Here is a 72,089-nt window from a genome sequence, read left to right on the forward strand (position 1 = left end):
GGATCGTGTTTCAAAACCCACCACTCGGCAAGTTTTACGACATCGGTTAGGAATAAGGCGTGAACTTCCAATTAAATGCTCATCCGCGGTGCTATGTGATAAGACCGTAAGGACTTTTTGGGCATCTAAATAAAAAAAAACATCTTCAATGGCATCTTTTAATTAAAAAATCACCTATTTGGAAATATTATGAAATTTGCCGGGAAGACAATAAACTGGCAGTTTGTTTGGTGTGTAAAAGAAAGAACTCACGTTGTGGAGATGGAAGGAAAGCAAGTAAAAATATTACGTATATTATAACTAATTATGTTTCAACAAAACAAATTATTTACTATGGTACTTTTTTTACTCATAGTTTTTTGCTCAGTACTTTAATTAATCTAGGTTTGAGTACTCTTTTTTGTTTCCAGCAACAGCTCCTCTGAAAAACCACTAAAACAACCATTTTCAGCAGTATGCAAAGCTAGATGGAGCTCCCCGGAAAGAAGAAGCAAAAATGAGGGTTCTCTTATTTATACCGTCTCTAAGATACCATCAGTAACATGTATGTTAAAAAATAAATACTTATTTCTTAAAGAGTTAGCTGAAAGGAAATTGTGTTGGGATATTAATGATCTATAAGATATCATTACTTAATTGAAAAAATGGTAAAAACACAAAGAGCAAAACAAAAAATTATTTTAGAAGCTCTGAAAAAAAGTTTTGAATCGTTTAGTAGCACCGATAGTGGTTCATCTCCACTTCGGAAGAAAATAAATGTCAATGAAAATGATAAAACAATTGAGATACACAGCAGTTTTCTGGAAATGTTTTGAGGAAGTCGCTACAGAAAACACGCACTAAGATGAAGATGTCGAACAGAAAAGTTCAATGGCGAATGAAGTTGATTTACTCATGAAAACTGTTCGCCTAATTCGAAAAAGTCGTTGCTGTTGAACTTTTCTGCTCGCTTTTCTTTGGTATTGAACTTTGCTGTTAAACTTTTTTGTTCAACAGCAAAGTTCAACAGCAAAGTTCAATACCAAAGTTCAACAGCAAAGTTCACTTTTTTTGCGAAATTGTTTACTATCAACTAATGCCGAGAAAATTGTTTTTACTTATCATAATTTACCACTGATAGAACTCAAGTATTAAACTTAGTTTGAATAAAAAATTTTGGTGATTAATAAAATCTTACATATATAGTTTATTTATATTTTGATTATTCTGTTTATTGTATTAGTTATAGTAATATATAGTAGTATATTCTATTTCTGATTGGTTTTTGCAATGTTTCAGTATTCGTTATTTCGCCGAATAGTTTGCAATATTCGGCCGAGTACCGAATAGCGTAAAACGTTGCCGAATACACTGAATAGTTACCGAATGTTCGTGGCATCTCTAATAAAAATCGTGAAGAAAAAAAGGAATTTAAAAAGGGTTTTTAATTGCTATAATATTTTTTTAAAATAATTAAAAAACCATGAAAATAGTTGCGATGATCGTGAAGAATTTTTAATAATTTTTAGGGAATAAGACAAAATAATTTTTTAAACCAGCTGTTGTTTGATAAATCGACTGCCTGTCATACCAAAACCCTTAACTGATGTATGAACACTCAAATGCTGCAAACTCTATTTAAGGCGGCTCATATAGAAAAAAAATTCTTTAATAGAAGAAATTGTAATGGTTCATAAATATCTTATTGTATTTTTGATGATATATGAAACTCAAAACTTCATAAAAAAACTGTAAATTGCAAATTTCAACAAAATCAGAGGTAAAAGAGAGAAATTTGAAAAAATTCAAATTACTGTTTCTTGATCAATTTTGGTTGAAAATCAATAATACTTTGTTTAAAGCTTTTACATTATTATCATTCATTTCTACTGAAAGAATGAAAAAAAAAAATCAAAAACACGACACGATACTTAAAAATAAATTTATACATAAAAAACAGGTGTTATGTTATAAAAATCACTATTCAATTTTTAAATCTCGAGATATCATGTTTTGAAGTTGCAGAAAAAGAATAAAGAACAATGAAAAAACAAAAAAAAACAACAAAACAAAAAGAATAAAAGAATAAAACTGACTAAAAAAAGTTTAAGTCAGGTAATATTAGAATTTTATACAAACTGTATATAGTTTCTGAAAGAATAACAAATTTTGTATGGAAGGTATACTAAAAAAAAAAAATTTAAATTAAAAAAAAAAAAATTTAGTGTTTTTTTGTATATGAGCCAACTGAAGTAAGTCTCTTTATGTCCTTATTGTATATATTGTATGTCTCTTTAAATATATTTGAATTACTAAAGTTAATAATATAAAATAACTAGCATGAGTTACCCGGCGTTGCCCGGGCCAATATTTAAACTGGCTTACCTGATATCTGTACACAAAAATGGGCCCAAAAAATGGTCCCCTCTGATCCCGGGGTCAGGGGGGCCCATTTTTAGGCCCCCTTGACCCCGGGGGTTGGGGTACGGGGTCAAAACCCAGCTAAGAACCTTCTCCTCCTCGAGGACTACCCCCATGCCAAATTTCATCGAGATCGGTTGGGCGGTTTGGATTTCTATACAGAACAAACAAACAAACACACACACACACATTGCCCTTTATATATATAGAAGAGAAGACAAACAAACAAACACACACAAACACACATTGCCCTTTATATATATAGCTGGAGTTACCCGGCGTTGCCCGGGCCAATATTTAAACTGGCTTACCTGATATCTGTACACAAAAATGGGCCCAAAAATGGGCCTAAAAAATCGGCCCAAAAAATGGTCCCCCCTGACCCCGGGGTCAGGGGGGACCATTTTGGGGCCCCCTTGACCCCAGGGATCGGGGTACGGGGTCAAAACCCAGCTAAGAACCTTCTCCCCCTCGAGGACTACCCCCATGCCAAATTTCATCGAGATCGGTCCGGCGGTTTGGATTTCTATAGAGAACAAACAAACAAACAAACACACACACACACACATTGCCTTTTATATATATAGAAGATTAATAAAGTATGCGCTTAAAATATTATTAGTTAATTTATATTAATATCCTTGTATTAAGGCAAATGTTTTATTGTTTCAAAATTAATTGATATTTTTTCAATGCTTCGTCAGTTTGAGATTTGTTTTTATTTGTTTCAAAACATTCAACGCTTGTTTGTAGTTCTTTTAATATCCAGATTTTGTAATATTATTCAAATCTATTCTTGCGTCTGTTTATTTTATTCCATTTTTTGATATTTTATTTAGAGAAGTACTTGAAGTCTTTTTCAAAGGAAATAGACTTCAAATGTAACTTTATAAGCATCAGGATCGGTAACTGATTTAGTTCAAGTATTTATAAAAAAAAAGCACATAACTTAATACAGAGGAATAGAATTAAATTTTATTGTTTCCTGTGGCATCCGATACACTCATTTATTTAAAATTCTTAAGTAACAACTATGTGCTTTGAACAAATGCAAATAACAAAAGAGTTGTTTTAAACCAGAAAAACCTACATTAGTGCAACTTGGCGAAAGATATTTATATACCAAACATCGCGTCTTGCTAAGTACCTCGGTGAGACGCAATGTTTCTTTTTATATACAATCAGCCCCGTACGGCACGGCCTACTTAGTCCGAAGCCGCTGTTTTATTTAGTACGAAGAACACTATTTCAAAAAAATACTTAATGAGAAACTATTCACTTTATTGAAACACAGTAAAAAAAGTTATTCTCATAGTAGAAATACGTTGGTGAAGTCTCGAGCTTATTTTAAGCACCTATTTATAATATTTTGTCATATTTAAACTCAAAAAAAATTTTTTATTAAATTTTTTTTTTTTAATTTTTGCTACCTGCTTGTCTCTGGTCTGCTGTGCATTGTATTCATTTGTAAAATCATCCACCCCGCAGAAGCGAGATCTTGTCTATTCATAACTGATCCCTGAAATCGAGGATCTAGATCAGCTGGGGTGAAAATTCTTCATATGAACACAAGCTAAAAATTAGACCAGTTAAACTAGACAAGGCATTTTTTAGTTTAATTTTTTCGACCATGTATGTAAACAAAATCTTAAATTTGTCTAATGTTTTAAGAAGAAAGTTTTTCGTCGTAAGTTGATTATAAGTTGAATACAATAATTATTTTGTAAAATAGGTAATACTATCAAGGTTTTAGTATATATAAAGTAAGAAATGAAAGTTATTAGACTATTTGTAAAACCAAACTGACTTTTAATTAATTTTTAATTTTTACTAATTTTTAAAGAAACGCTACCATTCAAATCCGCATATAAAAGGTCAATTTAACAAAGCTAAAAATTGCAATAAAAGATCTCAGCAAATTCCGAGCTTTGATATCTTACATCTTTTTATCTCTGACATCTTTTTGCCGCTACTTGCATTTTAAATCCAGCTTCATAAAAGTTCCGACCTGTTTTATCTATGCACTGTCTTCAAGTTTATAGTTTGTTAGTTAATGATGCTTGAAAATGTACTTAATATTTTTTGCAATGATATCGCGAATGGTGGACACTTTTTAATAACAACTTAAAAGAACTTTTTAAATTTGAAGTGGTTGTTTTTACTTAAAAATTTGGTATAAATGTCTCGACTTCAACGCGAGTATATAAGGTAGTTTAAAAATATCTTTAATTTTTATACAAAAATGATTTTTTTACATAACTCTTTGTGATTGTCCAAGCCCCAACGTCTTACATCATTTTTACTAAATTTTGCTCCTCCTTTATATTCTTCAGGGTTCTGGCAGACACAGAAACTTTTTGGTTTAACCATGGATCTCTAGTGGTTGTGATCTCATGGTTGAACCATGGATCTCTAGTGGTTGTGATCTCATGATTGAACCAGTGATCTCATGGTTGAACCATGGATCTCTAGTGGTTGTGATCTCATGATTGAACCAGTGATCTCATGGTTGAACCATGGATCTCTAGTGGTTGTGATCTCATGATTGAACCAGTGATCTCATGGTTAAGCCATGGATCTCTAGTGGTTGTGATCTCATGATTGAACCAGTGATCTCATGGTTAAGCCATGGATCTCTAGTTTCTGAGGCAAACGCGCTAACCACTGCGTTAAGGCTGTTTTTTTTATTGCATTTGTTCATTTACTATATTAAATAATAGTAACACTCTTCTTTATTATTTCAATTTTCTTTATTATTTCTTCTAAAATTATCATTTACTACTGACCTTTCATGGAAACCATAAAATAATGAACCATACCATCTATTGCAAAGTGACCGCCTGGTTAGAATAATCTTTTTCTTTATCGCACTTGCCATTTTTCTACTCTTAATTACATTCTGTATCTCAACGAGTCTCTTACTTGCCTTGTATCGAGTACTATTTTGTCATATTTGGACTAGTTCTCCTAATGAGGCTACTCTCTTTTAGACAAAGTCCAAAGTTTGGTTGTAAACATTGGACATCAACAACCTAAGTTTAGTTTTAATTTAAACTGTTTTATTTTTATTTAATAATACTTTTCTAAATTAATTTTTTTTTAAAGTTGATATTGTGGTAATAATAAAACAATAATAATAAATATTTTGTTTAACGTACTCATTTTAACAACTTGTTCCATCTTAAGATGGTTTCACAGGAAATAAAAGGTGTAAAATCATTGAAAAAAAAAAAAAAAAGTGATTTAGCTGGTATAGTATAAATTAACTTCCTGAATAACGCCCATAACAACGGAATAACTACTGTTTTAGTAGGCTATTTTTTCTACATTTACGAAAGATTTAGTTTAGAAGCTAACTATGTAGAATTATTAAAAAGAAATATGTTTTACTTATAAAAATAGCACCATTTCTAGTTCATTTAATTACTTACTTCGTATGCTAATTAAATGTTGACAAAAAATGTTTATGCATTTTTCTTGTAAGTTTACATAATAAATATATAATTGGTAATTATAAGAATACTGCAAGAAACAAAAAAAGAAAATTTAGTGAAAACAGACACACAAAAAGTATTACACAAGCATCAAGTATTATTTTTAACTTGCCTGAAAGTGTTTCATGTATCAGTGCTAAAAAGTTAGAGTTTGATGTTCAAGATGGTAATAATTGCAATGCTGACAATTATTTTGTTCTTTTTACTCTCTCGCACTTATTTGATTTGGTTAGTACATATCCTGAGTGTAAAAGCAATCTCACTGATGGTCATTCAAGCAGGATGGATTTCTTCCATACACTTATTTTGAGATGTACCAATGCTCAATGTTATTTTTACATACAGTAATTTCACACTTCACCCAAGATTAAAAATAGTAAAAAAAGCAGAAAAAAAGTTTGATGCTAACTTGAAAATGGTAGTTAGACTCCTTGAAAACGGAAATGGACACCTACTAATGTTTAATTTTTCACGAATTATGAACTTATTTAACTGTAAATGGTTTTGAAAATATCTCATTGATTTATTCATTGGCCTATTGGTCCAGGAAGCTGGCGCAAATGAAAAAAAAAGTAAAAATGCAGATGCTAATAAAAACTATTTTCCTAAAGTAAACTTGCCTAAATGGACTTATGAAATAATCAAGAAAGATTTTGATGATTCGAGTAATGATGATCTTTTGACAAAACGTCTTTATGGGCAAACCCAAAATTGTAACGAAAGACTAAATAATATCATTTGGTTCCGATGTCACAAAAATGTTTATATAAAGCCAGATGTTTTTGAAATGGTAGTAAACTCTGCAGTTAACTCTTTTAATGAAGGTTTATCCGGTGTTTATTGAGTATTTAAATATTTAAATCTTGAGTTAGGAATAAATATAACCACCTGTTCAGTAAAAAAAGACAAAAGACGGTTGTACAATATAATAAAAAAGGGACAGTAGAAAACAAGAAGAAAAGAGTGATGAGGAATTAGAAAAGGTTGGATTGATAAAGAACAAGAACAGTTATCAAAAAAAAAAAAAAAAAAAAAAAATTTTAAAAAGTTTTTAGAATATTTTATAGTTATTTGCTTAGTATCTAAAAAAAAAGATTTAATCATAGTTTATTCAAAACATAACTCAATATTAAAAATTGCTTCGACCTCCAAATTTTCACACATTGTTAAATATATATATATATATATACATGTAAAGTATGACTAGAATCTTCACGATTTATAAATTATTTATTGAGTTTTAAATGTTTTTTGAATATTTTATAGGGCTTTAAAATTTTTTTTTTTTGTACAATCCTAGAACATTCTATTTGCTGCATCAGAAAATAATAATATAAAATATTGAGCTGATTAGGCATTGCAATCATGTTTTGAAAAATAAAGAAAATCGAGCTTTTTTGTGTTTTTTGAACCCTAAATCGTTTTTTTAAACCATAAATCTTTTTAAAAATATTTAAACCTTAATTTTTTAAATTTTGTTCAAATTTATAAAACTGATTTTAGAAAATAAAATTAAGTTATTTTACTAAAATAAATTTATTTCCTGCAACATTGGGTAGTAGTGAAAATACAGTATTTTTCCGCGATGTTTCTGTGCAAATGACGAAAATATCTGGATACTATTTTTTTTAAATTTAACTTTTAAACACATTTTATATTCTGTGTTTAGTCAGAAGAGCCAACTTGGGGTACAAAGTGAGTCACTACTAAAGGTCAAAGTGAGTTTACTACTAAAATAATAAACTTTAATATTCTTTAAAGTAAAAAACTGTATATATAGAAACAGTTGAAAAAAATTAAATATAATACATATGGTTGTCAACATCATGTAAATTTTAGTGTTACCTTAAAAAATTTAAACATAACATCAAAAATTGTTATAAACAAATAGTATAAGATCATTTTATGGCAGTACGTAAATTAACGACATTACGTAATTAAGCAACATTAACGAGCCAAGCAAAATAACAATAAACAGACGGAAATGAAAAAAAAATTACAAAACAATCGCTTTGTACGATCCGCAAAGCCCACCAAGTTGCAGAGAATTAAAAGTGACGTTAAATTTCTTTTTTCCAACCACCTATGTTAAAAAAACAAACAAACATAAAACTTGTAGGCTCAATGAAAATAATAAAAAAAAAAAGATTCTGCAAACTATTTGCGTGTTATTGGCGACAAAAAAAAAAACAAAAAACCTCAGGAGTAATCTGAAATCGGAAATCAATTTTTTCATTTGCAGGGCAATCACTAAAAAAAGAAAAAGAAGTTCACCATAACAAAAACACATATTAGAATTCTAATGTTCAAAAAAATAAAATAAATTCTGATAAATGTTGAAAGTTGCTTCGTAACTTACGGTAGCTTTACAGAGAATCCTTTCTTAACAATGGTGCCATCTAAAATTAACTTGCATCGAGTAAGGTTCCTACCAATAATGTTGTTAAATGGAATCACTACTTCGTAAGTCTGTCCTACGTAAAGTTCTTCTGGAAGACCAGTAATCACGAGGTCAGGTTTGGTGATGACAAAAGTTACCTCTTCCGTTATAATATACTTTTTTTCTTTTACAGTGACATCAGCTTGGACAAGAAATACAAGAGAAGCATCATCAACAACACATTTCAGGTAATCGGCAGCCGGTACTTTGATTCTTATAACTTTTTCTAAAATAATTTTTAAACATTAACTAAAATAAATTTAACTTCTTAAAAATGAAAGTCAAGCAAAAAAAAATTTATAACAACTCTATTCTCAAAAACTGACCATCTTTTTTCCTGACAACAACTTTTGGAATGTTCTGATTTGACAAGGCTCTGATCACTGAACCATTGTAGCGCTTAATAGTTCCCGCTAGTAATATAGGTATCTCAATTTCTTGGTTCATTGTATTTTTAATGCGCACAGTCAAAACAATATCATCACCCATTTCGAATTTTTCTTTATTTCCCAACACGCTCAAAAAGACTTTGGCTAACAAAGTTAAAAAAAAAGTATAATAAAAAAATAATTAACATACATAAAAAACATTATGATCTTTAGCTAACGCTATTTAAATATTTGAACTAATAAAGATTAAACAAAAAAAAATTAAAAAAAATTAAGTAAATACCATTTCGTGAGCTGTATATTTTTTGAGCGTATTCATGGCCCGAACTTTGTAGAGCATTTTTGAGAGCAGCTATCTCATGTATACTTCCTTCCACATATTTGTAATCATTAATAACAGAATCATCTTGCTCATCTATTCCAACTGCTTTTGTACTCATTCGTTTACCTTTATGATATATATATATATATATATATATATATATATATATATATATATATATATATATATATATATATATATATATAAACACACACAGAGCCGTGGCTAGGCTTCTCCACACCTCTTAATAGGGAAGGACCAAGCGAATTTCAAGGGACCCTTTTGCAATTTTATGGGTCTTTTTGAAAATTTAAAGAGCCTTTTTTAGTAATACATAATAAAAATATTTTTTAATTTTAGAGACCTATTGTAGGTATGGAGAGGACGGGGAAAGACTTAAACACTCTAGCCGCAGTCATGTATATATATAAATGAAGACCACATGGGAAAAACTGCAATATTATACTAATAAGAAAAAACCCTGTCTGATGGAATAAAGAAGCATAGTCCATTGTTTACCTTGAAAGTAAAAGCAAAATCACTCAATTCATACAAAATTTCACATCACGTGATTCAAAAATCCAATAAAATGCAACGCTTATTACAAAAGCCATTTTAGATGTCGGAATTCGGTAAGCGCGTCAATCTCACTAATTAACCGAAAAAAAAGAAATATAATTGGAAGATTAAAAGTAAAACTAAAAAAACGGAAACTTTCAAATCACACAACCTAACTAGACTACAAATGCACAAAATTAAAGTGTTTTGAAAATTTAACAGTAAATGATAAGAAAATGATAAAATGTTTATTGGCAAAGTTTAATGTCTAAATACTTGCAAAATTCATATTTAGCTGAGCTTATAACAATGTGCGATGTCGCAAGAAAGCGACCAAGAAAAAAAAAACAATAAATAATAACAACTACAAAGGTTTTTGTAAATGCAAAAGTATTTACGAGTGTGCTTCAATGTTTTTCTTTTAATCTTTGGTATTAAAAAAAGCAGTGCAGAGACAATAAAATGGAGCCTGTCAATAACAGCTAAGTCAGCAAAATTTTAAATATGAACACAATTTTTCAAATTAGTAGGACCTAGACTAAATTTATTCTGTTAAATTAGGTTTAACATAATGTTTAGAATTGTACTATCTTCAGAGATAGGTCATTAAGTGGCTGTCCATTAATTATGTCAAGAATTTTTTTGGAATTTTTACCTACCCCCTTCTTCTTTTTTCCCTTACCTACTTCTTGTCAACAACTTATCAAATTTCTAGAGACTCCTTTATAAAATTATGTCAACATTTAATAATGAACAACCCCGAATGAATTAATTGTGATGATAGTGTTAAACATTTTATAGTTTATGCACAGTGCAGAGTAAAAACCCACGATTGCGCTAATCCTCATCACTTTGACTTCAGACCTAATCCAATTTCACAGTGAAAGCCAATTATTTTAAATAGAGACTAGTATAACAAAAAATGCATTTAACAAGTTGTATTCACTAGGGGTTGGCAACCTTTCGAGATGGAAAAATCAAAAATTATAATTTACAAAAATTTACAATTTTTAAAAAGCTTCCAACATCTTTATTTCAATATTATAATAATATTTGTGCATAAAGCAGCTAAAGGCTTACGAGCTGCTAAAGAGCAGCATAAGGCTTACGAGCTGCAAATTGCTGACCCCTGGTATAAACTTTTAAATAATATAATGTAGACTATGTACTTGCATAAATATTTTTTGTTCGCACAGCATACTAACTAACAACAACTTTGAAAAAATAACAGTGTTGCAAATAAACATCTTGTGTGTGCTTATTTAGTTCTGTATGTGTGGGGTCTTTTTAAAGCACAACAAAATTTTTAAAAAACAGGAATATGAATAACTTTATTAAAATATTGAGGGATAAACAAGCATGTAACTCAGGGCAGCAAATGCTGCCTATTTTTCCTTTTTTAAAGCAATTAAATTTATTTAAAAAAATAAAATTGTCGACATCAACTTGTCTTGACCTCCCCCCCCCCTCCCTCCACCTTACCAACAATTGTCAAAAATTTTCGGACCCCCTCCTCCCCTATTTTGCTGATGTAATTAATGAACAGCCCCTAAAGGTATTTATAGGAGTCGTAGGTAAAAAAAGATTTAATTAATGTTAATAAAACAATTAGCGCAGACCTTAGAAGTATACGAAAAACTAACATATTTATTTTTAATTTAATTTTAATATCTTTTCACCAAAAGATCAAGAAGAAAATCACAACAAGAGACCTAATAGACTTGATGAAAATCTTGCAAAAAGAATACAAGATCACATTTCTGCCTTCAGAGGAAAAGAACCTTACTTTTTAATGACCTTTATCCAGATTTCTTATGAAACATACAGAAAAATTTTAGCAATAATTTTAATATTTTGTTTGGATACCTAAGAATAGACACCTGTTCAAAATGTGATGAAATAATAATAAGCATTGAGAAAGCTTTTAAAGAACTTACCAATAATCCTGACAATGAATATCTTAAGCAGGCTCTCCAAAAACTCCAATTAGAAAAAGATGTTCATCAAATAAAGACAGAATTCTTTTATAAAAGAAAACCAGAAGCTCAACTCAAGGCAACCAAAGAAAAAAATTTTGAAGGCATTACCATTGATTTTAGTAAAAATTTGAACCTGCCAAACATAACTACAAATGACTTTTATTACAGAAGAAAAAAAACTTTTTTATTTTTTAATATCCACTTGCTCTCAAGCAATGAGGTTTTCTCAAGCAATAAGAAATTTTGTGATTTATGTGCAGGGCAAAATAAAAAATACACAATCTTTATCACATTCATATCTTGAATGTGATAAAGACACAGGTCTTGTTAATTGCAAGGATACCTTCAGACAGGTATGAAATATTCAGGGCTGCTAGAAAAAAGACGATCTCCTACAATGAAATTGAGTTAACACAAGATATGGTAAAAAATATGACATCAGTTAAAATCTGTGCATAAAACTGGATAATCTATGCCTATGAGACCTCTTAAAGAAGTTATATTCTCAAGCAAATCACCTGGAGTAATGAGCCAAAGAGACTCGTGGAATGGGCTTATCCTTAAAGCTGTTAGTATTGCCGAGCCTATATCAAAAAATTATAGTTCCGTAGCCAAATACAAAGATTTTCAGGTCCTCAAAAAATTTACTTTATCAGCTGAATTTTATGACTGTTTGGAACACAATGAAACTAATGATGATCTACTAGATGAACTATAAGATAGTTAAACAAAATATAAGAATTGCTTTCTTTAAATAAATTTTCTTGATTCAAACCTTGATCACATATAATACAAAAGGTTTTTGTTAGTTTTTGATTTGCTTTTGCTTTTTCTTTTTATATTTTTGATGCTTTGGTTAGGTATTTTTGTTGTTTTATTTATTCTTTGATTTTGTGCATGCCACTGACTCTATCCAGCTATGATAGGTATTTGTTAGTTAGAGTAATATAGGCTTGCTATTTATTAATTGGATAAAGCTGGTAAAGTAGTTGGGTAAAGCCATAGTTAGTTAGGGTAAAGTAGGTTTGCAATTGTTCTGTCCACATAATCCCTTAGTAAGCCCTGGCAAAAAAAGCTGATGTCATGTCATCAGCCAAATGATTAACTTATTCCAAAATATACTTTAACATCTAATTATAACTTAGTTATTATATACTATTAATAACTTAATTTAATATGTCTTAAGTAGATTTTAAATCATTTACACTGGAAAAAAGGTATAGTCCAAAACAATTGAAAAATCCATTCTTAACAAAGTATTCTTGTAACTTTATTAATATAAAAGGTTAAAACAATAGCTTTATATAATTAGATTGTATATTGAACACTCTCTAAATAAAAATAATGGAAACAACACTACATCTCATAATTACTATTATATATGGTTTTAAACTTTTAAATTTAATTATCTCTAAACTAAAAAAGTGTGACAGCCATTTTTTCCCATGTGGTCATATATATTTAACAGTTATTTAAAAGTTATAAAAACATTTTTTAAAGAAATTAAGATTTCAATGCCTTAAAATTTTTTTTAAACTAAAAATAAAAAATATGTATTTTTACAAACTTTTTTGATTATTTATTTACTCCACATTTTTTATAAAGTAATGAATTTTTTTTTAATTCTAACATAATTTTGCTTCTTTAAAGACCCAACATGATACAATTTGAATAATTTACTTAATAATATTAGGGACCCGTCTGATATTAAAGGTCTTTAGTGAAACCTTTTTGAAATTGCTGATTTATACGCGCTATAATATATATATATATATATATATATATATATATATATATATATATATAAATATATATATATATATATATATATATATACAAACACACACATATATATACACACACACATATATATATGTATATATATATACATATACATATATATATATATATATATATATATAAATATATAAATATATATATACACAACTATAAATGCATGTTTAGATAAAATCTCTGATGTCACACTAAAACAGGTACTATAGGATTTAGAACACACATTGACTATATATCATATAACGGCAGCAATCTTTTCTTTCATTATTTGTTGTTTTTTATGCAGACCTAAAGAAAGTAGTGCATAATAGTCAAATATGTTACTTACCAACTGCATCTGTTTGGTAAATAATAACATCATATGAGTCTTCTTCATTTTTTTTCCATTTCACTGAGTTAGCATTTACCTCAGAAAAAACAAAAGGTACATCATACTTGATGTCCATAATTCCTTCTTTGATAGCAACTAAAGGTGCTGGACCTGTCTGGTTAATACCTAAGAAAAAATTAAAAAAAGAAAAAAAATAACAATTGAGATAATATAGGAGTGATGAATTTTACTTTTATGTTAACCAAAATCTGTTTTACTTATATTAAAGAAATTGTTTAAGTGAAAGTGTACTAACTTTTTGCCTTAGTTTATAATTTTTATGTCGGTATAAAAATAACTATTTCAAAATATGTTACAAAAACCAAGCTGAAAAAGTTGATCAAAAAAGAAAACAAAGTTATTAATGAAAAAGAGCTTATTCTTTACAACCTCAAAGTAAAAGGTTATTTTTTACAACATCAGATTAATAGCTTATTATTCACAACATATATTAATACCTCTGAAAGTTTTGGTAGAAGGATCATTTTTTTTGAAAAAAATCAGAGACTAAAATATCATAAAATGTTTTGATTCCAATATGTTACATGACAATAAAGAGTTTTTGATTGGTGTTTATAGTTAAAAAACATATTGTTTTAGAAAATAAATTATCTGCAAATAATTATAATAATATTACTTTCTAGCATACTCAAATAAATTAGAATTTTTTTTTCCAGTTTTATTTTATTTGAGCTGGGTTTGCAAAACAGTATCTAATAGAGAATTTTACATCTGCTGCAAATAAAAATGATAACAAACTCATCAATGAGAATGTTTTATAATTTAATATGTAACAGTGAAAGTTTACAATAAAGAATTCAATAACATTTATAAAAAGTTTAATTTTTATCACACATAATTTGGCAAAGAAATTTGAAAGGATCTTAAACTTTAAGTCATCTCATAAAACTTTAAGTCACCTCATAAAACTTTAAGTCATCTCATAAAACTTTAAGTCATCTCATAAAACTTTAAGTCATCTCATAAAACTTTAAGTCATCTCATAAAACTTTAAGTCATCTCATAAAACTTTAAGTCATCTCATAAAACTTTAAGTCATCTCATAAAACTTTAAGTCATCTCATAAAACTTTAAGTAATAAAAATAATTTGAAGAATTATGAAAAATGTTATTTTAAAATGCAATCAACCATTAATTATGAAAAAAGTGATTTATGTGAACTATTCACTTTACTTCCAACACCTATTTAAACAAAACTACATACCACTTCTACCTCTGCCTGGTGATACAATCTTTGCAGTCAATCTTATTTTTGTTTTTGATGCAACAACACAAGAAGGAATCTACATTAGATAAACACTGTTTATTCTACAACTAAAACACAGTGCCATGTTATAGTAATCGATCAGTTGTAAGGTGGGACTGCACAGGATTAGAAACTCATATTGTATCTTTAATTGATCAACTAGCATTTTTGTAATCTGATTTCCATATTTGTGACAAAAAGTCACACAAAAATTATTCATAAAATTTTGAGTGCCATGACTGACCATATTGCCAATAATCATTCAGCTGATGTGCTAATAAATGGCAAGCTCTAGCAAGTTTGCATTAAATATAATTGAAAGACATCCCTTTTTTTCTTAGATTATTTTATTTATATATAAAAACATAAACTTTTGAAAAATATACACCCCATCCTATTCAGACATGTCACCAAAAGTGAATTAATGCTTTCTTCAGCACTATTAAGCACCAATTTAAAAAACAAAATAATTGTGATTACATAAGTCAATTTTGATAATTAAAATCATTCACCCACTCTAGGCATCATTTTATCATCTCCTGCTATTTATCAAATATTTCTTACTTTTCTTAGCTATCAATTAATATCAACTTTATGTAAAGTTGATTTTATGGATGATACAAGTTGTATCATCCATAAAGTTGTATCATACAACAGATATAAGTTGATTACAAAACAGCCAAAACTTTATTCAGGATTCACTTGAAAAAATATTTTGCATAAAAAACTTATAGCTGTCTAAAACAAAAAATAAAAAGATTAACTTTTTTTAGCTATTAAAAACTTTTAATGACATCTTTGAATTTAATACCACACAAACTCATTTTTTTTTTGCCACATATGTAGATATATTGATTCTTTATATTTTTCATATTTAAATGAAAATGAAAAGTCAAACCTCCATTAACTTCTTGAGGAGTTGCATCAATAGCCTGCCATCCATCAAACTTTGAATCAAACAAATCAAGTCGTTTCATCCACACTTCATTCCATACATGAAAATTCCTTGAAATAAATAAATTTACAAACATAAATAAAAGCTTTCTTAATAAAAAATCAATATTAAATGTACTTGAAAAGCCAAAAAAAAAAAATTTAAAACCTAAAACAATATAATTGTACTCCTACAGGTTAAACCATTAATATAGATTTAATTAGTATGCAAATAACTATGTGTGTGTATGTATATATGTGTGTGTGTGTGTGTGTGTGTGTGTGTGTGTGTGTGTGTGTGTGTGTGTGTGTGTGTGTGTGTGTGTGTGTGTAAAGTGTATAATTTGTTAATGCAATGTAATGTATATGTTAATGTAGTGTAATAAAAACATTGTTTTATTATTACATTTGTTTTCTTCTTTTCTTACCAAATTGTTTCTCCTGATTCTTTTGCTCCTTTTTCATCATAATAAATTTCATGAAAACAATCTCCATTTGATTCATGGGCAGACAAATAGTTCGTCACTGGACGACAAGGAATTCCAAGAGTACGCAAGACTAAACAAATAGTTAAAACATGGCTTAACAACAAAATATTTTACTGCATTACAACTTTTAAAGTAATTAATTTAAAAAAAAAAAAATAACAGTACAAAATCAAAAAAAAAAAAAATAAAAGTATTTTTATTCTTATTAAATAAAAAATAAAAAAAATATTAAAAATAAACATTATTTTGAAGAAATTACAAATTAGTCTCACAACTTACTTGTTGTAACTAATCCACTAAATACCCAACATTGACCATACTTCACAGTTATGCCTCTTTTATAATATTTTCTTAAAATAGCAGGTGAACCATTCCAATGTGATGGAGCAGTGCCATCTTCATAATTACCAGACCAGTTTCCAACCAAAATACCATCTTCATCATTACTGCTTACCTAAATATTAAGTGATATTTGAAAAATTAAACAAAATAATTTGACTTTGAATAGTAGCTTTTGGATAATGTAAAATATAAGGGAAAAAATTATTTGGATTTTTTTAGTGTCTTTGTTTGTAGCCTTAAATCACCATATTGATATGAACTTTATTATACCATATTTGTGCATTTTTAGGCTTTTTTTATTGTTTTTATTATTAGTAATTGTTATGTAGTTATTAGTAACTAGCTATTAGTAATTTTTGTTGTAAAATTTTTAAATTTTATTTTGAATTGTGATAAAATGTTGCCATTGGATGATAAAAGGAAAATAGAAAAGTAATCAAGTTTTTGTTTTGTCTACTTTTCTGCTGTGGAACTTATATTGTGCATTTTTAGGCTTTTTATCAGTTTTTAATTACTAATTTGATCATAAGTTTTTAAACAAAATATGACTGGATTTATAAACCACTTTCATATTATTCATTGAGAGAACAAGTAATTATAAAGTGGTTTCTAACTATTTTTTTAATTATGTTGCATTTTTTTGTAGTGATTTTAACCAGCACTTTTTAAAATTATTACTAATATTATTTATTTATTATTTACTATTTACCAGTATATAAAGATTATTATACTATTAATATTATGAAGATTGCAAATAATATAATATATGTATACGAAAGAATTCATCTGAATATGGTTTATTGAATTTAAATCTATTACAAGAATTCTGTTTTGCAAATTAAATAAAACTAAATTTATATTTAGAAAAATAATAATATTTTGATTTCTGTGGTACTTTAAAATTTTGATTCTGTGGCTTTAATATTTTGATTTCTGTGTTCAAATGTGCTGCTGACTTTTCCTGTTTATGGAATTTAATGTGATTTTATTTCTTGCAAACTTCCAACTAATAGGAAAATCATGCAACACTATACTTTTTTAAAATTAAAACTTTCTAGGAACCAAAGCCAAGCACAATAGCTTCTAGGGTTTTTGAAAGTGTAACGGAAGTTTGGTTGAAATCTGGGATTTCATCGGTTACAATACAAAGAGTGCAGCATAAAGTAGAGTCTTTGAACAATTAGTCGAGAATGATTCTTAAAAAAGATCGAAAGTTAAAATTTTTTATTGACCATAAAGATGATTAGGCTAACCATTCTGGTGCTTACCTAATTGTGTAAAACTTTTTCGTTTTTACTTTAAGAAAAGTAGAAGGTATGACTAGAAGAAAAAAAAACTATTGCATTTTTTGTAAAGCAGATATATTAACAGAGTAACATTAATATCAAAAATGGCTTATTTTTAATTAGAAGGCAGCACAGAGAGAAAAAACTTTTTTAATGATGTTTATAGATTTAGAGCAACATTTTACTATTCAAAGTAATTTGAACCAAAAAAAATGCAATTATACCTGAACATACATGTAAAAAAAGTTATAATAGATCATTAAAAAAGACAATATTAAAATAGATTATTATTTGAATTGTAAAACCACTGATGATAACAAAAATAATAAATAACAAAACAACAACAACAACAACAACAAAATAAAAATACCAATGAAGAAATCCATCGCGCTATCCCAACAGCATTTCGATCTTTAGCAGGTATTTTATCCAAAAGATAAAATGCAGTGTTAAGACTTACTTCTTCAAACTATAAAATAATTTTCTAAATTTTCTTCATATACTTGAATTACTTCTTCTATACTCATTGCTTTATAAAAGAAAATCCAACAATTTTGGTAATCATAAAATTTTTCAATTTTTATAAATACTTTTAAACGTTTTAAGAGCAATTTAAACTGAAACTATATACTAATTAACTTTTATTAAATCTAAAAAAAAACTAAAACATTTTTGGCTACAATAGTTACTTTTATTTTAAAATTTCATTCAATTAATCTTAAATATTCAGCTCACAAACTTAAAATAATAATAATAATTCAGAACGCAATATAAGAAGATCAAAATGTATTCATTAAAAGTATTTCTTTATAAATATAAATTTATAAAGAAAATATATTCTACTTATATGCAGTAAGTAAATTTTTTCAACAAATATAAATAAACATTTAAAACTATGTAAATATAAAAGTCAACATAAAAGAAAACAACTCTTGAGTTTGTTTCAGAGCACCATGAGCTACATTAAAAGTTTTGAACCTGTCCAAAATACCACTTTTTCTCCACAGGAGAATTCCAGCATCCTTGGTATATGATGCCGAATTGTCTCATTATATACTCATTTCTTTTTTCTTCAGATTCCATAAAAACTTCATCATCTAAAAAGAAGTTATAGCAACAAATATTTTGTTAAACATGTTTATATTTATTTAAGCTTAAATGATCTAAATACCTTCATTCCATGGGTTAAATAGAATGTAAACTTTGTCTGTAGGATATTTAAAACAATCACTCTCTCCTTCAACAACAACAAGATATTCACCCACTAAAGCATTTGATGGAATATAAACTTGAACAAGAACACTATTTGGATCATCATTGTTCTTAATAATGTAAAACCATTTTTTTTCTTCTATAGCTTGGCTTAAATATTTAGGAGCTAACTCTTTCACTATAACTTTGGTTTTATTTGCCTCACGAGGATTACTTCCTGTTGACAGAGAAAAATAAAAACTGTCTTTTTGTGCTTCATATTCACGAGCCAGCCGTACAAGAACATCAAATGATAACCCTCTACGAACAATGAGTGGTTTTGGATTGTCTGATTCAAAATTTTTGTAAAATTTTAGAGTATGATGTTCAGTTAAATCACCTTCACTCAGTTTTGGGATTATTTCAACAATTGGGATTTCTAAAAATAAAGTGAAATTTATAAATTTTATTAATATAAATAAAAAAAGAAATTAAAAGCAAATTTATTTTGATTTAGAAAGAAGGCATATTAAGAAAAATAAAATCATGTTTAATTTGACAGGTGTTCCTACAGGTCCAGAAGAAGTTCTGTTATCACTATGCAGACTATACTGACTTTAACATGTTTAACAACTGTGAGAAAATAAAAGTTTAATTAAACACATAATTTAATTATATCTTAAAAAGATATTATTACTATTATTTTAAAATAATTAGAACCGAACATTTGTAAAAAAAGATGGTGCTAAGTTAAGTTCATATTTACCTAGCTTCCATCTGAATATTAATTAAAAAACAGAAATATTTAAAATTTTCAAAAAACTATTTAGTCCAATATAAAAAGTTTTTTTTTTTTTTTAAAAACATCTTCGCTTCCAACAAGGCTGCAAGCAACCACTAATTAGAGTTGGAAGTTACTAGAAAAGAAGTACACAAAACTTAAAAAAAGACTTGGTATTTATATTTGGACTTTAAATAATTACTTAATTTGATTAGGCACTTAAATGTACATTCACTACATATTGCATTCTCTTTTGTTTTAGTTTAAAATTAAATTAAATTATATTAAATTTATAATTAAAATTATATTAAATTATAATTAAATTATATTAAATTAAATTAAATATTAAAAAAAATTACAGGTGTAAGGGGATAAGCGGTGCATAAGATTGCTTCAAACAAGTTTATCATAAATTGTCAGTTATGATTTTATTAGCAGTAAATTAAAAGATATTATTTTTAAAAACAATTTATATTAATTACAAACTACAATTAAAAACGAATACTAACACGGGCCTAATACATAGGAGGGGACATTTATTAATTTTCAAAAAATTTTCCTACCTACCCCAAGCATAGTAAGACCCCTGCATTTATTATTTGTTATCAACAAAAAAAACTCAAAACTAAAAAAAAAATTAGTGTAAACCAGCCTTAAAAATTAAAAAATATATATTGGTGACTATGATGTATATAATATATCAGTCACCAATAAGAATAAAATGATTCTGATTTGTCCAAAACTAGCAAGAGTAGTTGTATTTAATTGTAGTTTGTAATAAACATGTTTTTAAAAATAACGTCTTTTAGTTTACTGCTATTAAAATAATAACTGACAATTTATGAAAAACTTGATTGAAACAATCTTATACTCTGCTTACCTGCAACTTTTTTAAATAAACTTATACAAAAGAGAATGCAATATGAAGCGAATGTACATATAAATGCTTAATCAAATTGAGTAAAATCAATGAAAATTCCCTAAATTCACGTTAAATCACCAATACTCATGGTCTTCAAAATAATTTTTTATTCTGATGAGTCTTATCTCTTGCAAAGTTCACCAGACCAACTTACTCTTTGTGAGAATAACTTGAGTTCAGCTGTTTATCTTATGATCTTAGTGTTGATGGTTATTTTCCTTTAATTTGTAAAGACTCCAATAGTCACATGCTTGGCCTGGATATTTACATTCATAAGAATTCACCCATTTGTCAATAAACTAAGCTTGAATCTACAGACTATTGTTTTGAGTGCTTTTGCTTAGCACCACTTCACTCTATCACCTTTTCCTTTGTTCTGTATTGCTTTCTTTCATCTCAAGACTGCACTCTTTTTAATGTGCTTCTTACATAATTTCTTGGATTCAGGCTGGCATGGAACCTTATGTTCCTTCTCAACAATTCCAAGCAAGCCTCGCTCTTCTCCATGGTTTTTCTCTCATTGTACTGTTGTGATTTACAATTGTAACCATTACTTCCATATCTATTTCCAAAACAGTTTTCTAGAAAACAAATGTTTGTTTACTATTGCTAGAAACCATTGTAAACAGGTTTTGTCTAATGTCAAAGCCCACTATTTTCAGGTCACAAATTCTCGTATTTTATCTCAAAAATTAGGCTCCAGAGACTTCTGAAGAATCTTTAACAGTGTCTATAACAAGGAAAAACCTATTATTCCACCTCACAAAGACAAAGCTGAACCATTTGCTAAGAACTTTTCATCAATCTTATCCCTTGATTCCACTAATCACATCCTACCTGATACAGCCGACAAACATGTTGACCAATTGCTCAACATTTGTACCACTCCAGCTTCTATATCTAAAGTGATTTCTTGCTTAGACTTCTTTACAGCTGTTGGTCCGGACAACATACCTTTTATGGTCTTGCAGAAGTGATCTCCAGAGCTGTCATCTATACTATTTCGAAACTATTTAACAAGTGCTTATCAGAGTCTTGTTTCCAGCCTGCTGGAAAACAGCATCTGTTATCCCTATTTCCAAAAATTCTGGAGAACCACCTGACCATCTAACTACCGTCCCATTAGTCTTCTTCCTATCAAAAGCAAGGTTTCAGAGTTTTTAATCAACAAATACTTAATCTCTCAATTTAAATCTAATAACTTACTTTCTGATCATTAATATGGGTTTCAATCTTCTCATTTTGCTGCTGATTTGTTAACAGTAATAACTAATGGGTTTTATCTTGCATTAGATAGATGTGGAGAGGCTAAAGCTATTGCTCTCGATATTTCTAAAGCATAACAGCTTTTATAAAACATAACAGCTTTATTAAGGTTTTTGGGCTGACATGCGGCATGGTAAGCCTATGTCTTTATGGAGCCTAACAGACACTTTTCCAAACAATGACAGGTGCTTTTTTTAGTTCTGCAGCAGTAATTTGGTGATTCTTAATAAGTGAACATGTTGATATATATCATACAGTTGTAGTGTCTATTAAATAGCATTTTCCGTACCAATCGTACTTTAAAAGTTGTCTTTGATAGGCAGCACTCTTCTTTTTTTCCTACAACTTCAGGGGTTCCTCAAGGTTCTATCCCTGGCCCTATACTTCTTTTAATTTACATTAACAATCTCTCAGAAATTCTCACACCTAAGGTGACATTGTTCGCTGATGATACTACCATTTATTCTTGTCTTGATACTATCTGATTGCTTGGAGGGGGCATTTGAGCTTGAAAAGGATCTCACTTCGGCTAAAGCATGGGGCTCTCAGTGGCTGGTGAACTTTAATTTAGATAAAACTCTTTTTTTTTGGCTAATCATTATCCCAACAACCATTATCAAATCCACTGCAAAATTAGCATCTGCTTAAGTTGCATCACTTTAATGTGCTCACCACTTTCTTACTCCGGATTCTATTCTTTATCTCTATAAATCTCGAATTCATCCTTGATTGGAATACTATTGCTACATCTGTAGTGGCTCTTTGAATGATGCCCTTTCTCTTTTAGACAAGGTGCAAAAACACACTGTAAAACCTGCACTTGCAGCCAAGTCATAATATTGCTTATCTTTCTCTTTTCTATTATTACTATATAGAATGCTGCTCTTTAGAGCAGCGTTCATTCTAGTATTTATAGAAAAGCATATTTTGTGCCATCTACTAAAATTCATTCTCATGTTACTCACCATTTAATTAAGTGTCATCCTTTAACCTAAGTAACCTAAGTGCTCCAAATATTCTTATTTGTCTAGTTTTTTTCCTCGAACATCAGTTCTTTGGAATTGGCTTCCTTTTTCTTGTTCACCTGATTCATACAATTTGCAATCTTTTAAGTTGTCTATTAATCATTATCTTAATTTATAAACTTCATCTTTTCTCTTTCAGTAACTTCCCACTCTAAAAGTGATTGCTTGCAGCCTTGTTGGAAGTGAAGATGTTTAAAAAAAAAAATTATAAACCAGTATATAAGCAAAAGTAACTAAATCAAAATTTAATTAAATACAAAAGTGAAATATGTGAAACATCAAAAAATCATGCCTACAGTACTGCTAGAAATGTGATTTAGTTATAAATATTTATTTCATCAAGATAAAGTAACATTACACAACTTTAATGAAATAGAAAATACAAGATTTTATTAATCATATATTTAACAAATTATTTTGTAAAATTAAAAGCAAGACTAAGTTTTTATTCATTGTATAAATACTTATTCATAAACACATCTAATTGTATTTTTTTTTATGTATTAATTTTTTTAAAAGTAATTACAGTAAAAAGCAAGTTTTTAAAAAATATTTTTTGCTTGCTTAATAAAAAAATGTTTTTTTCAAAATAAACTGAAATATTTTATCAACTTATCCATAAAACTTCCACATATTTCTAATAAGACTGAATCACTCAAATAATATGGGAGTCAATAGGCAGGGGAAAGCAATAAAGGTAAACAAATTTGCATTGTATTAATGCAAATTCTGAATCATAAATTACCTATTTATTTCAAAAGTCATTAAACTATTCTGTCAAAAATAACAACAAAAAGCATTCACCTTCTGTTTCAAGTTCAACGCGTAGTAAATGATAAGTGCTGCTGTAATAAAGCCAATTATTAAACAGAAACTTGTGTGTTTTATTACCATCTACTACTTCAACCTATAAGTTAAAATTTATAAGTTGAACAACCTATAAGTTGAATAATTGACAATATTTAATAGAGAAAAAAAAAAGGATTACTTTTATTAGGTACCACGAAGGAGAAAAACCAGAATTATCATGTCCAATATCAATTTTCCACAAGTAACCAATATCTTTTGTACTTATTTGAAACACATCGGCATTGCTATTTAAAAATAATTTTTTTCTTAAAAATGCATTATCATACATAAATTAAAAATAAACTAAACTGCATTAAACTTTTTTAAGTACTAGGATGAATTATTTTCAAATAACTTTAATTTACTATTGAGTGAGAAAAAATCTTAGCATAGCAAAGAAAATGAAATTTTGGTTTAAAAGTCTTTTCAGTGTTCAGACAGTTCATGTTTAGACAGACAATGTTCAGACAGCTCTAACTTGATATGCAAACATATTAATAGCATAAGTCTTTCCATCACAGCTAATAAATATGTAGAATCTTTAACTTTTATTCAATCAGAAACCTCTAACTATTGTTTTATGTAAATGTTAACTGCTGTGATTGATAGAATCTATTTTGCATTAAATGGAGGCAGCGAGGCAAGGGATATTGATCTTGACATATTTAAAGCTTTCAATAAAGTTTGGCATACTGGTCTTTTCAATAAGCCAGCTTCATTTGGTGTATTTGGAATATTTTTTAGACTATCATATCTTTTCAACTGCTTTAATACTGTCTTAATAAGTCAACTGCTTTAATACTGCTTTTTTAATACTGTTTAATAAGTCAAATGCTTAAATACTGCTTTAATAAGTCATTCTTGAAGGACAACACTCATCTTTTTTCCAGTAACTTCTGGGGTACCTCGAGGTTCTATCCTTGGTCCTGTTTTATTTCTTATCTACATTAATGATCTTCCTGACAATCTTACATCTAAAGTGGCTCTATTTGTTGACAACTCTACCTTATTATCCTGTCTTTGACAAAAGGTCGTCTCTTTTTTTAATGGCCCAAAACAGGTAGTCAATCTTGAATCTGATCTCAATTCTGTAACAGATTAGGGCTTGCAGTGGTTTGTGAATTTTAACTCCAACAAAGCTATCTTATAATAATGCAGTAAAATACATTATTCTTAAAAAATATGTATTTTACTGCACAAAACTATTGCAATACTGCCAAGATTCATATATTGATAAATGGCAACCCTCTGACTGAATCCTCTTCTTTACATTTCTTAAATTAACCTTCATTTACGGCATCTCATAGAAACCATATGTACAATTGATTGCAAAGTTAGTATCTACTAAGGTTGCTTCTTTTTATCATGGTTGCCATTATGTTACTCCTAATTCCATTACCTACTTCTACAAATCCCTCATTTGTCCTTGTATAAAATAATGCCATCATATTTTGCTGGTTCTTCGAATGATACTCTTTTGCTTTTAGAAAAGATCTAAAAACATATTGTAAATGTAGTTGATCCTGCTCTACCTGCCAAGTTTGTGCTTCTCCTATAGTCGTAAAGTTGCATCTCTTTCTCTTTTCTACAAATACTATCATGGTTGCTGCTCAAAAGAGCAATTATCTTTAGTTCCATCAACAAAAACTCATTATTGCTTGACTCTTCATTCAGCATAGTCAAATCTATTTACATTCTCTAAAAACTTTTATTTGTCTGGTTTTTTCCCCCCGCACTTTACCCCTTTATAACTCTCTCCCATCTTTATGTTTTCCTGACTCATGCAACCAACAATTTTCCAAGTCTTCTGTCAACTGTTTCCTTGTTCTTTAACTCAATTTTTATTTTTTTAATAACTCCTAACTTAACAGTGGTTGCTGTTAAGCAGTAAAAACAAAAACAAAAAAAATTTTGTTTTTGTTTTTACTGCTTTTAAAAACCTGTTTTAAAACTTGTAAAGTATTAACATTTTTTAAAAAGATTTTAAAAAGGTAGTTGATATAAGTTTTGTAAACATTTTTTCTTGTTTTTTTTTTTCAAATCCAAACCATCATAGTTATTAAGACTCTATAAAGACTATAAAGACCCTCTATGTGTTAGATTTTAAAAAAATTTCCAACATTACTAAAACAATTCGGAAGTTTTTGGTCTTTTTATATTCAAAGTTTAGAAGTTCCTTCTATCAAAGTTTTTCTTCTTGTAGGTTAGTTGCCTTTACCACAACAAAAAAATGCCTATGATATTAACTTTTTCTAACTAGGTTCTCTAATTAGGTTAATGTATTATAACATGAAAAAATACAAAAGCATAACTACTTACTTTCCAAAGTGACCAGTCTGAAAAGGACTCTTTCCACTAAAAGGTTTTTCTAACACTATTTTGTCAGAAGCACATATATTTCCATGAAGTACAATTGAGACCTTTGCACTTGTACCAGAAAAGTATTTGTTTCCAGTGTGACATTTAACCAAATAAGTTTTACATGGAACTGAAATATAAGACAAATTAGCATGATAATTTGATTGACAAATTAGGTATTCAACTAAAAAACCAGAATTAATAAACAATAACAACTAGACTAACACAGATGTTGCGTAAACTACAACAAAATAAATATTTGATTTTACAATTACAAACACTTATCACATGAATATCAACTTGACACTACATATCATAGCATTATGTAAATATTTGTAACAGTAAAAATATATGATATACTTTAGGTCACAAAGACCTTATAGCTGCATAGTTTTTATGGAATTTTGCAACAATTGTCTTGATGGGATCCCCTATGATAAGTTGTTGTTGTATAATATATAGGTGTACTTTTTCTAATAAATACCCTTATACACCATATTGGATACTTTCTTGGGATTCTGGTCAAAAACACACTCATTGTTTAACAATTAAATGCTATTACTAGTAGATTAGTGTTATTTTTTATTTTATATTCTGTTTCACTCTAAGCAATGCTGCAAGCAACAACTAATTAATGTATTTTTGTTACATTGTTTGTTCAGATGGTGATATATTTATGGGATAACTGCAGCTAGTTTTTACATTATATATATTGTTGCTATTTTTATGTTAGTACTATGATATTATTATCATTTTAAGATTGCAACTAGAAATGTTAAAGAAAGCATCCATCCTTAGTTTTTGACAATAACTGTTATCAGTATTGTGATACCCAAAATAATTACTAACTAATGCTATATGTTCTGCTTTGTATACTTTCACTACAACTATTATCTGGAAAAAAACATTTTAGTACATTCATTAGTATAGGAGGTGATTATCAATCCTTTGTACTTTGATGTAACTATTAACAACCAATTGTGTATCTAAAACAAATCTTTTTCCACTTTTAATTTTTTATTTAATAATGCCATAACTCTTTATAATGCATCTGATTTTCATTCTGCAATGTAAGTGGTGATTTATTTATGACTAACTAACCCAATTGATATTTATGATGGTATAAACTTATATTCAAGATGCAACAGGGCCTTTCTGAATTGTGGTCGGTGACTCTACAATAGATTTCAGTCCACTGACTGTTTCAAGAATCATTTGCCAAGTTTTTTTGAGTCTTACAAAAAGAATTAACAAATATGTTTAATACCCAACTAATCACTTTAAATAAAAGGAGCTTAATAATTTATGCAGCAGAAATTGTAACAATTACAACGTTAATAGGTTGCATGCACATTTGCATAGAGAAACCACACAATGCTAATGCTGATAACTCATCAAAATGTCAATCAATGTCCTAGCAGCGTATCATAACAATAGATAGTTTCAAGTCAATGATGTTTTAAAATGGCCTGACAGCACACATGATACATGAAGTTTAAAGAAATTATAAATAGAACTAAAAAAATGTACTACTGGATGATTCTGGCTATAAATATTTATGTTAGTGGCTTATGCCACATGCCCAAAATCATGCCATAAGTCCTACTACAACATTTTAACATCCGTATTATACATCTTAAAAATAAAAGCAAGGGTTTTAAGAAAACAAGCGTTTGGAAGGTGAAGAAAATGCATTCAGTTGTTTTATGATAAATTTGAATACCTTTAAAAGAACCTGTAAGGTACAGGTTCTTTTGAAGATATTCAAATTTTAACCTATTTAATTATATATTCAAATTTTATTTTATTTAGTAGCTGGACTCAAATTTTGTGGATTTGGATAAAAAAACTAAGAACTATGATTCGAGATTAATAACTTTGCTGTTAATTAAATTTGCTGTAAATTTGTTAGAACAGAAGAATTTACACAGACTCTCTCTGATAACTCAATTTTAATAAAGTTGATGTATAGTTCAACTTAAACACTATTAGACTAATAGTGTAACTAATAATTAGTTTATCAGACCATATTATTTATTATTTACTAGTAGAACAAAAACTTTGGAAGCAACAAACATTTTGGTTACCGCACGTTTATTCATAAATGTTGTTTTCTTAATTAAATACGGTATGAGAAAAAAAGGAGACATCGCTTTTGTTGAAAAAAAAGGGAACAACAACCACGATCATCCTTACGTAAGGCTGATCGTGATTTGTTCTAATATGTCTTAAGAAATATAATTAGTTTTTTTATTCGATCCATTTGCAAAAACTTGTCAAGACATTTGCAAAAACATTGTCAAGACATTTGCAAAAACATTGTCAAGACAAAAACAAGTTTGCGTAGGCATTAGGATAAAATAATAAAGAAAAAAAAGCCTGTTGGCATCGGGATGTTTAGATCTCATGTGAAAAGCAACACGAACGCCCTAAAATCAAACTAAGATTTTCTACGCACAAGTTATAAACAACTTTTAATTAATGTTCTACTTTTACTTTTTAAATTAAAAAGTACATAATATTTAACCAAAAAAAAAGTGTGGAAAGGAGAGGGGGTGGAGGGTTAAGCCCTAGCAAGCCCCCACTTATCTTCGATACATTTCTGTTGCTTTTACCGCAGTTTTTTTAATAGAGCATTTAAGTAACATTTCAAGTGAACAATTAGGTTTTAATTATAATAAATATTTTAATTGTAAATATAACATTAAACTCTAAATTATAGATTGTTTTAAAATTTATTAAAAGGAAAAAAATATACTGCAGTTTCTTTAACAAATCTATATATCATAAAATTGTTACCTAAATTCTAAGACATTTTGTAGAATTTTTCAACTTTATAAATTTTTCACTCTAAACGTATCATTTACTACTTCCATCTATACTGTTTTAAAAAGTCGTTACAAGAAAACGGAAGCTTATCAAAATGTCTTATATAATAGTTTTTGACAAAATGTTTAAAAAATTACTTTTGTATCAAATTTTTAATTACATGAAAAACATTTCTAAAACACAAATATTTTTTTTCAGAGTTTTATTTTTTAGCTTACAACGATACAACGCTTAATCAGGAAAATTATTTTGCAAAAATTTGAATGACTTACAACTTCCTCACCCTAACTCTGACCGTTCTTTATGGTTAAATGTCAGAAAACACAATGAATGAGGAAAATTGTAAATTTTTTTCTAACAAGATTGAACTGTCTGATTTGATTGTCCATCAATATACTTGTTAGGTGTTCTTTTTTCAAAGATTCTAAAGCTACTCCTCAAAATTGTATATATTTTTTCAAAGTTGTAAAAATAAACAGTGAAGTTAAAACTATTCTTGTTAACTTATCGTTGATATCAAACAAATTTGTGGGCTTCCAAACACATTTTATTAAACGCATTCAGCAGATTTTGCAACCAAACCCATTAAACTTTTAGCTGGGTTTTTTTTTGAAGCAAATTTGTTGTGCAGTTTAATTTTTTTTTGTGTTAAAGTTTTATTCATTACTATTAAAAAAGTTCTGTCAAATAGCTTAGATGTATTTTTTTGTTTAAGTTGGAAAAAACAAACAAATGTATACTTCAAAGAAATTTAGCCTATTGTGTGAAAATATTTGTGCATCGAGTGCTTTGAGGGGTAATTCTAGAAACATAAATTTAAAAGAAATTTTCTTTTTTGTTTTTCTGCTACTCCGGGTAGATTTTTACACTAAAAGTAAAAAATGAACATAGCTACACTTTTTGTTATTTAGAAACTATGGTTCGAAACCGCTATATTTTAAATTTTTACCCTTACTTTGATAAAAAGTTTTCAAAAGGCGTAGAAAAAGCTTTTTTTTTAGTTTTTAACAAACAAAATACCCTAGCAAAGGTATTGAAATTCTCAGCGACAACTAATATACATCCTTAATTATTATTAATGTAGTTAAAAAATTCAAATCAAGACATTTTTACATTAAATCCGTACAAGAGTACTAGTAAAAAACAATTTTTTAAACTTTTTCATTGAGAGAAAATATCATTAAACAGAAATACTCAACAACGGTATAGTATTCAGATAAAAGTTTGAGATAAATGGTTGACCTAATGGTTGTGTTTCTAAGTAGATGTTTCCATGATAAAATGATGTATTATCTAAATAAGCATAGAGATTCTTAAGACAAGAAAAATCATTTTTAACTTTGGTAAAAACAAATCAGCGAGACAAAATACTTCAACAAAGGTTTCTCATATCTATATACAGCAGTAAAATAGACTTTTTAGATTTTTTTTCTCAGTTGACCATTTTCACGGAAAAAGAAGACATTAACATGTAAAGTCATTCCTTTATTTCCAAAATACCCTTTTTGGTTTTCATGGAATTTAGCTGGCAAACTTTTTGACAAAAATCTTTCAGCCAAAATCCAGTTTTCTCACCAAGTTGCTCAAAAACAACTATTTTTTAATGCACATTGTGGATTTGATGTTTAATATACACTTCAACATTTTTTTAGCCACAATTAAATCATATAAAAGATCTTCATCTTGATGACATATAACTCATGAACCTAGTTGATTATTGAAATGAGATCAGCAGAATAATAGAGCAAAATAAATTTTATTTTAATCTGTTCTCTTTCATATTTATCAATTTTTTTTACATAAATTGTTATTAATTTTTAATAAACTTTTTAAATATTATTGTTTAATAAATAAGTAGCTAGGTTATAGATGTTTTTTCAATTTATAAACGAATGTTTAAAACTATTTTCTCTATTATTTCTGGGGCCCTTTAATATGCAGGGCCACCGGCTTTATTCCAAAAAGCCTTATTATAAATCGGGAACTGTTAAAGTTATTATTTACATTTATTGTAAAATGACATGCGTTTTTCAAATGTTAGATGCTTTATTTCCTAAAACCTCTTAGAATTATTTAAATATTACAAAACAAAACAAAAAAATATGATATTTTAGTTTAACGTAAACAGCTTAAGTGTATGCAAATTGTAAAGTGCGTAACGATTTAAAATAAGACCTGTCCTAATGTAATACTTCAAGTTTAAAATATACTGAATCAATTTTTCATACCTTCCTCTTCATCAGGAAGCACTTCAAATGTTATTGAAGAGTCTTCTAAATAAAAAAGCATAAAAATTAATGTTTATTAGTTTGCAAAGAGTGAGTGAAAAGATAAAAATGTTTTTAAACTTTGGAGCAAATACAAAAAAAGAAAAAACCAATGCAGTAAAATTGCGCAAAATGCCACTCTGGTACAAGATCATAGGTGCCCGCAGGTTATTTATTTGATGCTTTAAATGCACTTTAAGAGATTATACAAACTTAAAACTTCAGTATGTTCATGTTTATGTCAAATAAGAACTTTATGCAAAAAACTGTCGTGATTGGAACTAAAAGCAAAAATATCCTAAAAATATTGCTTCTCTACCCTAATTATGAGAGCAATCAGTTAATAAAATATTTATTCTACCATTTTATTCTAAAACTGTATTCATCAACACATTTTAAGTTTCATCTAACAATCTTTTAGTGTGGGTGGTAAATCAAAGTTCTTTTTTTGGGGGTTGATGGGGGAGAGGATTGATGTTTTGCAAATTACGATGGTGATTGTATACAATCGCCGTTTAAATATTAAACCCTAAACTTTAGTTCTTACATGCGTATATTATAGAAAAATGTTTTTTTGCAAAACATTTTTAGGGTTCGAATAACTCATAAACTTTTTATACCTAAATCATAAAAAAGTCCTACTGGTACTCATTTTGTTTCCTCAAAATATTTTAAGTACTGTGCTCTTATCTAAAGTTGGTAGTTTTCTAGTGGTTGAGTTTATATGCTAATAATAATAATAAAAAAAAGAAAAAGTTTTAACAACAATAACCTAATGGATTAGGCGTTGATGGTTTCAATGTTGCTGAATTTGGTCTAAAAAAATATATTAAAATTTATCATAACTCATTTATTGCAAACAAGAAAATACTAGTTATGTTAATCAAAGATGCAAGAAGTTATTAAAATTAAAATTTATTAAAAATTACCTAGAAGTCATCTTCGCTGTCAAAATAGGACTTCGATGAATCTATAGTTTGAAAAATAAAATAAAATTGTTAGACTTGCATAAACGTTAACTAGAGAGTTTAATTGCACATCTCCTTAAATAAACCGTTACGAAATGGATTTTTTTAATTACTGTCTAGTACTGCTTTTTTAAAACAAATGATTTACGTTGGAATTGTAAACATTTTTTTATACATGGCTTTCTGTAAACCAAAAGACTTTTATGTTTTATTGAACTTTATTTTTTCAGCAGTGATAATGCTTCTGAAAGTATTTAGTAAAAGTATAGTATACAGTTATAGTCGCTTGTCTGAAATTAAATTCAACGTTGCAGCAGGTTCACGAAGATTAGCCCCACCCTTACAGGAGAGGAATCAGGATATTTTGGTATTTGATTTAAAAAACTTCTAGATAATTTCTAAACTTGAAATTTTTGTATAATCTTACTTAAACATAAAAAGATTTATCCAAAAAATGCTCTGATTATAGGCTGGAAAAAAAAGTAGCCACAACAAGTAGCCACAACAGGTAGACTTCACTCGCCTTAATGTTTGCAGGGGAAGTCTGTCTCTCTCTGTGTGTGTGTGTGTGTGTGTGTGTGTGTGTGTGTGTGTGTGTGTGTGTGTGTGTGTGTGTAGAGGGAGGAGGGGGGTTGGATTGGAAAATATGATTTTTTTTTTAAAAAACTAAGTTATTTCCCTAAATAAACTAGAACTTATGAAGATGTTGAAAAAATCATCAAAAAAGAATTTGGCGTTTCTATGTTTATAATATACCATATAAAAATTAAAATCTCCTAAAAACTAGCGTTCTCTAAAAGAAAGTTTTAAATGAGTATTACTTCTGAACATAATAACAGTTTTTTATAAAATTTTAATTCCTTAAATAAAGTTTTATATAGTCTAAAATATTAGAACTTATATATTAAAAAAGTAAATTGCCCTACATTTAATTGAGAGATGCCTACTTTTTTGGGTAATTTTGTTTCCAAAACAACTTTATATGAGATAATGAGTATACAAAAGTTTGAAGTTTAGAACTTATCTGAATGTTACTTAGCTAAGTTGTCTAATTATCTAAAAAAACACTTTTGAATAATTTTGTACCATTAGTTAACTAAAGTAACAACATAAAACTTACATGAAGAGTGTTCGCTAAAAATCTTTGTCGATGATTTACTAAATACTGTGCTTGATGAAGACTTAACTAATTGTGATTCTTTAAATTCAGATTCACCAAAATATTCTTTCTTCTCTAATTTGTTAAAATTTGAAGAAAAGTTCTCGCTAGAAGATTCACTGTATCTTTCACTAAGACTTTTATAATGGGTTTCAGCAGAAATTGTACTTTCTATTCTTTCGGACAAGCCTAAGTTGTACGTTCCTGTTGGTGATCGTAATCCTACAGGATATTCTTCCTCTTTTTCTATTTCTTTTTCTTTATGATGAATTTTATTTACAGTAGGTAGGAATTTCCATCCGACTACAACTTTTATTTTTGTGTCTTCTTGTCTCTCTTCTTCTAGATTTAAATCTTGTTCTTCTTCTTGTTCAAAGTTTAAATCTCTTTGTGAAACTTAATTAAAGAGAACTAAAATTAATTTTCGTAAAGTGTTTTAAATTATACTAAGTTTTTTACACAAAAAATATAAGATTTTAAAACAGGTTAACATTATAAATATAAAAAAACTATTTTTTATTCTTGCGATAAGCTGTTTAATTTATATAAGATATTAAAAAATATAGCAAGATTGCAAATAATTTAAAAAAGTTATTTAAATTTTATTTACTATTTAAATTGTGCTTCACTTTTTTATTTTTTCAAATCATTAAAAAAAAAAAAAAGAATTGAAATATAAAATAACTATGACAATTGCAACTCGGTAACCGATAACATAACAGATATTTCGTTTGAGCTCAAAGCAAAAAGTATATATAATTTATCGTTACTTTTCATTTATAATTTATTTTTACTTTTCATTTATAATTTATGCTTACTTTTATATTTGATAACTTGCTGGCGTGAATTGTCGTAACTTTGATCCGTATGAATAAAAACTTTCACCAAGCAGTTACCTAAAAAGTACAATCAACGATGAAAATTAATAATATCATCGTTAGACATTTAAACCTATAGTTTTTTTTTTTTAGTAAAACAGCCTGATACCTGGTCTGACAGTTTTTATATTTTGATACGGGCCAACACTGATCACACCTATAAACCATTAACAACCAATCAAAAGAACACATGAAAAACCATTAAAAATTTATAAAATAAGTTTCATTAGAAAATTTATCATTTGCACACACAAAAAAAGAAGCGTTTTGAATTAATTAACTGTTTTATTTATATTTGGAGATATTTTTATAACAAAATCAATTTCAATTATCAAATATAATAATTATAAAAAAACACATTAAAAACAATAAAAAAAATGCAAATAACAATTATATCAATCAGAATAATAGTAGAGTTTATAATAATGATCACTATAATAATATTATAGTAAACTAAACTAAAAAATGAAAGATTAAAAAGTGTTTCAACCAGGGCCTTATTTGGGCCGTATTTCACCTCTTCATTAAACCTCTTCGCGACGGCCCTGGTTACAGTAATTAAAATTATACTCTAAAGTATAATTATACGATAAATTATATATAAATATACTAATAAAAATATTAATTTTTTAAAACAATAGTAGTTTTATTAAAAAAAGTTACAGTATTATCAACAATAAATATAGAATGATTAAAATAAATAAACATAGTATAATTAAAAAAAAAAATTAAAACATCAAAGAAACTAACCAATAAAAAAGCTTTTTTTTGGTTTTGCATTTATAAAAGATATAACAACTTAATTTATTAATCTGCGTATAAAAAATTAAAAAAAACATAAACAGCAACAAAATTATTTAAAAAAAATCCTTACCAAAAGCTTCGCAAGTCTTTTCTACTAAATTGAAAAAAATTGTCAACATTAATTAATTAATGGCTTTATTTTAAAACGAACTAAAGTTCATTAATAAAAATATTTTAACTTAAAAATTAAGTGAAAAAATAACTAAAAAAAAAAAAGGTCCTTAAAACTATTTTAAGGTAGTACTGCCCCCCAATATAATTTTTGTTCCTACGGCCCTGAAATTTAATTATAACTTTACAAACCAGGTTAGGTCAGTGGTGGCCAAATCACAGCCCACGGACAAGTAGCTGGTTTTTTTAAATGCCCGTTAAACAGTTTGGATATTTAAGAGACACCCATCTTGGTAATGTGATACTTCTATCTAACTCAAAAATCAATCCAGACATCAAAAAACTAGTTTCAGACGGTCAAGTTCACCACTCTTAATAATTATATTGCTTTGATACAAATGATTATATTTGTTTCTAGACATCCATATTTTAGTAGAAATAAACAATTTTTGTCCGCAAAGTTGTTTTTTAACTTTTTTTTGCCTGTACCCTAAAAAGTCTGGCCACCCCTGGATTAGGCGTCACTCATATAGATAAAAACTAGTCAAAGGAGTGACACCTAAATAAAATAAACAAAAAAATAAAATCAACACCAACAATATTATTAAATAATACAAAACATAAATTAACATAATTTAAAAAAAAACAAAAAACGATGAAAATATATAATACACCTAATAGTCTTAATAACACAGTTAAAATAACATGTGATAATAATATTTAATAACACAATATATAATAACAATGAAAGAGTTTGCATAAAAATAACAGTAATATAATAGAATACTAACTAAACAGGTTTTTACTTCCCACATTAAAATTTATATGAGCTTAAAGTAAAATATTTTTAAGTTTTATCAGTTTATCTTGTCGTAAAAATAAACTATAAAACATGAAACATTTTATTCAAACATATGAATAAAAAACGATGAAACAATAATTTAAACTAACAATAAATAATATATAAACTCTAAATCAAAAACCCTAAAGGATTTTTTATAAACAAACACACAAACACACACACACACGCACACAAAACAACAACAACAACAACAACAACAACAACAACAACAACAACAACAACAACAACAACAACAACAACAACAACAATAACAACAACAACAAAAACAACATTTTTAGATTAACTTATTGGGATTGTAATTGCATTTGTACTCATATAACTTAAAAGTGAATCAACGCAAACTGATTTAAACATAAATTTGACAAATTTATTATATTGCTTGGACAACCTTATTTAGAAGGTAGTTCAAGAAATTTCAGATTTTTATTATAAACGGGAATCAAAAATCCATTAAATATTAGAGTATTAAATGCCCACTGCAACAACAGCAATAGTTACTAACCTGTGCTAACAGTTGCCAACGGACTAGGAAAACTTAGCTGAGTTTGACAGTTTTGAGAATTTAGCTGACTTATTCGAACTTTATAACCTTTTTTCCAAGTAATAGAATAAGATTCGCCAGAATAATGATTATGGTGAAAATGCCTTTTTTGATCTTTTGAATTACAATCTGTTATAAATGGCGTTGTTATTTTAAAAGTCTTTCTATTAGTGTGTTTTTGAAGAATAATTTTTTTTGTTTCTTTTGCCTTTTGAATAACTATTAAAATAACATAAGTATTGAGTTTTAGAAAAATTTACGCATCATTTTTATTTGATCAAAGACCTCACTTTAAGTTATAAAATATAATAGCACAAATAAAGTAAATTAAGCTTACCCTTAATATTGACAGGTGAAGCTATATAGGAATCTAGGTGAGCATGAACGTGCCACTTTGTGGGTGAGATAATTTCATATGCAAGCATCTAATCAAAAATAAACAAAAAAAAGTTCTATAACACAACATATCACTATTCTCCATAAAAAAAAAAAAATTAATTAATGATTACCTAGGACAAAATAAAAATTGTTTTTACTAAATAGCTATCATTAAATAAAACAAATTAAAAAAGTACATGCCTAACCTGATAATAAAAAAAAATTACTTTTTAGCTGATGGTTGTAATTTTTGTTGAACCATTATCTGATTATTAAGATGGAGAATAGCTGTTTGTAACATATTAAGTTATTGGTAAGAAAAAATTCCGTGAAGAAAACCTCAAATGGTGAATTGATCAATTTGCGTCCATTCACATTATTTTTACATGAAGTTCTTTTTTTTATTATTCATTATTTCACCATATAATACTTTAATATTTGTATTTTTTTTTTAATCAATTATTTATTTTTATACACTGTTTTTTATACAATTTTTTTAAAAATTTATTTTAATGATATACCATAAAAGTAATAAATATAATTTTTTTTTTTAAATGCATTGAATTAATATTCGAATATATTTTTTTGATAACTTAAATAATCAAGACGAGACCATTTAAATTACTTCTCTAAAGAATAAAGTATTTGATAACTGTTCTAGTTTTTTATTACCTAAACTAGCATAGTTAAGTAAAATTACGGTTTTTAACTAAGAATATTTAAAAAAAATTAATTTGAGATGGCAATGAATAATATCAAGATCAATAAACATAAAGAAACACGATAACACAGTAAAAGTGTTACCAAAATAGCACCATATGGTAGCCCAACACCTTTCAAATTAGGCCATCTAACTAAGCATAATGGGCAAACCAATTTAAGGAAAGCACTCAACTTACATTGGTTAGACAACGTCCGGCCAAAAAAATTCATTCTTTAGTCATGCCCACGTCGACGTAAAAACGTTTGACTCACAAACACTTTTTATCGAGATCAGTGTAAATTATAGACTTATGATGACAAAGTTACAATACAATGATAAATAGACAATTATTTATATAATCAACTCAATAACTCACTTTGTCTTTCAGCAGCCCGTGAAGATTTCATTTCTGATACTTTACCAATAAAAATATACACTAATACAATTATAATTTTTTATGTAAATATAAACATAAAAAATCAAGCTTCTTATGTATACTGTTTATAATTCTTCATTTCTTTATCAATTAGGTATAAAGTTTATTTAGCTAATTCAGTCTTTATATCCAGCAGTGAATCTAAAACAACATTATTTTACGGTTAATGTATGATGTAAATAATTAAATTTATTTTTAAAATTTAAGATGAATTCATAAACTTAGCATCAAATCCTTAGTCACCATGACTACGGTTTGATATTTTTTATTTGCTTTAACTTTTTTACTTATAATAAATAACACAATGAAAATAGATCTAATAAACAAGAAAAAATTATTTACAAAAAAATCACGATTATATAAACATTATATGCTTGGATTATCTAGTATTAATAACAGTACATTTAACTCAACATTGACCTACTATAGATATAAATCAATAAAATTAAACATTGTATATATATATATATATATATATATATATATATATATATATATATATATATATATATATATATATATATATATATATATATATATATATATATATATATATATATATTAGGGGTAGTCATTTTGAGGGAATTTTCGAAAACGAAGTACATACCCAGCTAAAATTGGAGCAAATATGCTAAAACTTAGTCAAAAAGTTTTTTAGGTCAATCGGGTGACTTTTAAGTCCCCCTCAAGACTAAAGTTGCTTAGAAATTGTACTTCAAAAAAGGAAAAATAGGGTGTGTTCAGGGTGTTTGAGGGGGACTTAAATGAAAAAATTATCTCCATTTTTTTTTTTTTTTTGTTACTTGTTATCTATATTTTCATTTTAAAAGGGTATGTCATCATGTTTTTTACATATTCTTGGTTAAAACGATATATACGAAAGGAAAAAATTTTATGTTACGCACGGTTATGAAAATCGGCAACAATAAAAAAATTCTAATAAAATAATGCAGAAGAAAATGTTGTGAAGATCCTGCACTGTATGTTTTAAGTCACTAAGCGTTTTTATAAACAAATTGTACGTGAAATTGTGTTACATTATTTTATTTTTGTAAATAACTTTCGTATTTACTTGATTGTTATTAATCGAATTACAATATAAAGTAAAATTGTATTGAAGTTTTTAACTAATTACAAACCATTAAATCTATTTAGATTGAATACAAAAATGGAAAAAAAAATTGTAAAAGATATTGGGAAGAGAAGGTTACTCAGATCAAGCAAAAGCAAACTTTTTATCATAAATGAGGCTAAACCAGCTATTACATGTACATATCTAATTTAAAAAAATTGTTTTGAATTTTAAACTTTTTGTTAAAAATTAGAATATTGATTTTTTTTTTCTTAAGGTCTTCAACTCCCTACTGGAATGGATATTCTTCAACACATTGCCTACAGAAGATCACTACTTCCTCATAATGTAAAGAAGTCAACAATTTTATCATGCCCTCCCAACAAAATTCAGGGTTACAAGAGATGCGAAGTAGATGATTGTGAATGCATTTTAGGCTTAATTAAAAGACCATGGCTTAAAGCGGGATTTCAAGTAATGTCAGATAAAAATATTATCAAGAACCTAATGAAGATGGACAAGAAGTATTCAGATTTGAGTAGAAATAAATACAGAGGATCAGCTAGAGACAAGGTTAATCAAAGGGAGTTTATTTCATTTTTGAAAAAGCTGTTTTGGATTGGTTCTACAGATTTAAAGAACCAAATTAGGAACGATAAAAAACGCTCAGATAAAGATAAGCACGATGGTTTAACTTTTTTGGAAGACCAGGAAGGACCGAGACATTTTAGTTTGGGATCAGAAGATAGAAAATTTAGCAAAAAGGTTTTATGTTGTTTTTAGTGGGTTAATTTGACCTTTTTATTAAAATTTGCTAATTTAACATACATTATTTGTTAATACACATATACCATGTTAAAGTAAATTTTAGGTTTCTGAAGGTGTGAGGAAGAGGACAAGGCTAGAAGACGAATCTCCTAAGATTGACGCTACCTCAGAATTAGACTTGAGTTTCACTGACACTAGCGCTGATTCTGATTCAGAATTCGAACCCGAAGTTTGGCATCATAGAAGAGCAGATGATTGTAACATTACTGCCAAAGTCCCTATGAATATTTTTGATGGAAATGTATCTATCATAGCTACAGCAAATGATATCTCCCCGAATGTCTTACAAAAAGTAACTGGAGCAATTCTTCAATATTGTGGAGTTGATATCGCAAAATGCAAAGCCAGTGCTTCAACTGCATTAAGGAAGATGAAAAAAACTGCTAAAGATACTGCAGAAATTGCTAAATTAGATATAAAGAAGGCCGTGGAAAAAAGCCGTTATCCCTGTATAATTCATTTTGATGGAAAGACTTTGTTTGAAATGAATCAGGGAAAAAGACTGAAGAATGAAAGATTAGCTGTGCTCGTTAATATTGAGGGGGTGTCGCATCTTCTTGGAGTACCTGCCTTGCCGTCTTCTTCTGGTGAAGATATGTATATAGGAATCATGAAAATACTAGAAGAATATGACCTCATTTCAAAAGTATGCGGAGTATGCTTTGATACAACTTCAAGTAATACTGGTTCTAAGAAAGGATCACTTATTAGGATTGCAAAAGAGGTAGACAAATACCTTCTTCTACTAGCATGTAGGCATCATATCATTGAGCTTAGAATGGTTCATTTCTGTGAAGCAGTGATAAAAGAGAGTAGCGTAGGGCCTGAAAATCCCTTATTCGTAAAGTTCAAACATATGTTTGAGAACCCTAAATTCAAATACGACAAAAATAACCTGACCTCTTTTGATTGGAAAACCGTTGAAGGAACAGTTTTGAATGAAGCTGCAAGGAAAACTTTAGATTACTGACCTATATTACTAAAAAACACAATATGAGGAATGACCGAAGAGAGTTGGCTGAACTAACCATGCAGTATTTATCCCCTTCTGCACATTTCAAGTTAAAGAAAACTGGAGCTGTTCATCATGCTAGGTTTTTAGGCAAGAGTTTATACTATCTTAAACTTCGGCTTTTGTGCAAGCAACTGACATTTGTGCAAGAAAATGATAATCTACGCGAAGATTTAAAACTCATCTGCGAGTTCATAGTATGTTTTTACACAAGGTGGTACCTTCAAGCACATAAAGCGATTCAATCTCCTGCGTCTGATCTTGATGCAATCTTTCAGATGAATGAGTATAAGAAAGTTTGCTCCAATCCGGAGGCAGTAGACGCTGTGTTAGCATCTCTTTATAAGCATACATGGTATCTTGATTCAACAATTATTCCCTTGGCTCTTTTGGATAAAAATATTTCTATGGATAAAAAAACAGCCATTGCAGATGCTTTGCTTTCCTTCCAAATGCCGGATCCAGATTTTTTTAAACATAGAAGCAAAGAACGAATAGACGAGATTAATATCATAAATAATATGAAGGTACCAACTCTCTCTCTTTTGGTTAATGAGTTTTCATATTTAATTTTTTCAATGATAGGGTTGGATAATCAGAGAGTGAGAGACTGGTTGTCACTTCCACCCCAATATTGGCACACCCAGTCTTCGTTTAAGAATTTTGAAAACTTTGCCAAAATGTTAATTGTTGTCAATGATCATTCTGAACGAGCAATCGGAATAATGCAGCAGTTTGTGCAAAGATACGAAAATGAAGATGACAAGCAGAACAGACTTTAACCGTCGACAAAGTAAGGTCAACTTTCAAAGTTTTTGGTGTGGGAAAAAGTAATATTACAAAAAAAAAACTATCAGAAAGCCTGATGTCACTCTCTAAACTAAAGAAGAGGAAATTGTAGACTTAGGAAATTGTTGTTCATTTTAAAATACTTATTTCAATTAATGCATAATTTTTGTCTTGATAGTATTTGTAAAGATTTTTATTAAATGGTAAATTACTTGTTTAGTTCAAAATAGTTTGTTTTTTTGGTTGATAACATAATTTGCTGATTTCATAACCACTTGCGTAACTTAAACTTTTCATTTTTTGATTTCTTAAATATCGTTTTAACCGAGAATATGTAAAAAAAAATGATGACATACCCTTTTAAAATAAAAATATAGATAACAAATAACAAACAAACAAAAAAAAATGGAAATAATTTTTTCATTTAAATCCCCCTCAAACACCCTAAACACACCCTATTTTTCCTTTTTTGAAGAACAATTTCTTAACAACTTTAGTCTTGAGGGGGACTTAAAAGTCACCCGATTGACCTAAAAAAATTTTTGACTAAGTTTTAGCATATTTGCTCCAACTTTAGCTGGGTATGTACTTCGTTTTCAAAAATTCCCTCAAAATGACTACCCCTAATATATATATATATATATATATATATATATATATATATATATATATATATATATATATATATATATATATATCAGGGTGGTCCAGATTTGTGTGGTAAAAATTCAAAATATGTCAACATTCTCTATGACTATACATAGAGAATAACCATACAAAAAATTGGACCAATCTGAACAGTTTTAGAGGTCGCTATGATTTCATAATTTTTTTGACAATACTCAATTTTTAAGAATTTAAACAAATTTTTGTGTAATTTTTGCATAATTGAACATCTATCTCAACACTGGTAAATGAATTAATGGTTGCTGAAAAGCAGATGTTATATGAATTCACTTATATATCTAGTATTTTTTAGTTGTCTATAATTTGGTGCCCAATTTGTAATAGGCACATGTCTGCAGTATTTCAATAAACAATTTATAATGATTATTTTTATTATTTCCGGTAACAAATATTTTTATTTTCTTTCACTTAATATTCTTATATCAACAGATTCATCACCACTTATGGCAGTTACTACAAGAATCTCTGCAGAGGTATGGCTCATTAGGAAGGCATCTAAGCAGCTCTGATCATCAAGATTAGCAACAAATGGAGATGTCCTCCGTTGTCTCCTTATTCAACATCTGGAAGAGCATCTCACAATAAAGGCGAGCATTCATCATACAATTCAAGAGCTGATTGTTGTGTGGAATAAGGGAAGAATCCCAACACAAAGAATTGATTCTGGTGAAAGAAAACTTCGGAAATTATAAGATTCTTATCAGGTTCTAAAAAAGAATCGAGCTACAGACCTTGAAAGCTATAGAACTAAAAAACAGATGTTCAAAGATACACTTTATGTGCTTATATATATATATATATATATATATATATATATATATATATATATATATATATATATATATATATATATATATATATATATATATATATATATATATATATATGTATATATATATATATATATATACACTTTATGAGCTTTTTGACTTGGCAACTAAAACCGCAATGGAGACAGTAACCATTGCTGAAGATAAGCAATTTCTTGCAATGCAGCGAGAAGATGTTACCAGCTGCAGCATGGCCGGAGTTGATATGAACCTACTGACAAAGGAAGCCAGAAAGAGAGCTAGAGATCAAGCATTTGATGCAAGGTTATCAAAGCAGCAACACTCCAGTGGTCTTGTCTCAGCCAACATCAACAGCTCAGAAGACAGTCAAGACGATGATGGCCCGAGTTTTGAGATTCTGTCTTCTGCATTGCAATCCATTTCTTCTACACCAAAGCCAAAGCGTCTAAAAAGTATTGTGTCAAGCCCAGAAGTTGCTGGAGCTTTGGACAGAGTTAACCTTCCAGATCGCAAAGCTATGTTTGTTATTGCTTCAGTGGTTAAAACACTAGAACATCCTCTTGCGAGACTTAAGTCTGTCTTGAAGTACAATCAGGAGATCTCGAATGTCTACTCGTAAACACATTACTCAGAATGACAAAGACAACTTTTCCATTGAATTTCCGTTGCTTCTACACTGGGATGGGAAACTGCTTCCAGATATTACTGGTTCAAAAGAAACTGTGGACCGCGTTGCAGTGATTGTAACTGGAAATGGTTTGGAGAAATAGCTTGGGGTTCCAAGATGATTGGAAAATTCGAGATAAACTTCAGGGTTTAGTCTTTGACACAACATCCAACACAGGTATTCACAAAGGAGCATGTGTTCTAATCGAGGAAGCAGTTGGTCGTGAGCTTGTAAAAATTGGTTGCCGCCACCATGTTCTGGAGGTTGTTCTGAGAAATGTCTTTACATCTCTCTTTGGTGGAACAGGAGGACCTGAGGTTGGCTTGTTCAAACAGTTTCCAAAGAATCGGCCGTATATTTAGCAAGCGAGATTCTCTCCAGCTAAAGATGAGCTCTTTATTGGAGATATGGAAGTCCTTCGAAAGGAAATGGTAGCATTCTACACCAAAGCCATCGACGAAAAGCAACCTAGGGAGGATTATCTTGAACTACTTTGGTTATGTCTGGTCTTCCTTGGGGGAGGCTTTGTTGGTGCTGAGATAACATTTTGCGCTCCAGGAGCAATGCATCATGCTCGATGGATGTCAAAGGCCATCTATGCTCTGAAATTGGTCTCATTTCAAGATCAGCTTACTCTGACTGTTTAAGAGAAAAATGATCTAGTAGAGCTTGAATTGTTTGCGGCATTAATTTATGGAGGTTTTTGGCACAAAGCTCCTCTTGCTGCAAATGCTCCGTTTAATGATGCTCAAATGCTGAAACAGTTCCAAAAGTATTCAAACCGCACAATCGCCGTTGCAGCTTTTACTGCATTTTCTCGACGTCTTTGGTTCTTTACAGAACATCTTATACGTCTGGTATTTTTTGATAGCCGGGTTAATCTGGATGTGAAGAGGGCCATGGTAATTAACCTCCAACTGCCAAAAACAACTCTAGCACTGAAGAGAGTAGATTCCAAGAATACCAACTTCTCAGACTAGAGACATTTGTGACTATAAGAACCTATAGTTTATTCGAGTTGTTGAGCAGTACAGGTAGAGAAGAGGCCAAAAACTTCATTTCAAAAGATCCTAAATATTAGGAAGACAATGAACCATATCAGAAGTTGGCAGAGAGAGTCCGAAGAATGAAAGTACTATACCCTACTTCATCCAAGGCAGCCATTTTAGCGAAAGATGACAAAATTGTTGATTAACAAACATTTTTCAACATATTTGCAATACTCTTGCTTAATATTACATTTTTGTTTAAAAATTACGAAACATTAAAATACTTTAATGAAAATTGATCAGATGATTTATATTCATTAGATACTTTGCAAGCATTTATATTTACCTGATTTAAATTGTTAGTTTCTTTAATTTTTAAATTTGATATTAAATAATAGTGAAAACTTAAATTTTTTAATTTTTTATCATAGTGTTCAAAAAGTCAAAATTTATTGCAACCCCTAAATATTATCAGATTTGCTTCAAATTTGGCTACAATATCGCAAATATTAATAGGAACAAAGGCAACCTTGTGGAGAAATGAATTTCAATAATTTATAATTTTGGACCACCCAAATATATATATATATATATATATATATATATATATATATATATATATATATATATATATATATATATATATATGTATATATATATGTATATATATATATGTATATATATATATATATATATATATATATATATATATATATATATATATATATATATATATATATATATATATATATATATAAACTTCAAGATCTAACACCCAACGGTTCGTGAGTAAGTTGTTTTAATTTTGGCTACTATCATTGTTTTGGCCATTTTCCGCCATTTTTAAATTAACATTTTTCCTTATATAACCAAGTCTTTAAATGTATGAATTCTAAAAATAAGTGACTTAGTTAATCTCTAGGTGAGGAATTTGAATATATAAATAAAAAACTCATTTTGCAATTAAAAAATACCTATGTAAAATTACAAATGTTAAAATAATGGACACCTACCCAAGTCAAATTTTTAGGTGTGCGGTAAATTTTTTAAGCTTAAAATTTTAAATTAGATCATTGTATGTTTGAAGAACATTGTGTGAAGAAATCATTTCTGCCAAATACATAGTTTTGCAAATATTTTACTTTTGTGCTAAAAATGTAAATTTAATTGCAGGGGCGGACCACGATTTTTTGGTATTTGAGTTAAATAACTTCCAGGTAAGTTATATACTCCAAGCCTTTGAATGTTCATACTTATTTCATTTAAGGATGTTTTGGAAAAAATATGCGCTACAAAGAGCCTGGGAACAAAAATGCCCTAAAAAGTAGAAATCATCCGCCCAAACGCGAGGGGAATTGATTTTTCCAAACAGAAAAATTACTTGCTTTAATAAGACTGAAAATTGTATATAATTTTAAAATTTTGTCAAAAAATCATTTGGCATTCAAAAGGTATAACCATGTAAAGTTTATAACCCCCTCAAAACGAGGGGGTTGTAAATTTCAATTTGGTATAGTTTCTAAACAAATCATTATTTTTCAATGAAATTTTATTACCTTAAAGAAATTTCTACCTAGTTTAGGATATTAGAATTCATATTTTAAAAAATTGATTTCCCCCCGTTTAGGCAGCTGATTTCTAATTTTTAGGGTATTTTTGTTCCCAGGCTCTTTGCAGCGCAATTTATTGCAAAACATCCTTCAATGAAATAAGTGTGAACATTCAAAGGTTTGGAGTATAAAACTTAAGTGGAAGCTATTTAACTCAAACACCAAAAAATCATGGATCCGCCCCTGAATTAAACGTGTAGTTTTTATTTCATTTCCAAAGAGTAATTCCATGTCAAAACAACCAGGCCATGCAACCCTAAGTTCTCTGATTTTTTTTTTCAAATTTTGCCACTTTTCAATTATCAAAGTTTAATTGCTGAATTCAGATATATTCATCTAATTTAAATGTAACAATTAATCCTACATAAATAATGTAATTAATACTTGTGCATTTTTAAATTTGCAAGTAAAAAATTTTTTAATTTATAATCAAAATGATTCCATGTGATATTGGTAAAGTTTTGAAGTCAGAATGCCATAAAACCTCATATTCTAGAAATAAAGAGATTTTTTTACTACATGACCGAGACTCTGATACTCGTCAGAACATTTTATGGAGATCTGAGTTGCGTGCTTGTGAAGAACAATTCAGCATTTGTAATCACCATTTTCACTACTTTGGAAAAAGGATTGAAATGAAAAATGGCAATTGTTGCGATGTTTATAAAGTGCATAAAAAAAAAATAAAAGGTAATTTAATTTCAAATATATGAATACTATCTTTAAAAGTATAGAACACGCATCTTAAATATCCTTTTTAAGTAAACTTGCAATATCTTTAATATTGGCTAGACACATTGAGTCATTAGGATTAATAGTTTTACCTGGGTGGAAATTATGTACTAGCTGTAAGTCAAAGGCAATTTTATCAGAAGAACACCCTAATAAAAATGAAGTAGATGAAGTATTGACAAAAGAAGATAAACAATTTACTCGTATTAATTTATCCCTGAAAACTTTAGGAGAATCTCCTATTGATTTACATTCTGTTGCTTTACATCAACGTGTTGTCTCTGCAATGAAAAAATATAAAAAGCCAATAAAAAAGATTGGTGAAGATTTAGCAGCCCATTATGAAATAACTAGTTCACATTTTATAAATAATACAACTGTGTCTTATTTAAAAACAGAGCATCTGATCTGGATAGATTGACACTTTTGATAAAAGAACAGATAAATGCTTCTGACTACAAAAATATATTAAAATTTCTCACTTTAACTTCTGAATCGTGGTCTAGAGGCTATGCTTCTATCTACTTTGAAATTAGTGTAAATGCTATTCGAACAACACCTCATATGAAAGAAGAGAGAGGCATACTTTCACTCCCATTGAACAAAATTGGAAAAAGTGTTCCTTTTAATGTTGTCTCCATTATTCAAAGTTTTTATGAAAATGATGAATACTCACGAACAATGTCATGTAAAAAAGATTATGTAAGTGTTGGAAAAAGAAAAAATAACAGAAAATATGCACAAAAACGGTTGCTATTGTGTAACCTGAAAGAAAAGTACAGTCAATTTAAAGTTGTAAATCCACGGATTAATCTTGAAATTACTAAATTTTGAAGTCTGCGTCCTAAGTGATGTGTAAGTGTTAGAGCCTCAGGAACTTACTGTGAGTGTATGTGTTTATCATCAATATGCAGTTTTAACTTTATATGCAATGAAATGGGATATAATTTATAAATATTTATTGGAAAAGGTTTGATTTCAGTTACAAGTGTGTTTAATGTATGTTATAAGATAGGAAATCCTAAAAATGATATCGTTTATTATGATTACTTTTAATCATTATTATAATGATTTTAGTTATTATTATAATTATTTAATGATTATAATCGAAAATTTATAGTAAATTATAATAAATAAACTTGTTTTTTAGGTGGTTTGTGACATTTCAAAATATAAGTGTATGGTTAATAGATGTTTGAGTTGACCAGGAACAGATGCCTTACAGCTATTTCTTCTTAAAGAGCTTAAAGAACTTGATTTTGATGACGAGTTAAGTTTTAATCAGTGGCAAGTTACTGACAGGACCCAACTCGTCACACAAACTGAAACTGTTAAAACTTATATAGAGTTAGTAGTGAAGTGTATTGATGAACTAACAGCTCACTCGTATATTTCTAAATGCCAAACAAAGTTTCTTAAAGATTTAAATTCAAATTGAGTAACTTTTCAGAAAATTATGAATTTGTTGTGAAAGATGAGATCCAAAGTTATCATTGATGTAAATCTGGATGCCCCTTCACTCAATTGTTTTATACTATTCCATCACTCAAAAATTTTTTTATTGGATGCTGAATGGATATTTTTTGCAACAACTCATGGCAAATCTTCTTGTGATGCAATAGTTGGTACAGTAAAACGAAAAACAGCCAGAGAAAGTTTGCAACGTCCAAAGAAAAATCAAATACCAACAGTCGATGCAATGTTTGAATTTTGTACTCAAAAAATGCTCACAATAAAGTTGTTTCAAATTGATAAAAGAAACTATGGTTAATGTTAGAGCTACACAAAATAAACGATTTAAGAAGGGAAAAACAATACCAGGAACTCTGGAATTTTACTATTGCATACCAGTTTCAAAAACATCTATGTTATTTAAGAAAACTAGTAACGATAAAAATCCAAAACTTATTAATATAACTAAAAAATCAAGTTACCAAAATTTAAGTTTAATAAATTTTGAGCTAATGCAGAAGTACGAATATTACGCATGTACATACGACTCGTTTTGCAGTAGTCAAAGAAAAAGATGAAGAATATAATGATATAAAAATCAAGTTTATGCATCCACACGGTCCATCTGAACAGTTTTTCTGGTCAAAAAAGGATGATTATTGTTGGATACCGACCACCAATGTAATAACATTAATAAGTGTACCAACAATAATATCAGACAAATATGAACTTTCAAAAAAAGATTTTAACAAAATTAATAAGTATATATTTGTAAATCAATAATTTTTTAATGGATATATTATAAAAAATTGTATATCAATTCAAGTATGCATCATTTTTATTTATTTTGAATACTACGATAATCAAAATATGCTATATTTGCTTTTTTTGTAATATATTTCATTTAATTTTTAAACTATGTATTTGGCAGAAATGATTTTTTTACACAATGTTCTTCAAACATACAATGATTTATTTTGAAATTTTAAGCCTAAAAAATTTACCGCACACCTAAAAGTTTGACTGGGGCAGGTGTTCGTTATTTTAACATTTATAATTGATATTTAGGTAGTTTTTAATTATAAAATGAGTTTTCTATTTATATATTCAAATTCCTCACCTTGAGATTAACTAAGTCACTTATTTTTAGAATTCACACGTTTAAAGACTTGGTTTTATAAGGAGAAATGTAAATTTAAAAATAGTGGAAAATAACCAAAACAATAATAGTAGCCAAAATTAAAACAACCATTACTCACGAACCGTTGGGCGTTAGACCTTGAGGTTTTGGGATTTATCTTATTTTCTCATGTACTAACTATGATAACAATATAAAGTAAATCCAAGGAGATACGGTTGCATTTTTAAAAAAAATTGGTTGTTTTGACGTGGAATTACTCATTAGTTTTTTAAATTTTAGAAAAATTGGTCTTGACTTAGTAAATATAACTTAAAATGAACTTTGATGTAACTTAACCGTGTCATATTATATGATGCAGAGTTTTATTATTTTATGTGATACGCTAAAGCTCATATTGCATTTTATTATAAAACTGGGTATTATTAAAACTTTTGAATTTTGAAATGTCTGAACTTTTCATAGATGTGGCACTGTTTTTAGCAATATGTCACCAATGGAGCAAAATAAGGTATGAATATGGGGCATAATAGGGGGTATCCCATTTTACCGCAAGGGTTTTTAAATAAATTGAAGACTAACTATATATAACATTTTTATAAACTTAAAATAATTTTTTAACCTGAATACATTTGTGTTCCACATTGCATATATCTTCCATTTATATTTTGATTATAATTGTAAGAACTTTGACTAGAAAACTTTTTTCTTTTTTTTTATTCTAGTATACTTTATGATACTTTTGTACTTTTTGGTTAAAAGGTCCTATACAAATAATAACCGTTTTTTAAAATAAATGATATGAGAAATTGTAAACGAAAATCAAGTCGATAGCCATGGAGTGAAAGTGCCATGCAACAAGCAATTCTCTCCGTGAAAAATGATGACCAACACTGTAAATCTAAAAAGTTCTTCGCGGTTCTTTGCCGTTTCCTTGAAGAACCGGCAAAAAAGGTTCTTGGAAAAATTAAGGTTCTTTAAAGAACCTACGGGTTCTTTATATTCTCTAATGGTTCTCTGAAGAACCGGCGGCTTATTTACAAAGCAGTACAAAGAACTTACAAGGTTCTTCAAATCGTTTTACGGAAAACCTGGAAGAACCTTAATATAGGGTTCTTCAAATCTTTGTAAACACTATTTCATTTTTCTAATCTGTCGTTATATTGGTAGACTGGTACGAATTTAAAAAGAGTGGTATAATAACAATAGCAAATGATTATCATGATAGTATTTAATTTGTTTTTTAAACATTTGAGTTGTTTTTGTTACCGTTGTTAACATCATCAGCGATTATAAAAGCAACGTGTTTTTTATTTTTTTTATTTTAAAGCAGTTTTCATATTTCTATATGCTTTTATCATGCATATAATAAATTAATATATCATTGTATATTGCGAATGGTTTTATTTAGATAAATATATTATTTGTAGAAATTTAAAAAATGGCAGATTGCTTGAACTGGAGTATAGAAGATGTTTGCGTATAATTAAAACTTTAAGGACTCCCAGAACTTAGACAAAAAGTTATTGGCTAGATTGAAGTTTCTATATATTTTCAAGCCAATATATATATATATGTTAATAAAATATCATATATTTATATTATATACATAGGTATATATATTAATGTCTTTCTTTGTCAAGGATGTTTTTGATTTTATCTTTATTACACACTGAAGAGATTCCTTTGTTTTTCAACATAATTCACATTATTTAATTTCGACAACTCTGCGTATTTTGCGGTAAGCCGCTAATTTGTGACAAATATAATGCGCATATGCATGCATTCAGAGTTAAAAAAGAGGAAACTTTGTCAATATGTTTACCAAATGAAGTTCGTGACTATCAACTGCTTGATACAAATGAACTACAAGATGGTTACACCTGTATTACTCTTAGAAACTTGTATTTTAAATAAGTTTTTCTGATATGTTTTTTATGTAAATATTTTGTCATTTAATAGAAGCACAGTAAAAAGGACACTAGAATAATAATCTTAAGAGAGTCAAAATAATATTTTTAAAATGATTATTATTATTTGTTTAAAAAAACAATTATTTAAAATAGTGTAAATAGCAAATTAAAAACTTATTTTAAATAGTAAGTAATATATAAACAGTTATTGAAGTTATGCATTTTTTAGTTTAAATTTGCTGCATTACCATGCTATTGTGAGTTTCTAATTAATTCTAATTAATATTTCCATAATATTTTGTATTCTGTTATATATATACTTCATATATGAAGTCTACGAGTCGACATAAAGTCTACAAGTCTGCAAAAAGTTAAACTCTAATTATATTCTTAATTATATTATTTTACATATTTAAATATTAAAGAAATAAAATGACACTGAGATTTGGTAAAGATCTTGATAAAGAACTGCATCAAACGAAAAGCTTTATATGCAAATGGATGCAATAGGCTAAATGTGGCAAAGTCAAAATTTATAAGATATTAAAAAAATTGTTTGATATTAAATGTTATTGCTTCATTCATAACTTGATTATTGCTTCAATATTAACAAAAACAGGTAAAATAGTATATTATTTAAAATAGTCAAATAGTTTATTATTTATATACATAGTATGGAGATTTGAAACAGCAAAAACATGTGACGATATATATATATATATATATATATATATATATATATATATATATATATATATATATATATATATATATATATATATATATATATATATATATATATATATATGTTCCGTTATTGAATTTTAGATAATTCTTCAAACGAATGCGACAACAGAAATATCATGTTTATTCGTATTGGACCATGGATTTAACACTAGAAAACACTTATTTTTTTATAATTGAAGACCATGTCAAATTGGATTGTAAAATAAAATTTATTTTTGTTAATTGTTTGAAAATATTATATTTATATAAATTGTTTAAGAATATCTTTTTTTCTTTATTACCGTATATTGAAATATATGTTAAATATTTAGCAAAGTCATTTTTTACATTTTAATTTTGGCGTTAAGTAACTAGCTTAAATATCTTAAATAATTATAATTGAATATTAAAAGTCTATAAATAATTATATATTATAAATATTTAATAATAAGAAATGTTCGAGAAGTCAAAAAAGTATCCGTGCAACGTTAGCAATAATGCAAAAACATTGAACGGTTCGATGAAGAACTATAACGGGTTCTTAAAGAACCTTATTTTAAAGTTCTTCCAAAGAACCCTTTCAAAGGGTTCTTTAAAGAACCTCTACGGGTGCTCTACCAGCATCAATGCGAAAAACCCTTAAAGGTTCTTTAAATAACCTTACTTTAAGGTTCTTCCGAAGAACCTTCGCAAAGGGTTCTTTGAAGAACCTCTGCGGGTGCTCTACCAGCGTCAAAGCGAAGAACCCTTAAAGGTTCTTTGAAGAACCATTCGGCTTAAGAGTGAAGGATATAAAAAAGCTGCCAAAGTATATAGAGTACCACAAACTACCTTTAAAAGAAGAATTAAAATATTCTAAAAATACTAATGTTAAAAAAGGTGTGAAAAGTTCAAATGATTAACTATTTATTTGTAGTATAGAAAAAGTTTTTTAATATTTTAAGTTATTTAAATATCATTGATACTATTATTCTTTGACAACTTATATATATTATAGCCCAACACAAAATTATTAAGTGTGTAAAATATATTATAAATGTTTTCGTATTAAGTTTCTTATTAAGTTGGACTCAACTCACTTGAGCCCAGAAAGTTAGCGTATAAGCCGGTAGTTCAAAACAATATAAAACACAGTTTTGATAATGACGTTGGCGTTGCTGGCCATTACTGCTACAATGGTTTGATGGAAAGACATTCCAAACAATTGTCACTTTGTGAACCGGAGGCTACATCAGCCGCTCGTGCTATGGACTTTAACCTTGTGGCTGTGGAATCCTTTTTTCTGTACTGGAAGAAATTGTGGATACAAACAAGCTTAATATTGAAAATATCTGGAATTGTGAGGAAACAGATACAGGAAATAGGTGTTTCTACAGTGTTTACAGTTCCAAAGTGTTTCTCTAAAATTGGTGTTTTCAAATAGGTGTTTCCAAAGTGTCTACAATTCCAAAGTGTTTCTCTAAAATTGTTTTAACCAAAGGGAAAAGAAAAGTTAGTTTTCTCACTTCAGCTGATAGGGGTCAGCTTGTCACATCCATTATTTACTTTTCAGCAAGTGGCATTTATTTGTTGGTTTTTCATGTGACATGGATGTTACTAGCCACTTTTGCGCTTTTGTCAGCCTTCCATCTGTAAGTACCAGTCATCTAATGGTACCTATAGCCAAAACATTTGCTTTTAGCAGCAATCTGAATATTTCTAACGTTCATTCAATTGCTTTTACAAGCCAATTATCTGATTTTACGAGCACAATGTCTGATTCTTCCGACATTTAAACATCTTTAAAAGTAATATTAATACCACATCATTTTAAAAAATGTCTAAGGTTTATCATTCTAATACCAAAACACAGAGGAAAACCTGCAATCATGACCTCCTCTCCATATAGAGATTCGCTATTAGACACCCTAAGTAAAAATGAACTAAACCCATCAAAAAATGGAAAAAGGCTCAAAATGACAAACAAAAATAATTATGCATTAAAAAAAAAGTAGATGGACAAAACACTGCATTTAAAGTAAGAAAAACGGTGAAAAATTTAGAGGAAGACGTATCCTGTCTCTCCTGTCAAAAAAATTACTCGACTAGTGTTGAAAGTTGGATTTCTTGTAGTGATTGCCTGAGCAGGGCAAATTAGTCGTGCGCTGGTTTAAAAGAAAAAGATTAAAGACCAAGTTTTACTATGGCCTACTATAATTTCACGGCTGGGTTTGTAGGTTTTTACGGCCAAAAATTAGGAGGCTAGTTTTTTGAAAAAAGTTATCGGATTTTTTTTACAGAATTTGCTTAAATAATAAAAAAATAAATAAATAAAAACAAAAAGAGAGAACTTTTATTTTTTATTTTTTTTATAAATGTGAAAAAATGTTCAAATATTTTTTTCTTTAAAAAGATTCCTTATTTAAAAGTAATTTCAACCTTAATAAAATCACAATCAATTTTTAAAATATTAGCACAGTATTTATAATACCAGCAATAAATAGATAAATAATCAAAATGATTTCTTTTAGTTCAAGGCGCGAATTAAGTGATCGCGAATTGAAAATTCCGTAAAAGTTTCTGGTCTTCAAATTTTGTTTTTCTTGAAAACCATTTTTGCGCGTTTTTTTCGGACCATTCGTAACAGTTTTACAAATTGTTGATTTTAGAAGTTCATGCGTGTCAACGTTTCTGAAGTTTTGTAATTTTTCTAGATTCAATTAAATTTTGGGATTTATTCTGATTATCTTTTGTCTATAAACTAAAATATGTAAATTATAAAAATATCGTGTTAAAAAGATATGAGATTAAAAAAAAAATGTGCTTTAAAATTCTTCAAATATAAAAAATAACAATTATTAAAATGCCAAACCATATACTCAACGCGGTTAATGCATGTACTGGAAAATACACGAATTTTGCGTTTTTATAAAAAGGTTACGTTTCGCTGCATTTTTTTAACCCGAATAATTTTTAGAAAAATTTTTTTTTTTTTCTCCTAGCACTTTAGTTTGTCTAAAATCAAACAGAGTTAAATTTTTTTTTAAATTTTGCTTTATAGTTGATGGACCATATTTTGGTATAAAATAGTGCTGCTCTCAATGAAGATAAAACATTAAACTGAGAAAACAACTTTTTTAAACAAATTTTAAGTTATATGTTTAATTTCTGACCAGTTATATGTCTGCAAACATATTAAAGGTCGAAAAAAATTAGTTATTTCAAGTTTAAAATCTGTTTTTTCCATTTTATATGAAAGTTTTTATTAGTATGAGTGTGAAGAACACACAAATTGACATACGACTAGTTAGACTTTTAAAGCTAAACCTCTTAAGGTTTATTTAAAAGTATAAGCTCAAAATTCAAACATTACTGTGATGTGAGCCATCCCTATTTTATAATGCCATAAAACTATTTAATTAAAATTCCGGTCTTTAAATTATCATAGATTAATATATATATATTTTATTTGAATATATATAATTTTTATTTTTTTTTGTAGAAAATATATATACATATTATCATACTCCATCGCAAAAGATATGTTAAGTTTTAAACAATATATATAGATATTATTTAAACTTAACATATCTTTTAAAACTTAACATATCATATTGTTTAAAAACAAATGTTGCAGACCGGAAAAAAAATATGTTTGTTATCACCGAGAACAAACAAGACAAAAAAGTTTGAGAACTTGCATTAACGGCGTTGAGTACGCATATATTTTATTTTTAGTGATTTTCAAAGTGCATTTCAATGACAGTTTTAAAAATAAAACATAATTTAATAATAAACTAATGATAAATCAATACGAATTTTATTTTAAAAAATATAGCAAAATAAGTTTATACATCGGAGTTATCACTATCACATTCTTTTTTTAAATCTGATATTGTTTATAGAGAAAGGTTAATGCAATTTGAATCGGCAGATTTTTTTCGTTTTTCCAGATAGCGATGAGGAGCAGCAGATAGTCTTTTTATTTTATCTTTATACTGTGCATCCAAAGCAGAGGTTGGGTCGAATTTTTTGATGCTGCAACCTTTTTCGCCTATCCGTAAAAGAGATTCAATACAATCATGTGATAGTTTGTTTCTCCAATCCGATTTTACTCTGTTAATGCGAAAAAACATACGCTCTACTTTAGCGTTTGTAAATGGACTAAGTGAAAGCAACTTAAATACGTCTAACACATTTCTGCATTCAGCAATAATTATATATCTGATGTAAATATTTTTCTCCACGCTTTCAAATAGTATTCACCTAACGAATTTTTAAAAAATGGAAATATAACTTTTTAAAACGATCTACTCAATAAAAATTTCATCAGTTTTACACCCCTCATTTTTTAGGAGGTCTTTAAAATGTGAAACCACTTCTGCTATTTCTTTATAACCAAATGTAATTACGGGGTTCATTGGCCAAAAAGAAATGTCTAAAAGAAAAATCAAATTACAGAATAAAGGAGATACTTAATATCTTCGAAACGTAAATCCATACTAGTTGTTAAAATATTCATTATATCAGTATAAATGTGTTGCATCGATGCATAAGTTTTATTATAATTTTCTAAAGGAATGTTTTGGTAAATAAAATTGTCATCTTTTTCGACTATACTTTCAATTAATTTTTTAAAATAGTTTGCTCTGTTGAAATATTGCCTAACAAATTATTTAAGAGATCTTTAAGTTCTTCCATTGTCCAAATATATTGCTGCATCCTGCGGACAGCTATTACAGTATCATGTAAATCTTGCCAACACACAAGCGCCTCAACGGTGCAAGAGCATCTAGATAAACAGATAAATGTGTTACAAGAAATGAATATTTCAAAACTTTTAAAAATCCCTTCAGCTCGGCTTTTTCGACAACTGAGGTTCTGTTCGGCTATTTTCATTGCATTCCACTTATAATCCAGCCAACAAGCCAAGCTCGAGACGATGGTTAAAACAATGTATTACTTGAAGCCATTGAGATTTTTTTTAGTAATGCTCATAAATCTGAATCAACACCAAGATTTAAGCTAGCTCCGTTTACGTTTAACCCTAAGAGTTTTTTAGACATATCATTTATTCCAATTCTTGCAAATGCTTGTTCTAGACAGATTTTGTCAGGGCCTTCAACCGACAAAAGTTTAACGCATGGACTGCCCTCAAAGAAATACAACACATATACTAATTCCTGTTCGAGTGTAGCAATATCACAACTGCCATCACCTAAAATTGAATAATATCTCAACTTTATAATATCTCAACTTTATAAAATCCTCTCTGAAAGAATCTTTAGCAATTTTACCAATGTAATCTTTAAAAATACCAGCAGCTCGATTAATTGAGTAACTATTACCAAGATTAACGCCGTTTTTTTAAATTAGCTGCAGCAAATCAGGGAAATTGGCAAATAGACGTTTTTTTTTTGCCAAATAGTAAACTGCATTGAATTCCTTCTTAAGTGAGTCACGATCTTTTTCATCCATTTCTCGTAGCCCTTTTTTAATATCAGTGTTTTTATTTATATATTCTTTAAAACCTTCCACACCCAATTTACTCCGATAATCTATGAGATGAGCTTCCTTATGTTGTTTACTGTTGCAATGGCTTCTTATGCTGTCTTTTTTAATTGACGGAGATCCAGGGCAAATCCACGAAATAGAAAATTTTTTAATGTTTTTAATACGAGATTCATATTACTTGCAAAACAAGCAGCGTAGTCATACAACATCATTTCCCTCGATGTCATACTCAAACTTTAAATTAAATTCTATTTCTCATTTCAAAATAGTATCTAATTTACAATGATTATTTTTAGTTTTTGGTAACAAAAATGATGCCATATTTTTAAATATTTGGGTCACTTGATCTACTACGCTTTCTATTTAATATATTTTAAACCTTTAATTTTAAAAGTTTTTAAACCTTTTTGATATGCTCAAAATGATTGTAAATTGGAACGTCATTTTGCAAATCAAAGCCATTAAAGTCTCAAAGCCATAGTTATGAAACAGTTTCTTTTATTCTTTAACCCTTTAATGCCATCATAAAATTTTTGAAGACTTATAATAACTAACCGCCACTGACAATGAAAAATAATACCACGCTGGAATATTTTGGCAGTGTTATGTATTATAAAGTGTTATAAACAATATTATATTTTGTTTTTTTTAATATTGTTTTTTGGTATCGATTTTTCATTCCAATTATTATTTTTTTAAATATATATTTTAATTATAATTGTTATTTTTAATTATATTATATTTACTGGTGTAAGTATACAGCATGGCCCCATGCCTATGGCTGTAAAAAGGATGAGGGGGGTCGGGGGTATATTGTCCGGGACCCGGCTTTATTTAAGAGCCCGTAAGAAAAAAGAGGAAGAAAAAAAAATTGAGCCAATTCGGCATTACATGGTGCGTATTTTCAGCCAAGGTAGGGCACGCAAAAAAATGCCCATGTCCCCCACTTTTTGAGCCACCATAGCCCCCCGTCACCCACGTGTAATACTATTCGTAGAATAACTATTTATTTTTTATTCTTAGCCGATTTTGGAAGCTAAAGTTAAATGTTGCTAAATGGGTCGGATTCTAACAGTGGGAAAAATAAGTAAAACATTTAAAAATAATTACCTGAAGACGTTATTAAGTCTATATTATTTATAAAAATAATTACCTGAAGACGTTGGAATGTTTTAATTAAAGAAATTTCTTAAAAGCAGAGCCATTAATAGGCTGCCCTCACGACTCCCTTAATCCGGTAAGGGGGAGGGAGAAGGCAGCAAAATTAGTGACCTTTTTTTTAATTTTCGAGGACCCTTTGTTAAATATGAGGATCTTTTTTTTTAGTAATACCTAATAATCGAAGGTTATTAAAATTTTGGCATCGTCAGGTTTGAGGGAGTGCTCTTCCTCCTATGCTACGGCACTGATTAAAAGAAGAATGTTTTATAGGAAAAACTTTTTTATATTTCTATGATAAAAAAGTTTTAACATAAAATAATTTTTTTTTCAAAACGTTACTGTATTTTTTTATAGAAAGGAATATAAAATCAGAGATTATAATCTAACTAAGTTTTTCTACTCTTATATGTGAAGTTTCACGTTTCAAAAAAACGCACCTAAATTTTAAAATTAACCAATCAAATTTATAATAGAGTTTAAGCTGCCGTACCGCTTTCATCAATGTTTTTGTATATTTGAAAACACTCTAGAAGTTAGTAGTGTGATGAAGTTGGTGGTTTGATGTAGCTTTGATCATCAAAGCTACATACATAAATATCAACTACATCAAAGTTTGATGTAGTTGACATTTAATGTACTTTATTTAACTTATTTTATTTCCTTAAATTTTTGTCAAATAACATTAAGAACCCTGTATTTGTATTTACCTTGATATGTAAATACATGATGTAGGGGTTAGTCTAGCTAGATTAACAGCTGTTTAAAAAAAGTATCATTTTAAAACTTTAAGTTATGAGAGCCCTAATGAAATTAGTTATAGTTGATTTTAAAGATCCATAAAAACTGAATTCACGGTTTTTTAAGAAACTTAAAATTTAAAGACCAGAATTTTTTACGGAATTTTCAATTGGCGATCACTTAATTTGCCCCTTGTAGTTCTTTTAAATTTGAAAGCCACAAAATCGTTTTTCCTTTTTCCGCCATTGATAATAATTTGCTTATTGTTAAAGTATATATTTATAATTATATAATTAATAAATGTTATACCACTATTAAAATGTTGATCACACACGAAAATCCACAACTTAAGAGCTTTCTGGCAACATGTCTAATATTATTAGCCTTAAAAAATACAATTTCTTGAGCCAAAATCTAATTTAGCAAAGCTATATTATACATATGATGCAAAACATTTTCCAGGTAAGTGAAGTCCCTCTCAAGAGCGCAAATTTGTATACTCAATGCAAATGGTGGCTTTTTCAAGATTTTATAAATCTTCAGATTTAGCACAATCAAATTATTTTGAGTGTTTTGTTATAATAAATCCAGAAATATAGGTTGCCACTTTCTTGCTGTCATTGTTTAAATTAAACTCGTGAAAATCATTTTCGAAATCAATTTCAATTAAATTATCATGACTGTATTCTGATTGAAGATTTAAATCCTAGTAATTTATATCCTCTTTCATTATTAACTGTATTTGAAGTATCTTCTCTGAAGACTCAACTTCACGTAAACAAACAAGAAAACGACCTCCACTCATTTGTCTATATTTTGAAAATCAACGTTCCAGAAGGTCACTTTGAAATTGACTGGTTAAAAAATTATCATAACCCTACTTGAGTAAAACAAATAAGCAAAACTTTTTAATATGTTTTCCATAGCATTTGCTGTTTGTTTACTAAGAGAAAACTTTCCGTTTGCTTTTAACTGCATTACTTGCCATTCATTATTCGACTGCAAAAAACAACATAAGAACTCAGGTTTTTTATCATTCTTTACAATTGCAAAACCAATATAGTTATTTGAATACTTTGACTTGATTTCGATATTAATCACCAGCTATTAATGAGCTGTAAAAATTAAGCAGCAGATGATTCTTGTAGAAAATAACTTTTAATAGAAGTTGATGAAGTATCATATAAGATATTCAAAGCGAGAGGAAAACTTTGCTTATCATTCCCTGAATGTAAAGTTTGAATTGTGAGTTTTTCATCCTCTTTATAAAACTTTATGGAGAAGATGCCATAATATTTTACCAGCAGTAACTGAAATAGAATCATTAAGTCCATTGAAATGGAAAGCAGGTAATATAAAGTGAACTAAGAATATTATTTCGAATATTTTCTAAGAAATGCACACTGTCAAACATAAGGTAAATTTTCCTTTCTTTGAATGACCTACTTCAGCTTTACCAATTCTAAAACATTTGAATAGCAGGCCATACTCTGATGCTTTTACAAAATGATTATCAGCAACTACTGAATGTACAATTAATCCAGGAGATTTCTAAACTGAAAAACTTTCTTTAATTTCAAGGAATATTGTATTTCCATTGATTTCAGTTTGTGGATAAGAATTTATAACATAAGTGATACATTTTTTTAAACTTATAATCATAAAAACAACGATGCTTTTGAAAAACTTAAAATTTTCATCCACACAATCTTATCTACCACCACAATACTATATATTTCTATAAGAACATTTGATCAAGCATTAAAATACAATCTGAATATACTTTTTTTCTTCCTCCAAAAGTAATTTAATAGCTTTTAAGAGATCAGTAACGCCAGCTGCTAATTTTTTTTGAAACAGAAAATGATGGTAGAGGAAACTTTTCTTGTTAGAGAATGTATGCTTGCTTTGAAGTGTAACGTTGTCATACTAAAAAACGAAGAACTTCAGATTAATATGGTTTTCTATCTTTTGATTTAAAGTATTGTATATTTTGAATTTCATCTAAAACAGCATTGATTTTTTCTACAACAAAGTTACGCATATAAGATGCAAGATTTTTTTAAAAACTTATATTTTCAGGTAGGGGAGACCGGGGGTAGTTAGCAGCAGGGGTAAGTTGACGAACTGCGTTTATCTTCAGAGCCTTTCAACAGAAAGTGACAAAAACTATACAGAACCTTCCTAATTGACCATTTAATCATTCATTATAGTATTGTTAGGATTCCCGCATGCGCATACGACATATTAAGATTTATGTGTTTTTTGGACAAAAACGTTACTTTTGGAACATCGCTTCCTTTTTACTTTACAAAGAAAATAGCTAGTCGTATGAAAAAAAATTATTGCAAAAGTTTTAGTTACAATTGGTTTACTATTTCCAGTCAAACTTTTTTCAAGGTTGCCGTTTTTCAGAATCTATAGACTGTTTATTAAAAAAATTGTTTGTGCGGTAAGTTGGCAAAACTTTCACGGGGTAAGTTGGCTCATAGCATATTAGTTACAAACGGCTATTTTTATATTAGTTACAAAAACACACCCGCTCGAGTCAAAATATCAAAAAATGTTGAATGCCAGTGATTATTGCGATCAGTCTATCGAAGAAAATACAATCAATATAGAAATTGATAGAATTACAAATTCAGGTTGTTGCTGTCTTATTTTTAAATGTGAATCTGGTTCAACTCCATTCAGCAAAATATCTAAAACTGTACAATGACAGTGATTATTGCGATCAGTTTATTAAAAAAATACAACGAATATAGAAATTGATAGAATTTCAAATTCGAATCGCTTCTGTTTTACTTTTAAATGTTAATCTGGTTCAACTTCATTCAGAAGAATATTAAATAAGGGTATAATCAATGTTTTCATTAAAACAAACATATTTATACCAATAGATAGTTGGCGTTGTCAGTTTTATTTGACAGATAGTAAGTGGCTTAAAGATGAATATTTAGATAATATATTAATTGTAAAAAACTTAAATAAAACAATGATACAAGATTTATTTATAAGTTTTTTGTCTAGAGAGTTAAAAACAAGCTATTACAGTTTATCTCTTTTGGTTAAAGACTTGTCTTGATTAAACTTCAGTTACTTGTTATTTTGGTTTCTCATGTCAGTTAAAGGTTCAGAAACATTGCTATCAAATAAGAGTCTCGCTGCTGATTTTGTTGACAAAAGTTTAGGAGCACAATCGCGATCACGAAAAAAGATTGGTTATTAAATAACACTTATGATCAAAGATTTTTTTGACTAAGAAGACGAACAGCTAGCAATTATAGCCAATGCACAGTGGGCCAGTAGGTGGACAAAATGGGAAAAATTTTAGTTGTCTAATCTTGAAAACCTATTTAATTTTAGTATCTACATATATTAGGAGAAATCTATTGATAATTTATTTATATTAAATCCCTTAGTTACCAGGACTCTAAGCATTTGAATATTGAGATAAAAAAAAAAAAAAATTATAAATAAGTAATTAACGGTGACATCAACGTTGTGTTATATTTCAATTACATCTACGTTTTTGAAACAAAAAATTAGTACATGTTATTCTAGAGTATTTAGAGATAAGAAAAACCAATGTTATCTCAGTTATACTTTGAAAATCACAGATTAAAAAAAAATATTTCTTAAGAAACTTATTTTTTGCCGCACAATAACTAATAATTACCACAATTTGCCATGTGCTGTCTTATATTTATTTGAGCTATATGATGCTTTAATCGAGTTTTAATTGATTGCTCGTCCCCTTAAATCCCCGTTCAGATTTTATGTATGTTTTAACTTGGTTGCTATGGTACTAAATTTTGCATAGCAACAACTCATTTTTACATTAACGTTGTTTTAACAGTATTTTACTTGCGCTAAATACACAATATTGGGGGTATGTATTAAAATGAGATTCAGAATTCTTATGAGGTTAACTTTTTTTGGTTACTATGGATACCTTACTTTGCATAACATAGCAACAACATATTTTCGGTAGTTGTTAGTAATTTAATTACTAACACTGACAGTAATTTAATTACTTTTAATTTTAATTACTAACACTTGTAGTAACTTAATTATTAACAAGTATTAGTAGTCCAGGCGGCATATATATTATAACATTTTACTTTTAAATACAAAATACTTGTTACAATAATTATTTAGATTTGGTTTTGTTAAACTTAGACATTCATAATTTTCTCCAAAAAAACAATCTTAGTATTTCAAAACAAAATATTACTGAAGATATATTAAAATTAATTCAGCCAAAATTTGCTGATTTTAAAGACGTTGATTTTAGACATGCTGTTCAACGATTTGTTTACTTGTATAAAAAAAAGTGGAAATCTGCAAACTATACTGTGAAAAATTTTGAAAAGAAGTTTGTGAACTGGCTTAATGAATATTTAATTGTCAGAAAAAAAGACAATGAACCAACTGCAAGTAGACGTGGTCGAAAACCAGTTGCATTTGATAATAGTTCTAATAAAACTAAAAAACGGCGTGTATCTTGTTTAATTGAATCTCATTCATCCAATGAATTATTTTTTGCTGCTAATAAAAAATTTAGAGATGAATCTGTTGTTATTGCTGCCAAGAATGTTTTAAATATATCAAATACAGATAAAGCAACTAAATATTCAGCAGACGAAGCTCTGGCTTTAACAATTGATGCAAGTTAATTGTTAAAGCCAGTGCTTCCTATCAATTGATTAGAAGCGGAGCCTTGGAGAAAGAATATAACATCTACCCCGCTAACAATGATGTCAGAGATGCAAAATTGAAATGTTATCCTGCAAACATAACAGTGGAGGACTATTCAGCTTCAGTTCCTTTAAAAGATTTAATGACTCATACTTTGCAAAGAATCTGTGCAGTTCAGGAACCTGTGCTAAGGCACTTGATATTGAACGACAAAGCAATAAAAACAATGACACTAACGTGTAAGGCTGGTTTTGATGGTGCTACTGGCCAAAGCATTTATAAACAAGTTTTATCAGAACCCGACATTAACAGAGATTTAAAGCGTGAAGAATCATTATTTATTACTTGTCTTGTCCCATTGGATTTGACTGGATTTAACAACAGCAACGAAAAGGTGCCTATTTGGAGAAATCAAAAGTCGTCCTCCACAGCCTATTGTAGACCCATAAGATTTGCATACAAAATGGAATCCAAGGAATCTGTGATTGAAGAAGATCAGTACATTAAAAGTGAGATAGAAAGCTTGGGTATGATTTTATTAGAGGTTTGCGGATCTTCTATTGAAGTGAATTGTATTATTGAACTTACAATGATTGATGGGAAGGTTCAAACAATATTATCTGAAAAAAATAACTCATACCAATGCTGTTCAGTGTGTGGTGTCTCTCCAAAAAATATGAATAGTCTTGATATCCTTAATATAGATTATACTAACAGAGAGTTCAAATATGGTCTTTCCAGTCTTTATGCATGGATTCGATTTTTTGAGATGTTATTGCACATTGCATATAAAAAAGAAACAAGAAAGTGGCAAGCAAGATCTAAAGAACACAAAGAAAAGGCATCTGTAGCTAAACAAAAGATTCAGACTGATTTTATGAACAAAATGGGACTTGTTGTTGATTTCCCTAAAAGTGGTGGTTCTGGAACAAGTAATGATGGCAATACCTCAAGGCGTGCTTTTGCAGCATATGAACAAACAGCTGAAATTCTGGGTATTGACCAAAACCTTATATTCAGATTTTACATTATCTTGGTAACGCTCTCTTCAGGATATGAAATAGACTGCCTAAAGTTCAAGGATTATTGTTTTGACACTTTTAGACTATATGTGTCCCTTTATCCATGGTATTACATGGCTCAATCAGTTCACAAAGTATTGATACATGGGCATGACATAATTAAAAGCCTTACATTACCCATCGGACTTATGTCAGAGGAAGCTTAAGAGGCTAGAAATAAAGACTTTAAATCTTATCGCGAAAATTTCAGCCGAAAAACATCCAGAAAAGCAACAAATACTGATCTTATCAATTGACTCCTAGTTTCCAGTGATCCTGTTATTTCATCATTGCGTAAATCAACATCACACCAAACAAATCATAAAGCATTTCCTTCAGGTGTTTTACAATTACTTAAACAATCTTCAAACGATATTATTGTTTTATAATTTTTTGATGTAATTTAAAATTGATAACGTTTTCTTGCACTATTTTTTGCTTTTATTATTCCGAAAACATTATTTACCTAAACACTCAATTTTTATTCAATATAGGTGGGTCAAAAATCCGATAAGATATTCAAATATCAATTTACCACTTTGTAACTAAGGAAAGTATCCGGTAACTAAGCAATATAAGTATCCATAACAACTAAATTTAAAAAATTATCACTTTTGTAAGAAGTGTGATCTCATATTGGTACTCATGCCAAATTTAGTGAATATAGCACTTATAAAATATCTGCAGATAACAAAAGTAGGTTGTTGCTAAGCAAAATAAAGGTATCCATAGCAACGAAATAAAAAAATATTACCTTCATAAAAAGCGCAGACATCATATTAGTACTCATACTAATTTTAGTGAATATAGCTCTAATATTAAATTAGTTATGAATTTTGTCCAGTAAAAGTGCATTCTGGCCCACTGTGCAATGGTAATTATTTATTCTGTGAAAAAAGTTCAAATAATTCTTCACAACGAAAACTGCACAGTAAGCAAAAAAAAAAAAGAAGAAAAAGAAATTTAGTTTAACCTTTTTTAGTATGCCCAACAAATGGTTTTATTATAGACCTATATGGACCTTTTACTGGAACTATTATTGACGCAACTATATTAAGTAATATTTTAAAAACATGAAAAAATATAAGAGTACTAGTACAGTCTAATTATTATTAGTTTTAGATGTTTCAGAGTTGGTGAATCAAAAACGAAATATAAAGTATTTTTCAAGATGCCAAATTGTTCTCAAATTCAATTCAAAAAACATCATAAAAATATATAATCACATACCTGATATAATTTCCCTCATGAAAAGTTGTGAATGGATAGAGTAAAAACTATATGGACTTGTTATGAGATTGAAAGTAATTGTTCATTAAATTTTACTACTCTTAATACAGAATGCGTTTTTCCGTTTTTTGGTAGATTTTCAGAAAATTCATTTTAATTGTTCAACTTGTAACAAAACTATTTGTCTAAACATCAATGAGTATATGTCTAACCATCAATGAGTATTTGTCTAAACATTAATGAGTATTTGTCTAAATATCAATGAGTTGAAACATCAACGAGTCTTGATTAAAAACGCAAAAAAGTAACATATTAAAATATTTGGCTGAATAAACTGTAAAATCTACCTTAATGATTTTAATATTCTACAGCAAAGTTTTTATATCATCCATGTTGTTCATTTTCAACAAATAATATCCTATTATCATTTATAATTGATAAACGTTGTTTCAATCTTTTATGTTGCACAAAATTTAATATTGATACAAACCGCAGATCAGATCAATATTTTTATTAAATAGTGAATTTTATTTGGTAGATGACACTTATTCAATCATAAAAAAACCCTAATAAAAATGTATAATATAAAAACTCATTTTTATTATTTGACTTAAATATAAAAAATTACAACAATCTTTCTTGTTTTCAAAGTCATTTTAATAAACTAACATAAAAAACAAACAAAAAAAGACAAACAACATAAAAAAAAAATATATATTTTTAATTTCGCCTATACTAATATTTAAAAAATATCAGATAAGTATGACACCAATTGACCGGGCATAGATTTTTTGACAGATAATACGTTTGACACTTAATACAATTGGTAAGCATACCTATTTCAAAAAAAAAAAAAAATTTATCGAAAAAAGAAATAGTTTGAAAGAGAAACCTATCGAAATGATGTTCCAGTACTTGTTTCGAAACTGCAAGAAAAAGAATAATTTCGAAAACGAGTTGTTTTGAAATAGAGTTTTGAGATTTTTTTTAAGAAGCTGTGTAAGACAAAATACCGTTAATGCGAAAAAGGATATAATTTTGAAAAGCCAGTTAAGAAGGATGTAAACATTAAAGTGGAGTGTTCATACATCGACAGACTAAAATAGTGACAGGCATTGAGGAGCGTAAATGTAATTATAAAAAAAAAAGTCTAAAAAAAAAAATTAAATAACAAAACTATCAAAAGCCTACTACTCTGCTTAAATTAAGAAATAAAATTTTTTATTTTGAATCATGCTTGCACAGGTGCAGCTTAAAATTTTTTTGAAATAACTCCTTTTTTTTGTATTTTCGAAACAAATCTTTTTTGCATTTTGTAATAATTTCTCGCTAGGTTTCGAAACTACACCAATTATGATACAATTGAAATTATTCTATGCTTTTACTAAATTAGAACAAATTATACAAACAAATTTATAACATTTCACTGAAATAAAAACCATCAATTAAAAAAATAAATTCAATTATCAAATATACTCAGAGAAATGAACAAAAAAAAAGTATTTTTAAAGCATATATATATATAAAGGTGTACGTTAAACATATCAATTTAACAAAATATTAACAGCATCATTATAAGCGTAAATAGTCATAATTAGCATAAATTATCATAATTAGCCGCTGTAAGTAATGCTAACTGAGTACAAGTCATAAATACAAATGTTTGAAAGACTAGAAACATTAATATGTTCTTAAATCAAATCTTCTAAGACCAATTTTTACTTAATGTTTCTGATACCTAGCATATCTAATAAACACGCTTAATGGATTGTATCAATGTTTTTTAAATTTTTGAATTGCAGTCGATATCTATTATTTGCTTTTTGGGGGTTGAAAAAGTTGAAAAGGTTCAGAAACAACTATGTCTTTTAGAATTTTTTGAATCCTTTAACTTTTCTTTAGCACCTCATACTAAGAATTTTGGGTTTTGCTTAAACCTCAGCAACGTCTAATGTAATTCAAGGTTGCATTTATCTTGGATTTTTCTGGGTAAACTCCTATATATATATATATATATATATATATATATATATATATATATATATATATATATATATATATATATATATATATATATATATAGTTCTATAGTTTGTTGGCTTTAGGAAGAGCGGAAGGAAAAAAGTGATTCTTACGCCAACACATACGTCACTTTTAATTACTTTTGACTTTCGTCCAACATTTCCGTGTTGGACGAAAGTAAAAACCATTAATTTAATTACAAATTAATCGTTTTTTAAAAAAACCACAAAAACGCAAATTTAATTGACCAGAATGTTTTTAAAAACATTCTGAATGTTTTTATAACATTTTGAATGTTTTTAACAATATAAACAATGTTTTTATTTTTATTTTTTTTAATAAAATGTTTTTATTTTTATTTTTTTTAATAAAATGTTTTTATTTTTATTTTTTTTACTGTAAATCATGCGCGGAGTGTTGCTACATCGACTATCTTATAGCCTGACTCGCAAGGGAGTGCTGCTACATCGACTGACAAATAGCCTGACTCGCAAGGGAGTGCTGCTACATCGACTGACAAATAGCCTGACTCGCAAGGGAGTGCTGCTACATCGACTGACAGATAGCCTGACCCGCAAGGGAGTGCTGCTACATCGACTGAGGGTTTGGTTGGGGCAGGCAGTCTATCATTATTAAAAAAAAAAAATTCCGGTCTTGCATTTTAATTTTTACTTTTTGTCAACAAAATATCGAAAAAACTTTCGGACAACATCTAAGGGTTCTATATATATATATATATATATATATATATATATATATATATATATATATATATATATATATATATATATATATATATATATATATATATATATATATATATATATATATATATATATATATATATATATATATATATATATATATATATATATATATATATATATATATATATATATATATATATATATATATATATATATATATATATATATATATATATATATATATATATATATATATATATATATATATATATATATATATATATATATATATATATATATATATATATATATATATATATATATATATATATATAGCAAACTAACCATGTTTGGTCTATGCATGGCCCACCATTGGCGTCATTACTGACCCATCATCGGCCGACAAGCATGGCTCAATCCAAGTCTTGCTCACCGTTTAAGGCATGGTCCATGCATGGCAGCCGTTTATCGAACGGCGTTTAGCCGATGCTTTGTCATTGCCTTTTTTTAATACTACTTTTGGTTCATTTTGTTTGTTTTTAACAGTTGTTGCTATTTTTATAAATAACCAACACTTCAAAAAACGCGAGATTTTAACTTAGAGACGTAAAAAGACGTTAAAGAAGTAAAACAAGTCAGGAAGAAAAAGGTGAAGCGGGATGATGTTTGCCTACCTAAAAAAGTCGCATGAGTGATTTAAAATAAAATGTGGGATATTTTAAACTATAAATATAGAGTTATTTTAGCAATAAGTTTTACATTACCAAATATTTTTATTTCAATAAAATTGCTTGCAATACAATGCATATAAAAGTTTAAGGTTAGCAAACGGTTAAACTTCTACCATCTACCATTATTTCAATTTTATGCTTGCATGAATTAACGTTTAGTACTTTTCGATATCCATATTTTTCTGCCTGTCAAGCTGATAGATTTAGCAATTTCAACCAAGTCACCCAAAAAAAATAGCCACAAGTGAAGAAATCGTAAAATAAAATTGTAACCAAAATAGCTAATGGTAAATTAGTTGTAAACTATAAAAAATAGTAACAAGATTAAATAAAAAAGTAACAGATTTATCTCTTCTACATTAAGTAATACATACTTTTACATATTTTACATAAGGAATACAAAAAAAAAAGAAAGAAAAAAAGTAAAAGAATTATAAAAATAAAAGAAAACAACAACAAAAAACTTATTAAGTGCATACATATACATTTGATGCGTTTTTTGTTGCTGTTTTCTTTATTTTATATATCAATTTCTATCTCAATAAAATTTCTTGAGATGCAATATAAAAGAACATCTTACGTTGTTTATCCGATAAATCAGAACTAATTGACTCCATGTTAACATTAGAAAATCGTGTTGGTTTTGAAAAAATACTCCAATGAAATACTACATATAAAAATTATAAATACATATTCCAATTATCTTAAAACTATAAACACATTGTGATCTACACAAATGTAATTATAAATAATCTGTATTTCAATAAAAGATTTCAACACATTAAACACGTTTAACTTGCAAAGGAATAATGCAAAAACATAAAGGAAGACCATTTTTACTATTTGATGTCTTTATGTGCTAATGCTTAATACTACTCGACCTCCAACTTTACTGTAATCTTTTTCTCCTGACGATGTGCCAGGTGATTTAAAAGTCATTTAAACAGTTTTGCACCTAATATCTAATAATAAATAGATATTAAAGCACTAAACTTACACCAAAAAGTAGCAATATACTGATATACTATAACTTATATATAGATTAAAAAACTAATTTACTCACAATATTGTGTTAAAATAAAGATACACACAATATTGTGTGTATCTTTATTTTACCTTTTTACATTATTGGTTTTCATCATTCTTGATTACATTGTTAAGCTAACATCATTATTCAATTTAATTCTAACAGTTAACTCAATCACATCGCTTTTTATGTATGTAAAAATTTTTTTTAAAGGTGAACAAATGATAATAATGATGATGAGAACAATTACGAATCTACACTTATTGGCATAATTAGAAGGAAATGTTTAATCTACCTATGATTTAAACCCAGTCACTCAAAATAAATGTCAGGTCAAACTCGTAAAATAAGTAAAAAATTGTAACCAAAATAAATAAAAATAAGTGAAGTAAACGAAAAAATGAAATATAAAATAAACTGTA

At 28.2% G+C, this 72,089-nt stretch overlaps 2 protein-coding genes across 9 annotated transcripts; one reads left to right on the forward strand and one right to left on the reverse strand.

Moving 5' to 3' along the window:
• Positions 1–7,630: 7,630 nt before the first annotated feature.
• Positions 7,631–38,594, reverse strand: LOC100205231 (hemocyte protein-glutamine gamma-glutamyltransferase). Of its 8 annotated transcripts, none has more exons than XM_065804096.1 (25): positions 38,331–38,594; positions 37,211–37,298; positions 36,835–37,092; positions 35,430–35,453; positions 34,665–34,712; positions 34,496–34,573; positions 33,639–34,073; positions 32,480–32,520; positions 32,323–32,366; positions 31,512–31,556; positions 26,416–26,584; positions 24,236–24,341; positions 24,052–24,154; positions 19,234–19,692; positions 19,041–19,159; positions 18,433–18,531; positions 16,714–16,888; positions 16,375–16,504; positions 15,912–16,018; positions 13,705–13,872; positions 9,007–9,171; positions 8,661–8,867; positions 8,254–8,560; positions 8,093–8,144; positions 7,631–7,977 (listed from the first exon to the last, which is right to left on the reverse strand). In XM_065804096.1, the coding sequence occupies exons 8-25, from the start codon at positions 32,488–32,490 to the stop codon at positions 7,891–7,893; spliced, it is 2,553 nt and encodes an 850-aa protein (XP_065660168.1). In that variant the 5' UTR covers positions 32,491–32,520; positions 33,639–34,073; positions 34,496–34,573; positions 34,665–34,712; positions 35,430–35,453; positions 36,835–37,092; positions 37,211–37,298; positions 38,331–38,594; the 3' UTR covers positions 7,631–7,890. The 8 variants fall into 8 exon arrangements, with proteins under 8 accessions (XP_065660168.1, XP_065660171.1, XP_065660169.1 ...); XM_065804099.1 differs by having other exon boundaries at positions 35,430–35,450; positions 38,331–38,587; XM_065804097.1 differs by lacking the exon at positions 38,331–38,594 and adding an exon at positions 37,458–37,595.
• Positions 38,595–39,482: 888 nt separating this feature from the next.
• Positions 39,483–41,265, forward strand: LOC136084045 (uncharacterized). Its single transcript, XM_065804105.1, has 3 exons — positions 39,483–39,658; positions 39,740–40,227; positions 40,334–41,265. Exons 1-3 carry the CDS (start codon positions 39,559–39,561, stop codon positions 41,258–41,260), a joined length of 1,515 nt encoding a protein of 504 aa, XP_065660177.1. The 5' UTR covers positions 39,483–39,558; the 3' UTR covers positions 41,261–41,265.
• The last annotated feature ends 30,824 nt before the right edge of the window (positions 41,266–72,089 follow it).

Source organism: Hydra vulgaris, chromosome 08 (assembly GCF_038396675.1).
Source record: "Hydra vulgaris chromosome 08, alternate assembly HydraT2T_AEP".
Classification (NCBI taxonomy): Eukaryota; Metazoa; Cnidaria; class Hydrozoa; order Anthoathecata; family Hydridae; genus Hydra; species Hydra vulgaris.

Coding starts and splice junctions, on each gene's coding strand:
- LOC136084045 (XM_065804105.1), top strand. CDS start 39,559: ATGGAAAAAAAAATTGTAAAAGATATTGGGAAGAGAAGGTTACTCAGA. Junction 39,659..39,739: donor GGCTAAACCAGCTATTACAT/GTACATATCTAA, acceptor TTTTTTCTTAAG/GTCTTCAACTCCCTACTGGA. Junction 40,228..40,333: donor ATAGAAAATTTAGCAAAAAG/GTTTTATGTTGT, acceptor AGTAAATTTTAG/GTTTCTGAAGGTGTGAGGAA.
- LOC100205231 (XM_065804096.1), bottom strand. Junction 16,505..16,713: donor TAGTGGATTAGTTACAACAA/GTAAGTTGTGAG, acceptor CTATTTGTTTAG/TCTTGCGTACTCTTGGAATT. Junction 8,561..8,660: donor TGTTGTCAGGAAAAAAGATG/GTCAGTTTTTGA, acceptor AAATTATTTTAG/AAAAAGTTATAAGAATCAAA.